Below are 72089 nucleotides of genomic sequence, written 5' to 3' on the forward strand. Positions count from 1 at the left end.
CTAACCGAGTGTGTATGATTGTCTGCTTGTAATGAAGTATGTGTGACTGTCTGCTGTTGACTGTGTGTGTGACTGTCTGCCTGTAACTGTGTGTGTGACTGTATGCCTGAAACTGTTCGTGATTGTGTGCCTGTAACTGTGTGTGACTGTCTGCCTTTAACTGTGTGTTTGGCTCTGTGACTGTCTGCCTGTTACTGAGCATGTGTGACTATCTGCCTGTAACTGTGTGTGTGTGACTGTCTGCCTGTAACTAAGCGTGTCTGACTGTCTGCTTGTAACTGTTTGTGTGACTGTCTGCCTGTGACTGTGTGTGTGACTGTATACATGCAACTTGGTGGAGGGGGGAGGGGAGATGCTGTAAAGACTTTTCGCACAGGACGCTTAATGGCCCAAGGCCAGCCCTGGCTCCCGTTAGCACATAATTGGGGCATGTCAAATACAGTCATGGGAAAAATAAAGTACATCCTCTTTGAATTCTATGGGTATATAAAACCATGGAATTCAAAAAAGGGTGTACTTTATTTTTTCCTCATGACTGTATGTGAATAATTTATAAACCAAACAGACTAATTCAGGAGCAACCCTAATTATTTTTAGTAGCCTCTGAAGTGATACTGTCATAGAGTTCTATGTAAAACAACCAAAGAAGGTTAGGGAACTTAGGAGCCATGGCTCCTTGGCTCCTGGGGTCTGTCAAGCTCTTAAATGGGTGCTGGAAACTTGTGGGATCTATAAAAAAGTCGTACAAAAAATTCACCTTAACATAATTCCCTATGCATATATAGACATTGTAACGGACCGTTTTGCTCAAAAGGGGATAAAACCCAGTTTAGGCGATAATCCCCTTTTCCAATACGAACAGCTTACACTCCTGGCAGTCGGCATACAGTCCCCTTTCCCCCCAAGAAAGAGACACACTCCAGCTTCAGGGTTAAACAGCAACTCCTTTACTCAGGGCTACCTGCCCAGTATTTATGCAGGTCTCCCACCTGGTGGACACTCCCCTAGGGGACCAAATGGAAGACTGTAACAAAGGACAGACATAAACCAATTACAGACACACAGCAGTAAACATTCCCACAATGCATCCTGGTTTCCTCCCTTCTGCCCTGGAGATAATTGTAGAGGTTATCCAATTATCTCCCAGGACAAAGACAAGACTCCATTACACATGTGGGGATCTAAATACAGTATTATGCTTTAAAATATATTAAGTCACTTTTATTCCACCCAACACAGACATGTTACATATCCCCAGATAGCTCAGGTCTGGGTGCACATTATTAGGTGAATGGCACCCAGACTACACAAATACAGTTTAATCGCCATGGAGCCAAAGTCTTTAATCACACAAATAGGCTCCATGGTATAGCTATCTGGGTTACTACAATTCCCATAGAAATACCGAATTCCAGTGTTCGGTTAACCTTGTACGATTAGGACCCAGGCGACAGACGGCTCAGCGGTGTTCGTGCAATTAAGTGTCCGTTTATAGTTCCATAGAATCCTCGCCGAACACCGCTGGTCTTTCGCACGATTAAAATGGCCGCTACCTCGTGGTCGGCAAACGAACAAAGGCCACCCAGCGTTCATCAATTAAGCTGCGGTTAACCGCAGCTTCTGGGCGGTTAATTGACGGCACACTCCATCTCCTAGGTGGTCCCTCATACGGTAGTTTGTTCGGTAGCTGGAATCTACCGAACACCCCGGCTGAAAGGCACGAATATGCCTTTCTGCAGGTAAAATAAAGCTTTTTAAAGTCTGGTCCATAGTCCAAAGGGAGCAGGCGAGCAACCAGGCTTCTCCAGCTCATAGTGGCGAGGTTGGTTTCGCCACAGACATACATCCCTTTCTGCAGTTACACAGAGACCTCCACTTCCTTTCCATATTCCCATAGAGCTCTAAATCTCTTTCCACAGACGTAGCATCGATAAAAATTAACAGACAGCATCAGTAAAAATAAAAGGGACTGTGCCCATACTGTGAATGAAGAAAATAAAACATTATTGAAAATAATCTATATACAATGCTAGCAGAAATGCCAGCAAATACATAAATTAGGAAAAATTGGTCTTTGGCGTCTCTTGTCTGGCTAACACAATGTATATATAGATATTTTTTTCTTGTCTACATGTAGAGTAAAACAAGAAACAATGTTTAGTGGATACAGTCCCTTTAAATAATGTTCAAACCAACAGTTATGGCTAATCCTGGCACTCCAGTTTCTGTGGAGTATAGACCCCATTATGCTCAGGCTTGCCAATCGTCATGTGAACCAAAGTCGACAGTAATTGCAGTGTCAAAGAAAGCCATTAGGGGTGCCACCTTTAAAAAATAAAATAAAAAAAATATATATATACCAAAGGTCAAGATCAGTCTGCAGAGGAAGAGTCAAAATCTGCTTATCAGTGCCATCGCTGTCCACAAACAGTTTGGTAGTGCCATCTTGGTCCTCAAACAGTGTATGAGTGCAATATTTTTACCCAAACCATGTTCCAGTACCGTCTTTGTCACAAAGCAACTTGCCAGTGCCAGGTTTGCCCCCAAACAGTTTATCAGTGCCATATTTACCCCAAAAAGGCTCCCCTGTGGCATTAGCTTCTTTGTTCCAGCCTTAAAATTAGCATGATAACAAGACAGAGCAAATTACAATATAAACAAAACCAACCACAACAGCATAACTGAAATGCATTTGTAAAAAATACAGAAAAAATATCAGACTTTAATACCTTATTTACATGTCATATCTATTATTTTGTGATCACATATTTGATATTTATATATTTTGTCTACAACTGTACAAACATAGACTAAATCAGGGCAATTTAAAAAAACAATAGCTGTTTCTTCTGAATGACACTGTTATTTGACTGTTGTGTTCAAGCCGTTAAATCTGCTTGTTGTTTGTCTTCTTCAAGTTGGGTAGTTCTTGGCCATGTGCAGTATGGAGAGTTGTACTAAACTGTGCCAATCTAATTGTCACATAACACAGTAGTTGAGCAATTCAGGAGGATTGAACTAGGGCACATTTTTCACCTACTTTATCTATAGACTGCAGACGAAGGCTTAGAACATCACTATCGTTGAAAAGTAACTCATATCAAGCCATAGGTGATGTTATAAACAGGATACAACATGTAAAAATAAAAACGTTTTCTCTGCTAACACTTTAAATATAATTTTGGATCTTTTTTTAATTTTTTTACAATCACAGTATAAGCAATAATAAGGTGGAAGAGTTACTTTAATAGACATACCCTTCCCATATGGCTGGCTAGGTATATAATGATAGTTTAAAATATACAGTATGCATAGATAATTTTATATATATGTAAAGCACATGTTTACTAGCATGCAACAAATGCCAGAGAAGTGTAGAGGGCAAATATTTTTCATGTAAAGTTGCATGTCTATAAGAGTGCACACACACACATTTATATATGTTCACATATACATACTACTAGCAGGTGGCAGAGCTCAGGATGTAAATCTTGCAGTCAGTCACCCACACATGCACCAACATGATAACATTGTAATGCACTATTTCACTTTTTTTTTCAGATTGTATTGAGCTCTTTCACAGCTCCCACGGCTGTGACTGACACAGCTTGCGTGACAAAAAATGGTTTAATTTTCAATGAGAAGTTAATTCATGCTCTGTAAACTGAACTGTAATCACATACAGGAGGCGCCTGCAGGGTCTAGAGGGCTATTAACTGAGCAGGAGATAAGAAATTCTAAATTAAACAGACTGTGAAATACAGGAACCTTAAATATATAGGTTACTTTTCAGGAAGTGTTTACCACCAGAGTCAAGAGATGAAGAAGGCCCTGTTCAACCGAGCTTACAATCTTCGAGTAAGAGATAAATAAACACAATAGAAATAACAGCATGTCAGAGGGTAGGACGGACTGGTGGATGAAAAGTATGTGTCGAAATAACCTGGTAAAAGTTGTGTGTGGAACACGCGAACCGTGGAAGAAGAGAGAGTGAGCTTGGATATGGACGCTAGGGAGACGAAGACAGCAATTGTAATGAGAGAATGCTCACCCAAAACGATAGTAAGCTTTAATAAAGAGGTGTGTTTTCAGTGACTTCTTAAGGTACTGGAGGCTAGGGGAGAGTCTGATGGCATGGTGTAGGGAATTTCAAAGAAATGGAACAGCCCTTGAATTATCTTGCAGCTGAAGAGTTAGCAACGCAGGAATGAGCAGGTGTCAGAAGAAGGTCGTTGGCAGAGCGAAGGCCATGAGAAAGGGTGTATTTATTGAGTAAAGAGGAAATGTACTGAAGAGTGGAGTCAGTGAGGGTGTTGTAGGTTAGCGGTTTCAATTGGATCACAGTGAAACGCTGAAGTTGTCGTGGTGCTTGGAGTAACCCTTTAAGAGAACAAAGCCAGGATTATAACGGACCAGAAAGTTTCTGGGGAACATGTTGAGTGGGCTTTAGGAGCACAACTCAAGGGTCAGGAAACACTCAGCAACAACTACTCATTCAACTGTAACAGCACATAAATAAAGCATCCAGTGGAATGCACATTTTTACGTCTTATAGTATGAGATGAACCATGGACGGCCATGCTGATCCCTATCTGCGGCAGGACTTCAACTATGATGCTCAGCCATACCTTCTGAGTATCAATGGAATAGGACTTCTGCTGTAACTGAGGTAGTAGACATGTACTGTGAGATAAGTGCAATTCAACTCCCATTACGGTCAGCCAGCACGCTGTCTCAGCCTCCTCATATTAAACTAATTTCTGCTCGTTTTAAAATCCTAAAAAAAAAAAGCCTGTCACTAATCCCTAATCCACTCTAGTTTTATGTTTTAATCATGATTCCTTATCTTTTTTTTCTTTCAACTAAATGTAAATCTCTGGTACTACCCCTCCTCCACCCCCTCCCCACTTCAACATGTCAGTTGTCTACGGAGCACCATTGCAGCAAGTACTCTGTTGCCATGACTGATTGCCATAGCAACAAGCATCACCTAATTCACTGCTGCACTGAAAGCTCTTGCTCACAAATGCTGTTCTGCTATCAGTTCGAAGCAGCCATTTCTGACACCAACGAGACAAAAGAAAAACAGAGACCAAGGTATCAGGTATAATGCATGCTGTTTGTTACTACAATAATGCTATTCACTTAAAAAGTTCCAATTAATACAATTATGCAATTATGGTATAATTATATATATATCTATATAAAAATGTGAGTGTGTACTGAACATTATATTGAGATATGATAGGTACAATGTTTAATTCCCTATAATATATGCAATACTTAATATTTAGAATGACTAAACATCAGCATAGAATGTTGTGTCTACAGCATGTTAAGAACATAGTGTTTCGAATCATTAAAATCCTCTGGTCTCCATGCATGACATGGTTTTGTTTCCTGCTGATACTGCGAATAGATCAGTAGACATTGCAGGATTCCTGCTGATTGCTGAAGATAGACGTTATTTGGTAGCTGTCCGAGATGATACTTCCCTCCTTTTCGAATGTGATGGAGGTCAGGGCTGATAATTGCTGAGAGGATTAATCTGAGAATTTCTGCAGGGACTGGCATTAAGCTGGGATTGTCACAGCTCTGACACTGCAGAAAGCCTTCTCGCTGCTTTGCTGCAGTGGGCACCATACCCATTAAAAGAGGGTATTAAATGTGGTGCGGCAGTGAAAGCAGTTAATTAAATAAAAATGAAGATGCGTTGAGACCGTGTCTGTTTTAAGACTGCAAGCTGGCTATCAAGTTGTCAGAGCTAAGCTCTAATTACTAGGTTTTAATTAGGAAAATTAGTTATTTTTATTGTATATATAATGTATAAATCAATCGAAACCAGCTATGCAAACAGTGAGCTCTGTGTATAAAATGTTTAGTCATTCTCTGACTATCACGCCACTTATTACTTCTATATATAAAATGATCTCTCCAGAATCTGCTCCCTACGCATGATAGGTGTAGTTTATGTATCACTTGTGTTTGGAGTTATAGCCATGACTTGGCACAGTGATTATTATTTCATGATCACTGCTCTTACTGCTCCCATCCCACCACCAGTGACACATATTTCTCTTCACCCACAAGGCCATTTGGAAAACGTTTGGTTCCATGTTATGTCACTACCTTGATCCTCTGTCGTGTTACAAAAAACCTTTAATGCACATTGCACATTCCTTGCGTTGGATTAGCCGAAATAGCTACAGGCCTCAGTATCTCCCTTAAATTATGTCCATTTAAGGGCCTTGCTAAGATGGATCAAACATCTATAGATCAAACATATATATATATATTTTTGGTCGTATTTATTTCAAAAGAGAAATCAGTTACACTATTTCAACTTTCTGCCCAGCTTAAAGTAAAGCAGTCCTGTTCTGATTTTTATTCTTTCAGTTTTCTAATTTAATAATTATATTTCCCTTTGCCTTAATTGTGTTGTTTTTATCTTTACTTCATTGTGCCGAATCTCTATATCTCGTTGCAGCCAATTAGTTCTACTCTGCCCATAAGGTCTGCTCTTTTTGAAATTTGATTGGCAGCTAAAACAGAGCCTTGCTTAAGATCCACCCATTGTCAAGCTTTGTCAACTTGACTGCTATGTATAAGGAAACAAGTCCCTACTTTTCCTTATGTTTTTTTTTGAGATCTCAGCAAAAATATAAAGATATTCAGACACATGGAACCATATAGAATCTTATTAGATAACGTTTATTTTTTGGGTGATAGAACGCCTTTATATGTTCTTAAAATAATTGTAAACCAAACAGGAACCTCTCACTCAATTCATGTCTTTATAATATTGCCATTATCAAGATTATATTTTTCTTATGATGAGGCTCACATATGCCGGAATATGTGAGATTAACTTTGTGCCTTTTCTTAAAATGACTTCTTAGTTACATAGTTACATAGTTAGATAGCTGAAAAGAGACTTGCGTCCATCAAGTTCAGCCTTCCTCACACCTGTTTTTTGCTGTTGATCCAAAAGGCAAAAAAAAAACAAAAAACAAAAAAAAAACCCAGTTTGAAGCACAATTTTGCAACAAGCTAGGACAAAAAATTCCTTCTTGACCTCAGAATGGCAGTCAGATTTATCCTTGAATCAAGCAGTTATTACCCTACATTGAAAGATTATATCCTTGAATATTCTGTCTTTGCAAGTATGCATCTAGTAACTGTTTGAACATCTGTATGGACTCTGATAAAACCACTTCTTCAGGCAGAGAATTCCACATCCTGATTGTTCTTACAGTAAAAAAACCTTTCCTTTGCCTTAGACGAAATTTTCTTTCTTCCAGTCTAAACGCATGGCCTCGTGTCCTATGTAAAGTCCGGTTTGTGAATAGATTTCCACACAATGGTTTGTATTGGCCCCGAATATATTTGTATAATGTTATCATATCCCCTCTCAGGCGACGTTTTTCTAAACTAAATAGGTTTAAATTTGTTAACCTTTCTTCATAGCTGATATGTTCCATTCCTTTTATTAATTTTGTAGCCCGCCTCTGCACTTTTTCTAGTGCCATGATATGCTTCTTTAGAACAGGTGACCAAAATTGCACAGCATATTCAATATGTGGTCTTACCAGTGATTTATAGAGAGGCAAAATGATATTCTCGTCCCGAGAATGAATGCCCTTTTTCATGCATGACAATACCTTACTGGCCTTGGCCACTGCTGATTGACATTGCACATTGTTGCATAGTTTGTTGTCTATAACAATTCCCAAGTCCTTTTCGTGTGTTGTTATCCCTAATTCACTTCCATTAAGGGTATACGTTGCTTGTGTATTCTTTACGCCGAAGTGCATAACTTTGCATTTTTCAACATTAAATTTCATCTGCCATTTGAGTGCCCAGTCCTCCAGTCTATCTAAATCCTTCTGCAGCAAAGTAATATCTTGCTCACATTGTATTATTTTACAAAGTTTTGTGTCATCTGCAAACACTGAAACATGACTTTCAATGCTGTCTTCAAGATCATTTATAAAAATGTTAAATAGAAGGGGTCCCAGAACAGACCCCTGAGGGACACCACTTGCCACCTCTGTCCAGCTTGAAAATTTACCATTAACGACAACTCTTTGTATTCTGTTTTTAAGCCAATGTTCTACCCAAGAACAAGCATTTTCATCGAGACCGATTTCCTTGAGTTTGAACACTAATCTTTTGTGTGGAACTGTATCAAATGCCTTGGCAAAATCCAAATAGATCACATCCACTGCAACACCCTGATCTATACTTCTACTTACTTCTTCATAGAACGCAATCAAGTTAGTTTGACATGACCTGTGCTTCATAAAACCGTGCTGATTTTTGCTGATAACCATATTCTTCTCAAGGAATTCTTGAATATTATCCCTTAATAACCTTTCAAATATTTTACCAGCCACAGAAGTTAAGCTCACAGGTCTATAATTTCCAGGCAAGGATTTTGAACCCTTTTTGAATATAGGAACCACATCTGCCTTCCTCCAATCCTCCGGAACACTTCCTGAAAGAAAAGAATCTTGAAAGATTAAAAACAGAGGTTCACTTATTTCTACACTTAGTTCCTTAAGTTAGGGTTAGTTCCTTAAGTTAGGGTTAGAAGTCACTTTTTACTATTGTCATATTGCGCAGATAATTGTTTCGCTATAGATGACACAAAGGAGCTCAATGAGATTTTGAAGGGGATTGTATTACCCTTTGAGCTAGAATAATGCTTCTCTTTAATTAGTCATCTGTGATGGTTTATTCATTAAACTGGGATTTGTGAAGACCTAACAAGGTTCCAAAAGAGCAAAATAGCTGTATCGTGATAACTGTTCCAAATCATTTATTATTCGCAACATTAATATTCATAAAATACCAACATGAAAGTATATATTGGTACTAATGTTTAGTTTCAATTTTTCTATTTTTTCTGCCTATCGTGAAAACTAAAGTTCATTTTTACGGATTTGATTTTTATTGAAGCACATCAAAAGCATTACTGAATTGCTATTCAGACTTACATTTCAAACTATTTTTCTATTCTGTTATATCTGTTGCACTTTGATTAATATTTTCCGTCTTCCGGGGATGTAATTATTTTGCATGAATAGGGAGCAGACAGTTTCTAAGCTGCTCGGATGTAGTTCATTTGGTTATTTGTTGATAGGAATATGTGGCCTGCAGTTTTAATACTATGATGTATACATTTAATCTGTAAACGCAGTAGGTTATGTCGGTAGATTATGGTTTTTAGATTTTTGTACTGTATTTTAAAATGAGCAAAATAAGCATTTTTGTTTTAACAAAGATACACATTTTAGAATTTTCCATATACATATATAATTTGGCAATAATAATTCTAATGGTGTACCAGCTGATCCTATAGTTGGTTGTTAAATGGGCTCTTGAATTATCAATTGACATTACTTCTGCAGGACTCCCTACAGTTCCTTTTTTGGCAGGACAGGAAATGGCTGGGTCTTGACCTGCTGTCCCGCCATCTGCAGACACCAGGGAACTGTTTTCAGGCAACAAAGTGCGAATGCATTATTAGATAAACCTGCACTGTGTGGCGGGCACTAGGACCATGCAGAAAGTGATTCAGCAGCATTCCATGCTTGGGGGTCATCAGAGACTGGTGATGTCCCCTCAGGCCCCGCTGAGCCAAAGGGATCTCCTGATATTTAAGTTTTTGTCTTTTATTTTAATTAAAAGACAAATTGTCCCTTGGTAAGTGGGGAACTGACCCGTTGGGTGCTCAAAGGGGCCCACTGTGCCATCCCATGCAGTCTCCCCTCTGTAATGACTCAGGCATGAACCTCCGTCTGGTGTGGACTATAAGTACCTGTGCTTTTATCCAAATTACCACCGGAACGCTCTTACACTCCTGAGAAGATGCAGACCTCAGGCTGCCAGCTACCTTTCTCTGGCTTTACTAAGTACACTACACCACCAGGGATCCAATTTTTTCCACTACCTTCAAGGTAACAACAGGGAGGTTAGAATTAATACAACAGGGAGGTTAGAATTAAACTACTGTTTTAAATACACAAACACAATGCAACCCCATATACACCTATACACACACTACAGCCCCCATAAACATAAACACACACTACATCTCCTAGTACATGTGTAATGCACCCCCTATACATATATACATTATATACATATATACATTATTTCTTTATTTTCAATGGGAGGGTGATGCTAGAAATTGCTGCTCCATGCAAAACACCGTTTTTGATTGGAGCAACCCCTTAAAATTAAAGCTGGCCTTGTTTGGGAACCCTGCAGGTGTAGAGTGATGACTCAGTGCTGGGCAGTGTGCTCATATCTGTGTGAGAGCCACACAAGCAAAGAGTAGAAGAGTAGAAGGAGTTTGAAGGGAGAGGTGGCAAATGCATCCTTGCCTGTGTAGCCAAAACTCCTTTCACTGGGAAGCTTTTAAGTCTTGGAGGACTAATGTTTATGGTAATAGAGAAGACAGTACAAGATTGAGTGTTCACATATTGTTGGCCTGTTGTTTAGCCTGAGAAAATTATATTTTGCACCACCGATGGGAGTGGATAAATTGTAGATGCTCTTCTCATTGTGGACCCATGCCCATAACACATGGAAAGGTAGTCCAGAAATTGATTTCCAAGAACACCTAAGGGCATGTAGTTCACAAACAATGGCTTATGGTGACATTACAGCTGTTTGTGGACTTCCAACCCTGCATCAACTGTATACGTTCTCCTGTCCTAGAATTTCAACACTCACTGTCCTTGTATAGCTACCCTCCTGCCACATAAATAGACTCAATTCTTTAAATGGAAGCTGAGATGGAACATTGCTTAATAAGAGTAATAAAAACATGTTAAAACCGGAATGGGCACATGACAGCCATAGCTGCCTTGCCGTCTACTGTTCTTGGGTGCATGGTTCCTTAGTGCCCCTTGATGTTGAGTAGCAGACAAACCTTTTATTTAATTACTGTTGCATATAGCTTCACTCTTGTATCGCATTGATTTTCATCCTAGATTTTGTATGTTAATTATATAATTGTATATTAAAAAGAAAATCTATAGGCAAGAACGGGGGGAAAAAACCCTACACAAATTAATATAAACAATATTAAAGATATTAATTATAATATCCACATGAATGAATTTTGAATCCTAGAACACCTTTCCGGTGTGCACTGTCTGTTAAAGTGCTAACAGTGCCTTTGTTTCTACATTTCAACATCCTTTCTGTTTCTACTCGACCTTTGCAATGCTCTTGACAATATCATCCTCAATCTTTCTCCTCACGGCTCATCAACTCGCCCATCTCTTTTGTCAGCTCCTCATCATCTCTGTACGCTGACAATCAATAAATGTACCTATGTGCATTTGGACTCGAGCCAGCACGCCTCTCGCTATGCTGCCAGAATACACTGTGAAAATGGTTGGCGTGCTTTCTCTGATTCTGTCTATATATACCTAACAGCATCAAACCAAAACAAGGCATTAAAATGCATCCAAGTAGAAGTACATAATACGTCTAATGTTTAATACCCTTACCACTTGACTGGCATCCTAATAACTAATTGTTTTATTTTATTTCGATCTTTGGGTATACAATAAAATGATAGTTTATTTAACAGTGAGCTTTCCTAATGATGCTACTTTAGCCTATATTGTTCTCTTCAGATGTCAAGTAAGAACTCAACGAAATGATTAAGTCCCTATGAGTATACGAGCCCAGTAGCTTCTCATTGGAACATGGAACGTCTAGTAGCCTTCCTTTTGACATTAACCCTTCACTCTCAGTTTGGTTTGATTTTGCACGACAGTGCAAGGCATAATGAATCTCATTGGAATAAATACTATTCACATTATTTCTGGTCAGCCTAGTCCCATGTTTATTAGAGAATGATTTTACATTATTATTATAAAGGAGTCAGCGATGTCCTATGACACCGATGCCCACTTTTAGCCAAGCAATTGTATTTACTATCTGTGGACATTATTAACTAATGTGATTGTGAGGGCGGGGCCGGACCGCCGAGCTGGACGGTCGCACTCGACACCAGCTCCTGCAAACTAGGCCCAGATTGGCACCAAACCTGCAATTTTGGGCCGAAAACCGTCCAGCACCGGTGGCCCTCAGCGGGCAGAGAGCCCTGGATCTAGGGAGAGGCCGGCCGAACGGGCTTCAGTCCCCAGGAGGAGGGTTCCTCATCGGCACCTCAAGGCCTACTCAGGCGGTGGGAGGGGTAGACGGCCACTGCCCCACTAACTGCCGATCAGCGCTCAGCCATGAGTCGGACCTGCTGGGAACTGGCCCCAAACCCCCCCCCTTGGACCGGGGGGGTGATCCCGGTCCGCACCCTCAGGACCCGAACACCTCGACGCACAGTAACTGGGCCGCAAAGACCCGCAACCCAAGCACTGCAATCAAAATGGCGGAGGCCATGTGCGATGGCACAAAGCCTGCATACACCATCGAACCCAAACAAGTTACTCACCTCCGCTGTGGCTGGAATCTAGGAGGCCTTCTTCCTCCTCTGGGCACAGTACAGGACGACGCACTGATCCACCGGCTGCCCGCAACCGCTACTACACAGCGGGGCCTGCCGACACGTGGTGAAGCAGCAGTCAAGCACTCACACAAATCCCTGCTGCCGAGAAGCGTATCACATGCTGCAAACACCCTGCAGAGTACCAGCCTAGTGAACAGCACCCAGCGATTGGAGGCAGACCGGGCACCCTGGTACGCCAAACCCGTGGCTGTCAGAGATCTACACACCACAGGCTCCGAACACACGTGGCACCTCCTGAGCAGGGACTTTCCTTCAGCAGAGGACTCTAAATTGCGAGCAGTACGCATTCACCCCCAAAAAGGCATCGGATGAATCACCTCAAGAAGGGGACTTAATGTTAGGCAAAGAACCCAATGTTCCCTACCAGATGAACTCCCACGACTGCATTTGCCTCCAGACTGGTCAGATACTGGCAGTACATTGGGATATTCTTGTACTCATCTGTTTCAACTATTATTTCTATCATAGTCTCTCTTTCCTTGTTTTAATTGTTATTAAGGGACTCATACCTGTGTAGTACGAATCGCCTGGGGGGGCCTCTCATAAGTCCGCACAGTCTCTACTTACAATTCAGTGCTAACATATGTATCACCCATAATCTAACTAAAGGTTAAAGCATGTCATAACTACCCTAGTTTACCTATCTTATAATAGAATGACATGCATTTACCAATCTTGTAATCGCATAGTCAGCCAGTATAGCCTGATTATTACAATCTGTTGTTTTATCGTTCTACTTAATATAACCAAAAAAAAAAAAAATGTGCATGTTTTCTCACTGCCTCACTGCTTACAAGCTATGTATTTTATCCCCTGTCACAAGCTGTTGGGGCGTGACAAGTCGCATGTAATTATCTGCACTTCAAAAATAAAGAACTAATGTGATTGTTAGATTCTGGTATCATTTGGGGAATCTACACTCTTAAATACTAACATAAGAATTACAAATACCCACAAAGTGTTATTTACCCTTGTACATTAATTTTCTATCTTGTTAAATGTACTACAAGATGCTTTTGAGATAATCTCCAGTTATACCATCAACCATCATTATTTCTGAAAATTAGAAATTAATCATTAATACAAAAACTGTCTCTTTGAATACAGGCAGTCTTGCGATGTTGTATTTTCCAGGGAATTATATCTGACCTTTTATTCTGCTGAGTTGCTTGTGACACCTTTTTAGTAGAATATTTAATAGAACATTTAATAGAACATCGCATCAGCCTAGGGCAGGGGTAGGCAACCTTCGGCATTCTAGATGTTGTGGACTACATCTCCCATAATGCTTTGAAACACATAATGGCAGATGTGGCAGATGTAGTCCACAACATCTGGAGTGCCGAAGGTTGCCTACCCCTGGCCTAGGGACATATTGTGTTTGAAGCTAAAAAAAAACTGCAAAGAAATCCACCCACTCTATTATTTAGTAAAATCTCCTTATCATTTTTTAGTGATTTTGTTTCTTAATCCCGCTGTTCATTATTTAATCCTCTTTAATATTTAATAATGCATGCTGCTCTCCAGTCGTCTATGCTAGAGTGTTTGGGCACTGTGACATGGACTGCAAAAGGAACATATGTTTATGTATATAAATGACCATTTTCCTCTATAATATTATACAACTCTTAGCTCTTCTGCAGCTGTAGGGTAGGGTGTCTGCTAGCTGAGAATTATCATACTCAACGGTTGTAATAAATCAGAACTACCAAAAATCCCATATTGGTGTAAGAGCGCCTTCACAGAGCTCATACATACGTAAGCCTTGGAGTCTGGCACAGCAATATTTTGTTGAACAGGTCAGTAATGCTGGTCCAATTGCAAGACAGGGAATTCAGACTCAATCGTGTGTGCTAAACGTCATGCTTTATTGATATTATTTTAACATAAAGAAAGTTCATATTGACACAGTGAGTAGAGGGGTCACAAAGGAACGAGGTGCTAACGCATTTCACAGCATTCAAGGCACTTCCTCAGAGACCTGCATTCTAGCCAGGCACAGCTTATATAAGTGAAGTAAATGTAACAAAATACAACCAAATTAATCCAAAAAAACATTGAGTACAGAGTATCAATCAATAACAGGCTGTCCTCTCCAAGCTAGATGAAATATGACATGCAAACTATCAACAAGGAAACCAAGCCAGTTAGAATGGAAAAGGTATAAAACTGTTACCTGAAGTCTGATACAATTTAAAGAGTGCAGTGTACTAAGAAATAAAGGGCAGAGATACCAAGCTGTTAAAAGGAATACTATGTAAAAATGTTGCTCAATGTCTAATTCAACGTGAAGCGTGGAAAGAGCAATCCAGGAAGATACTTAGGAAACAGAAAATAAAATAGAAGTATAGCACAATAAAAAGAAAGTATAAACTAATGCAAAAAAAATCTAATTATGGAATTCAAATCCCACTCTTAGTTTAGGCCTTGGGCTATTGCACAATTATTCCAATAGATTTTTCTGGACATTACCAGCCCTGATAGGGGTTATAGATCTCACAATACCCTAAAAGGAAAAATAGCTAATAGTTCCTCCAATACAGTGGTGCAAATGTTGAGCGACTGGAGATTTATCATTTATATTCTCCACGTCCAATATGTGCGCTCTAATTCATGCCTTCAATTCGCATTGGGTTTCTCCCACATTTTAAGAAAGTGATAAGGCTTAGGAATATTTAATGAGGTTGGTTAGGAATATAAGTTATTTTTGTTTTTTAATACTTTACCTACTGGAGCTCTGCATGTGGACTTAAATTTATTTGCAACTTTCTACAAGGTGCTTTACAAACATCTTTTTGTATAAAACAAAATAAAAGTCGCTGTCATGCCCCCAACAATGTGTGCCCATTCTATCTATACATTGTGATTGTGCTATATTTTACCTTGAATACATCATGTAACTTTGTGATATAAGGCGTTCTCAATGTATACGGGAGCCGTCATATTAAATACTGATTAAACCAGATTAGGAATCAATCTATAGCACTGACAGTTGGTGTCAGATTGCAAAAATGACACATAGCCATTTTATTTAAAGCGTTGTTCAAAACATAATAACCACTATAGCACGCTGTAGTGGTTATAAGTAATGCCAGGATTATCCAGGTCTTGTTCCCCGGTAATAGGACAAACTATTTAACAAGGTTTATAGTATTTGACTGTGTGGTTAATAAATCAACCCCAGTCTATAGGTGGAGCGCTCAAAAGTGAAATAACTCACCCCCCTCTTTTAGGCCGTGTAGATAACCTAGAGCAGGGGATGAGAAAGAATAATATCGTGTGATATGTTAAAATTAATGATAGAGTGGTAAAGAAAGATATGGATCCACTCACATGGTTCTGAGCCTTATCTGGATAGGCTCAGATCACTTTTGCAGGCGTGTTTGGGATAACACGAAACCTTACACTGGAGGAATGGTAACGCTGTTCCTTTAAGAGACAAAAAAAACAAAAATTTGGTGCAGCATGTAAAGATGTTGCAGTATAGGTGACAGGATACAGTGAACTGCTCACCTGATACAGAGCCTAAATTCTGGCTCTGAGTATATGGACGTATGTGTCTATGTGGGGACACAAAACCCTCTAGGTGGATGTAGGAATGGTACCGTTGTTCCTTTAAAAGACAAAAAAACACATTTGGTGCAGCATGTACAGATAATGCAGTGTAGGTGACAGGATACAGTGAACTGCTCACCTGATTCAGAGCCTGGACCCTGGCTCTGAGTATATAAGCATATGTGTCTATAAGGGGACACAAAACCCCGTGGGTGAATGGCTGGAGCACAAGTAGTTTCTTCACCAGGAGGAGGTTAGTAAAAAAGGTAATTTATTAAATAAAAAACTAGTATAAGTAAAATAGTAAAAAACAATGAATATACTAAGTCCTCAGTCCTGTGGGTTGTCCGATTTATTTAACAAGGTTTGCCCTCTTACCTGGGTTCCGGCCAGGCTCTGAGCCTGCTAACTTATCTGCTGATGCATTCTTCTGCAGAGCTTCAAAGCCAGACGTCGATCCAACCACCATTCATTGGCCACTGACCAATCTCAGCCACGAGGCAAAATAACTAAATTGCACAGAATTGACATTAGCCAGCCCATAACTCTTGTTCCGTGTTGGCTTATTTCTCCCCCAAGGTGAAGTTACACCTCTGGCAGTTAAAGAGTTAAACTCCATGTGTGCAGCGTTTCAAAGAGAAATGCTGCTTATACAGACTCCAGGCACCATTATTACTTCAATCACTGAAGTGGTCATAGTGCTTGGAGTAAGACTTTAAGTTCTCATGAGAGAAACATCATTTAAAGTGCAAAAAACGGTACTTACCAGATTTTCTTCCATTGACTGTTGGGGGATCAGGAATAATACTGTTCACATGCAGGTATGCCACAACAGATGAAAGATACCAATCTTTGCAATCTTTTCTTGAAGTGTCTAATTTTTCCCCCTATTAACATCACCAAAATGTTTGGCTTTGTGATGTCACTTATTCTGATTTGGAAAAATCGGATTCTTCTACATGATAACGTAGCAGATGTTATTGATCAGTGCACTATGCGTTACAGGCAAACCTAAATATCTTTGCAGTATTGCTCCTGCCTTGTGCAGTTTTTAAAAAATCGATGTGAAACTAACTTGTGCTGTCAGTCATTTTATTAAAATGATAGAAAATGTATATTTAGAGGTTGTTACCACTGCTCTAACCAGAAGAACCAGCGTCTAAACACAATAAAGTCCGCAGGATTCTTCCAGTACTCACCAAGGTAACTGCTGATGCAAGCATAAATGTTTGTGTGCAGTCATCTGTTGCAATAATATAATTAAAATATCTGTAAGGCAAGCGTATCAGCAGGTTTGACTAATTATGTTTATACTGAATGTAGGTCCATGCCCTAAATGAATAAAATGCCATTAATCCCCTAAAAACCAATGAAAGTCTCACCCACTAGAACAACCAGTTCTTTGAGGATCCTATTCCAAAATGGAAGGTCCCACTCAATTAATGACTGTAGGCCTGTATGGAGCATCGAAAGATAATCCAGGCTGGAATAAGATATTTATGGAGCAGAGAGTGATGATGGCAAAGGGTAACATTTGGTTCTAGAAAGGTTAATAAAATGATGTACTACCACTAAGTACAATATATTCCAGGTGAACAAAGAAAAGTGTCTTGTGTTAGATTTAATTATTTCTGAACGCTCACATAGCTAAAGCCCCCAGATTGTTTATTAGCAAGCCTCGAGATGAGGAGCATTTGGTGAATTTGCTAATTTCCAAGGTTATTTACTAAAAACAGACATTATCAGGGATTAACCAATTAAATTGACATTTTAGCTCAGCTTTGTTTCCAGCTGCTCAGCTATTTTGGAATAATCTTTGAAATTCTCCGTCAGTTTCCACCAATTCCCAGCTTAGTCATTCAAGGGGCCTACATTGACCCAAGATTCAGGATTGACTGCGTTCCCAGTAAATTCCCACCTTTTAAAATCTGTGAAGTACTACTGCATCTCTCATTAAATGGTATACATGAGAAAATGCCCTTCGTTGTATTATATGGAAAGCGTGGAGTGCTGTGCATTAGTTTGGACTATTTTTAGAGTATAATTGGAGACATCCTTACTGCAATATCAGTGGCAGCTATACCGAGCAATGAATCATTGGAATTTTACATTTCCTACACAAATCTCTAATTCATGGTCCTTTACGGAACATAAGCAAATGTGCACACAGGCTTTGCAAAGAGCATATTGTATTGTATATAGGGTGCAGTCCAACTATCTTCTGGAGTTCTCCCACTTGTCTGATCCTTTACTGGAGGGTGGGTTGAATTACTTGTGATGTGTAAAGAGTAGGAATGAGGCCCATACCTCCATTACAGCTGTACCAGAGCATAGAGAAGGCATAGAACCCCATATTTCCTCCCCCTCTATCACATACAGCACAGGACAATGACAGTGATGATGGAGTCAGTTGGCAAATGATAAAATATGGCTACAGCCAGGAGAGCTATAGTTAAGGGGGCATGGTGAAGAAAAACTGTTGATTAGATTGGAGGAAGAACATGGAATATGGAACAGGATATGCTTGGGGTAACTGAGGATGGAAAGTATGATTATCAGAAGATGACAGATAGAGCATCTGTTGAGAACTAGGGTTATAGATAGAAATGTAGATATGAGGACTGGTGAATTGATGCTGGTCTGGTAGAATATGAATTGTGGGATGGGACATTAAACAGTGGTCTGCCGGCAAAATGAGTGGCTTGAAATGAGGAGAGCTGTGATAGACAGAGCTGTAGATGAGATGAGGAGATGGAAAGCGTTGGAGTCTAGATGGGGTTGGTAGGAATTGAGTGTGTATGGTCTGGATATAATAGTGTAGGTGAAATTGGTGGCTTGAAAAATGGGAATTTAAGACAAGATCAGCTGTCCACCTCCACTCAAATACTGAATATCTGATATCTATGCAAAGGGCAACAGAGAACCCTGAACGTGCCTTTTATGATCTAGCATTAGAGTAAATAGATAGAAAGATAAAAAAGATTAGCCATGAGCTTACAATCTTAAAGAGAAAACCAATAATGTCCGACATGTTTGAGGAACATCACGGAAACATTTAGGAGGTAACTAGATATACTTTGGGGTAGTCTACAGTGGTCTGACTCTAATTGGAAGAGGTTTCATCTTACTTACTTGAGAGCCTCAAGGGAGATAATAATGTAAAAACATAAGTCATGACATTAAAAAGATAAAAAAAACTAAATTCATTTTTTTCTCGTTATGCATTATCTAGTTATTCTGGCATTGAATTTAGATACCAGGACATTGAATTAACTATTTAAACCTATTAAACTCAAAATATTAATAAATAAATATTTTAAATATGTTTTACAGATTTAAACAAAAGTTGCACTATAATGAACATTTTGTAAAAAAAAAAAATCATAAACATTCCTAATGGAAGCTAAAATAGTCCTGTAATTAATTAATTAATTAATTAATTGATTTCTAGATAAAAAATAGACATAAAAAGTAAGCATATTTTTTCCAATCACCTGCGGTGCTGTAACATTCCCTGATTTAATTGTATATTAATACATTTGCCCACCTGTTCTGCTTTAATTTAAATAAATTGTTGCATATTCGCTGAGACTCCTAATTAAATCACTTATTTTATGGGGTGGTTTTTTTTTCTTTTTTTCTTGTGACTTCTTAAAAGCCTGCTTTTCTTACTGTAACACTGGGATTATTGACTGCACTGTGCTCTATCTTGCTTTATCCATGAAACCATGAACTTGCTAATAGATTTATGCGCATCTCTCAGCACCAAATGGGTAATTACTGTGGCCACAGAAGTGAAAGATTTATCTTTGACTTGTTAATACAATTCACAAGGAATGCACTTTGTCAAAATTGGCATTTTATCTTTGCGGAGATAAGATGTTTCAATTTAAAGCCCTGTCATCTTACTCTTAATGTCTTTCAAAGTGATCTGCTTTATTCAGTAATGAAATAGGACTTGCCTTAAAGGGACACTACACACACCCTAAATGTGTAAAGAGTAAGTCCTCTTTTTTTTTTCATTTTTATGATTTTACAAAAATTGCAGTTGTCAACAGAAATTGGTACTTTTATAAATTAAAGGATCACTCCTCTCTGATTATAAATAAAACCTAAAATCACTATTTATTAGCTATACCCCCAACTAATACATGCATGCATTTTTACTGCATGTAGTCATTGGGGTTATATCTTAAAAAAAATAAAAAAAAAATAAAAAGCTTGACAAAGCTGCAGTTCTTCTGACTGCATCCTTAGCACACCCTCCCCTTCTTCTCCAGAAGAGACTTCAGTCTGTACCAGGGAAATGGCCAGCCACACGTTTCTCATTGTTGGGTGGAGGGCAGGAAGGATGCCAGAGGAGGAAGTTGCAGAGATTTTTTCAGTGAAGGACAGAGGATGGATTGCAAGAATGCAGGCGACGAGCAGTGGAATATCGTGGCAATATGGAGCTTGGCAAAGGAAAGTGGAGCTTGCCTCAAGCTTCACGCTTAGTCAAGGTTTGTCAAGAGTAAGGGAAAATACAAAAGACATAGTAGTCTGTAGTTTGCCCTGTGTATTTTACAAGAGGTAGATCAGAAAGGAAGAAAAGAAAGCTAGATTTGAAAAGAGGAGGAATCGGTTTAAGAAAGGTACGTTTGACTTGAGAGAGCCATTTCCTCCCCTCTATTCCCTGTATGCTTTCTCTATCCTGACGGCCAGGTTTGAGGCACCCCGTTTTAGGAAATATATATAAAGAGGTGGGTAATTCTACATTTAATTTTATTTTTAAAACCTCAGAAATACATATTAATTACATATAGGGACAAGTACACATAACATTAAAATGCTGGAAGTGACAGCTGTCCCTTTAATTTCTTGTGTTTAATCAATTTTCTTCATTTCTTTTTTTTCATCCCACAATGCGCTACATGTAGCTCAAGTGCTGGCTGATCTGATTATGATTGCAGCCATCAATCAAGTACCATAGCAGGAATCAGAGGTGTAACTAGAAACCACAGGGCCCCGGTGCGAAAAGTGCCCTGGAACCCCCCCATGCATCGCCCCCCTCCCACCCGATTTGTATAACACGGTCAGATACATACACAGACACACATGCTAATACACAGACACACAGAATGACACACATTCAGATACACAGAATGACACTTCTACAGATACAAACACTGACACACATGTGGATACACAGACACATTTACAGACAGACACGCATGGGGGCACAGATACACATATAGACATACAGACACATATGCAGAAAAACAGATACACATACAGACACACAGACACATACAGACAGATACACATATAGACATACAGACACATATGCAGAAAAACAGATACACATACAGACACACAGACACATACAGACAGATATACATATAGACGCGCATGCAGATATACAGACACACTCAATGACAAACATTCAGATACACACACAGACAAACAGATACCCATTCAGACACACAGATACACATACAGACACACAGATATACAGACACATACACGCAGACAGACATACACACATTGGGCTCCTGCAATGCGGCTCCCGCGGTCCCCAATGCAGCCCCGGAGTCGACAGGACGGCCAGGCCCCCTGGAGTGACGGGCCTGACTGCAGTAGTTCCACCAGTGGCAGGTGTAGTTAATTGCCAATCTGTTATCGCACCAGGAAAGTGAAACCCATGATTCGAAATAACCCCTACATGTTAGCATTAAGAGGAAAGAAAAACATGAGATTCTGCAAACTGACAGGAGCCCACACAGCACTAAACCAAACACTATCTTCCTTTCTTGTGTTTTCTTTGAAAGAAGTCTGATTCTATATTATACAGCAAAGCATTTGTATTCTGTGCAGTAAGCAGATCAGTGCTTCCTAGTACTGAGATAAAGGAGAATACACTGTAGAATTTGCTATGTGAATTCCATGACAAGCGTTTGCAGGTTTATACGCAATACATCTGAAGGATAATGCAGCTCTAACAATGTGTTTTGAAGACAACGAGTTTATCATCATCTCTCAAAAGAGGTGTTTGTACTACTAATGTCAGAAATGTAAAAAAAAAATCAGCTGTTTTAGTGGGAACTTAATTGGAAATTTTAGACCAAAACAACTTAATTGGAAATATCCCGCACTCGGCTGGATTTTCTGCTCCACTGTTTGAAAGTGTGCTAATCTTTTGTCGTTACTCTACAATAAACTGTTTAGTGACAAACACTCCAAATGTAGGATTCATTAGTTATTCACCAAAGCCATCCGAACTGGAAATAAATATCTGGGTTGGAAAATTGGACATTTCTTTCAGATTGGTTATTTTGGCATATATTTTTTCATATTTTTGAAATCCCATGAATTCCCCCAAACTAACTGTTTATTTAGTGAATAACCTTGAATGTGTGTAATAACGATATTGACAATTTTAAATCTTTCGCTCTTTGTATCTATTTACCCTTAATAGATCTTATAATTCTAAAGATTTGCACAGTTTTACCATCACCATGATGGTGAATTTTTACGCCAATCTTTCCAATAAAAACACGAACAAATTCTAATCTTTTTTAACTGGTTAATTCGCTTTTCTTTTTCCATCATTAGGTTTCGGTAAAGACAATAATTTATTGTTATCCATATTCTGGCATTTATTTGCACTAAAATACAATCTTATGCTATCACTCCACCTTGTGGGCCAGTGATTAATACAGTTGATTATCCACTAGAAAAGTGTAGTCTATATGTAGGGGATTTATAAAAAAATTAGAGAAATAGTGAGTGGGCAATTGGCCACCTGCTCCCCGGTTCCACCTTGACAAGAACAAGCTTTTATGCTCATCCAGTCTTTAGCTCAGCAGTGTGGAAAAAACAGAGCTCCCTATCAGATTCTACCATCTGCAAGGCTAAGCAAGGGCAAATCCATTACAATGAAAGACATCTGAATAAAAGGGGGAGCAGCAGCAATAGCAATTAAATAAAAATAAAAATGATCCCAAACACTGCTTTATTGGTGCAATACATTAGCTGCTAGTCTTTGTCTTGGGACTGCGGTGGTGGCTCATGGCTAAGGTGTTCAACTCTCAAAAGCGTTAACACTACTGTTGATGGTTAATTAAGGAACAGATCCCCTACTAAACCTCAATTCTGTCTTGGAATTAGTAAGTGATATTGTTGATGGTGAGTTTGTTTTCTTATTACATTAAATTAGGAATCTGAATGATTGACAACTGTGTAAACTAACACAACTTTATTCAGCAAAATGGATTGGTGCTTATTATATTACTTATATTACTGTAACATTATTCTGTTTGACTTTAAGAAACATTGCACAGCGCTCAAAGACTTGCAAAGCATACACTGGACTGCACATGCAGAAAAAATATCAAATAAAAAAAGGATTGTTTCCCCCCTAACAATTAAATGAAAAAAAAAAAGCACTAAATAAGTTGTCCTACATTGGTGTCAATATAGTAGCTTTGAATTAATATCAATTTTGGTCTCCCCATCTATTTTATATAGATGCTTAAAATTAATTATTGTCTAGATGTGGCTCTTCTGATGATGCACTTTACTCGAAGCCAGGGAACTCTTGATCTATAAATAGTATATGTATACAATGGACGGCAACTCTGTTAAATATGTTGTATGTTTGCTTTATATTTTTGCAATTACATAATAAAAAAAATATATATATAGATATAAAAAAACAAAAAACCTGTCAAAGTGTAAATCGTTCATTCCCATTTGGAGTTAAGTGACACTGACCCTTCATTAACCATAAACAACAGTGTCACACTAGAAAGAATGAAGTTATGAGGTTAATGAAGTTATCTCTAATATTCATAGTTTGTGTCATTATGGGAGTAGCTAGGAACTTCTTTTCTTTTTTAATAAATAACACACACCACAAAAAAAAGGTTTTTCTTTCTACAGTTAACAGAAAAACAACTTTTAATGTAAGTTGGTGTTACATGGCAGAGGCAAGGAGTGCAACACTGCACCAGACAAAGCCAACAGTGTCACACAGGTGTCTCACTAACTCTGTGATTGCCAATATGGGAGTTTCTGGGCAAGTGGAATAATTTTCTTATTTTGTTTCCACTTACAACACCCCCAGAAAAGGATTTTCTTTCTAGAAACGATTAACAATAAAGACAGCTTTTAGCAACTGTATATTGTTAACCTAGTCTCACACTAGGATCAATGAATTAATGTCAATCACCTATCTCCCACTGAAAGTTGTTTTAAGTGCCACTGACTGCTAGCTAGTTAGGTAGATCCAGCTGTACCTTAAAACTAGACTCACACTAGTATCAATTTAACAATGGAAATGTCATATTTCCCATTCAAAAGTTGTTAACATGCCACTACAAACAGTAGCTATACCGCTAGCTAGATACAGTATTACCTTAAACCTAATCTCACACTAGGATAAGTGACAAAGGCAATCTACTATCTCCCACTCAAAGCTGTTTCAAATGTCTTTTATTTACCACCTCTTGATTGGACAGGAGATTCAGCCCACACGACTGGGCAGATCTCTTGTACATCATGACAAACTAAGCTGCTTATTTGCCCCACACCAAAAAAACAATCCTCTTCTTAATCTCATCTCCCTTTTTTCCGGTGCCAGGAACAGCACTCCGAGTCAAAAATAAAAACGAGCATGTACGGGCTTGCGCTAGTCTGTTCCCCTGAGATTCAGGTGTGACACAGCTTGTAAATTGAAATTTCAGCCAATTATCCCTAGTTTGACCGCATTGCCGCTTGGCACAAAACAAAGCTCCAACTCTAATTATTATTAAAAGCTGCTTGGTTTCCCCGAAAAATATAAGTACAGTATGGTGCGAAATGAGAAAAAGCAAGTCAATCATGAGGGTACTAACCTTAAAGATTCTTAATCATAAGTTTAATATGCATAATTTCATCCCAATATTCTGTTTTTCCATCCCGTATAACTATACAATTATTGTTAGATTTTACATTCCCAGCTTTAATGACTTATGTTCGGTGTTGGACACCATAGCCCCGTCATAAGTATTATAGAAATTCGTCAGTTGGCACCATGAACCACCACTGCCAAACTGTTACCAACTTTATGAAATGAATTGTATATCAGTGAAAAGGATCATCAAATTGTTGTTGGGTAGAGTTCATGCTGGGGGCAAGCGCCCCCCACTTGTCAAATAACAAAGCCTATGGATATCAAAATTTGCTATATTTATTTATGTAAAATCCAAAATCACTTATTCCTATTTGTTTGAAATGCACAACTTTAATCAGAAATATCTGGCTTTACTTACAAGCATTTGATGCATTGTCTCTGTTTACCTGCATTTGTCTTAGGGACTTACTGTTTATTTCTTAGTATGGCCAATGACCTTTTAAACTAAAACGCTCAACCTTATTATAAAGGTCAGTAAGGGGTTCCATTATTATTGGTGTTTATAGCAAAGGGAACAGCTGTGCTGTACTCTGTATCTCCACTGTTTACAACATGAATCATTCTATTTTTTTTTTTATATATATATATTTTTTTCCAGGGCACTGAGACTATAGACACTGTGCCATGTCTTACAGAAGCACAACACGATGCATTTACTCCACTCTTCTATTGATGCTGACAATTGGACTACCATTTATGAAGCTGGTCCTTGCCGATGAGCCCTCTGGCACTACTATTCCTCCAGAAAGTACGTACATGGACATTTCATTGCAGCATGATAAATCACAGCATCACAGATAAGGCCAGGGAGAATGCCTACAGAGTGTGCTCTGTGTGTAGTGGCGTGTTTTGTGATAATGATCTTGTGTTATCATTACAGTATTATATGAACATCATTATCTCACTTACTTGAGGTTCCTGTATCGCTCTGCCTGGTTAAAACGTAAATTCATGTTATCTCTATAACAGAAACATTTTACAGTGTAAGTCACATTATCTACATATCAAAAACATAGTTCTTATTATCTATATAGCAAAAACATAGCACAGCATAATTCACACTATCTATAAAGGAACAATCTAATACAGCATTATTATATTATCTATATAGCAAGTAGCTGTTCCTTATCGTAGCACAATCATGGTATGTTGGGCTCTAGAGCAGTCTCTGAGACCATATACCAAGGTATATCTTCAAAATATATCTAATTTTCACTGAATTTACACATTGTTGACATGTATGAAATATGCTGTTTATTCATTGCATTTTAAAAAAAAATAAAAAATAAAAAATTAAACAACCATAAATTAAAAGAAAGTAGGAAAGTTGACATAGAAATTACTGTCTGAAATTTCTCGGTCTGTACCTAGGCATTCATATGAAGTCAGTGTCCGGCTCAGGTTGGGTTTCTGTGGGATGCTGTTCAGGAACTGTCGAATTTGTTCGTATTTCATCAAACAAATAATGTATTCTATACAGCCAGATTATCAAGTTCCCAACAGGAAATTTTAATACAATAAATGTATATATTTCATATTTTAAGCTTTAGCCTCCTTCCCCCTTCTGTGGCTAGCTATCCCCAAATGTCTAGCTACCTACTCTATAATATACCATGTTTCTACCCTCTCCCTCTATATGGTAGTACGTAAGTGTATGTTTTATAAGGTACATTGAATAAACATATTGTTTGTTGCCTAGGCCGACCATGTGTGGACTGTCATGCCTTTGAATTCATGCAGAGGGCGCTGCAAGACCTGAAAAAAACAGCATATAACTTAGACTCAAGGGTATGTATCATAGATAAAACTTTTTGTTTTGTTTTTTGTACACATGAGTGTCATTATTTGAAAACCTGCCATTTTCATTTCTTAAAGTAACACTCCAAGCACCATAACCACTACAGTGCGCAATATTGGTTATAGTGCCAGGAATACCCTGGCATTTCCAATGTAAGGGGTTTAGACTAGTTTGACTTCTTACCTGTGATCTTCTGGGGCTGCTCCCAACATCCACTACTTCCTACAGAGAGCCAGAAGATCTCTATATCTGAGCTAAGCCTAGCATTGCAGGGCCTAGCTCATTGTCTGAGGGTGATCAGCTCATATTCTAATATTTTGAGATGCATTTTTCTTCGGATATCCCTATTTATACATTACGTGTTTTTGCTTTTGCAACTACTGACTGACACTGTGCACTGCTGTGTAAATCCATCTCATTTATATCACTTGTATTTATAAGGAAACTGTACAGATGAATTTAGTGAGCAATCCATACATTGCATATTTCAGTTGCCAAGAACGTTCCCTAAAAATATAGTAACAACATTTTGTTAGTTTTTTAAATTATTTTAATTTTTTTTTTATTATTTTAGACGGAGACCCTTCTGCTGAAAGTGGAACGAAGGACACTGTGTGACTGCATTTCTGCCGAGGGTCTCAGCTGATGATAAGAGTACCAGGAAAAGGATGATCACACATCCCTTGCGCTGCTGGAGAGGATTGTCATGTGTTGCTTTACAACGTGTAGCAGGTCCCTCTGGCAGCATAAGGGGTTAAGCACCAACCATATAATGATTCCAGATTACACATGACAAACAGCATATCAACTCAACACCGAAATGTGCATGTGTGCAAGAAGGCATTGGGTGGAAGGGATTCTTTATTCCGAATACGATTTGTTTTTTTTGTTTTTTTTTAATTGTTTTCTTGATATTATATTAGACAGATTGCAATATAATTTGATTTTATAAAAAAAAAAATAATGATTCGCATTAGAGTGAAGTCAACTCTTTTTTGTGCACTTTAAAAGTAACAACGGACATAAAGCAACATGTACAGTATGTCTTTGGGTGGCACTGACTTGAATTGACATGAATTTAATTATTTTTTTGCAGCTATTGGAAAACTGGAGATTGTTACATTGTGTTGCAGCTAGTGTAACCTTTGCAGCTTGTAAATAACACTATGTACACATTTTTACGCCAGTTCACTTACATTAAAAGTACACAAAAGACTGTATGCTGTAAGAAAAAAACAAAAAGACAAAAAAAAAAAAAAATCTTTTTTTTTTTTTAAATATTGGCACAGTGCTGTTGAATTTGTAATTTTTATTGTAATGATTTAAAAGGGTTACTCCAGTCACCTTAACCATTTGTGCTTCCAGAAGTGGTTATGGTGGTAGGAATCTGTATGTGCAGATACAGAGCAGACAGCAGTTTTGTGCAGGGAGCTACTTGCACCCCTGGGACATGTGACTTAGGCAGCCTGGAACTCTGTCTGGTGCTGCCTAAAGTGAGATCTGTGCAAAAATGATGTCTGTCGTCAGCACGCACTGCATGCCGGTGACAGGCGGATTTAACTTCTACCATAGCAGCAGCGCTATGAACGTGCCTGCAAAAGGAAGCTTCAAAGTCCCCTTCACTCCCTCCTGCACCCCCTCATATCCCTCCCATCCCTCCCATCGCTCCCTGCCTCCTCCATTTAGAACTTTTGACATATATATATATATATATATATAAAGTCCTCTCTAGATCTCTACTTCTTATCTACCCAACTCAGTGCACATGCACTGGGAGCCAGGGAAAACAGTCCAATCAAATGCTTCTCATAGAGAAGCATCTGATTGGACATAAGATGACGTGGCACGATGTCATATGGGGCGAAGAACCGAGCAAGGAGGACCTTGCCTGGCATAGGATTAAAAATATATTTAAAGATTATGTAATAATTTTCTTTTACTTTAAATAGGGGGGCTAATTAATAGTGGCCAATAGGGTATAATAAAGCTATAAAAGGATTATGGAGAAAAGGGTTATAGTAACTCTTAAAGATTAGTATTATTTTCTAATTCCCTAAATCCTTTTCCAAATGTAACACCTATATGAGTTGGGGCAATGCATTGCTCTCCCATAAGCGATTCCAAGACGTTCATCCACAATTACAAGTTGGGCAGCATGCATTGATCCTGTGATTAGTTCCCCTGCCAACTCAAGGCAACAAAGAGCCAGCTCAGAATAATTAAAGGCATACTGTCATAATTGTTTTTATTATTATTCAAAATGAAATGCGTTACATGTATTATATCCTCTGTGTGTATTCTTTGTAATCCATGCACACAAGTAAATACCTCTGTACAGTGAGTATAAAACTTATTCTTATCACCATCTTTAAGTCCTCTTTGACTGGTAGCTTAGCTTGCCCGGACAAAAGTCTTGCAGGTATTCAAGAGCTAGGTTACATTGATGAATCATCACGCCAAGTACCAGGAATCTCAACAATGCACTCATGAATGGTTTGTGACCCTGAAATTTTAAGTTGGTTTAAGTGTAACTTCTGACCAAGAGAACGAAAGATTGCTGCCCCTATTATTATTATTATTATTTTATTATTTATATAGCGCCATCAAATTCCGTAGCGCTGTAAAATGGGAGAGCCAATGTAAGTTAGGGGATACATAGTAACGAGTTATTAACTGATGTATGTTCCTTGCAAAATAATACACAATGAAGCAATACAGGATATAATATTTTATTTTGCAGTAATAATAAAATTGATTACAGTTTCCTTTCAGCCTACACGAGGGAAACTTACCTCCCTCTTGGTGGAGCCAATTTATTGTAATCTGAGGCCTAAAATAATGTTGAGTGAGATTAAACTCAAGCAAAGCCAGGAAATGTTATGTTTGCAAAGTGGCTAGTGAATTCACCAAGAGCTTCTATTTGGACAATAGCCAAGTATACTTAAGAAATATTCCAATTTTATCCAATGCCACTCTAAATGGGGCTAAAATAAATCTTAACTTAAAAAGCATCTAGTGAATCACCTCCAAATTGTAAGTAAATTTCATATTGACTCCTAACAATTGGCTTAAAAAATTGATGCCAGGCAGGAGAAGGTGCATCATTTGTGTCATTAAAATGATATACATTTTCAACATATATTTTAAAATTGAATAGATGCTGCAATTGTTTTATGTTTTTTTTGACTAATGGGAATATGCAACAAATAAAAAAAATGTATGCGTTATTGAAAGATTGCTATTTGAAATATAAGTCTCTGTGCTGTGTGTTACTCACATCGCGACCCTAGAGATTGCTGAGAAATTCTATACCCACCCCCCAAAAAATATAGAATGACGGAACCCAGTTTCATTGGACAAAGGACAAATAGCATTTTAAAACCAGACAGTAGGCGTGACAGTATATTTCAAAATATATACTCAAATGCCTTTTTAAAAAGTATTTGTACCAAATCTGTGGAAATATTGGAGAAGCTAATTTCCAGATATTTGTATAATCTGTAAACTATATCTGCATGTTGTCTATAACATCAAGAAGAGTAAATAGAACATAGATCCCAACATCGGGAAGTTTGACATTGAGAGTGGTCTACCGGAGAGGAGGCATTGCCACCGATGCTCCTCTCATCACTGGAGATAATGGACAGGCACACCATGTAAAGAGGTGTGTCTGCCCACTGAAGGGGCCTGTCTGGCCATACTCCAACCGGCAGAACTTTGTCGAGAATGCAGCAGAAACACTCTCTGCAGGATCCTCTTGGCAGCCTTGTGCCAGGCTGCCCGAAGACAGTTCCCTGTGGTCCTTGGATGTGGGATACGAGGGAACAAAATGGAGACAGTGGAACTAGACCCAAAATTGGGAGTGTTGGAGGGCCTGCATGCAACATTGTTAAAGTGGAACTGTCCCTTCTAGAGATGCAACAGTTTCTTGTTCCTTTAATCAGTGAATGATATTGCAACATTTACTGACATGAATAAAGCAATGGAGTAGGGAAAACATGTACTTACTTCTGCTCCACTTCCACCTTCTATCTGAGGAAGTCTTTCCATGACGTCTCAGGTGTTCTCATGGGTCCTCAGACATCTTTAGAGAAATTCTGTAACGGCTGTACACGTACATACATACTAGGGGTATTGCACAGCAGAGGATGACTGATTTGTGTGGTTTTTTTCCAGTATGCCCAGAAATGCCTGTAAATTAAAATAACATTTAAAAAATAATTAATCTCAAAGGAATTTAAAAAATAAATAGCACAACCAGTAACCAACTTGGTGAGCTATTTAATTGTGCTAAAATTTCTGTAGTGACAATTCTAATTTAAAATCATAGGCAGTGTATATCGTTTTGAAAATGTCTAAAATTTCATTGTGACCCTGATTCTATAACCTTTTTCCAAGTCCTCACCATTTAGTTTTCTCCCCTCCAGATATTGTTAAAGCCTATAGATCAGCACTGCAAAGGAAGGGGCAGCATAAATTTGCACATTTAATACTTACATATAGAAACATAGAATGTGACGGCAGATAAGAACCATTCGCCCATCTAGTCTGCCCAATTTTCTAAATACTTTCATTAGTCCCTGGCCTTATCTTACAGTTAGGATAGCCTTGTGCCTATCCCACGCATGCTTAAACTCCCTCACGGTGTTAACCTCTACCACTTCAGCTGGACGGCTATTCCATGCATCCACTACTCTCTCCATTAAGTAATACTTCCTGATATTATTTTTAAACCTTTGCCCCTCTAATTTAAGACTATGTCCTCTTGTTGTGGTAGTTTTTCTTCTTTTAAATATAGTCTCCTCCTTTACTGTGTTGATTCCCTTTATGTATTTAAATGTTTCTATCATATCCCCCCTGTCTCGTCTTTCCTCCAAGCTATACATGTTAAAATCCTTTAACCTTTCCTGGTAAATTTTATCCTGCAATCCATGAACCCCTTGCTCACAGTGCCTAGAGAGATATCAGCTATGCCTCACTGATGAGGTCTTACAAGGCTGAAACGATCGTCTGGGGTTGCCATGTCTCTCGTGCAGAGAGAACTTGCTGGCATTTTGGGTCTGGACTCCCAGTATGGGTGGGACCAGTCTCATATGCTTCAGATATGTTCTCTCTGTAATGGCACAAGATGTGCTAAAACCAGCTTGAGTTCTGAGCGGGGACCCACCGAAGGACAGGCTATTTTAGTTGATGTCCGTTCTCAGAACACTTTTGCGACCTGTTTTTTGCTCTTCAATCCATGAACCAGCTTAGTAGCCCTTCTCTGAACTCTATCTAAAGTATCAATAACATTCTGGAGATACGGTCTCCAGCACTGCGTACAATACTCCACGTGAGACACAGCCTCAGCAGTGATGAAGGAACAATAGGAAATTATTTTTATTTTTTTAAGTATTTAAAATGAATCCAGTGCTAGGGATGGGAGGATTACATCTACCTGATTGGTAATTTCAGAGTTTTACTTTCCTGGTCTAATTGATCTAAGGGTAGGATGTACGTTTATCAAAAAATGCAAACTTCCCTTCAGGGTGCAATGAACTGTGCTCCAGACAATACATTAGGAGAATAACATGGATCATATAGAAGGTTCTAATTTCATAGGACTCTGTCATTTAAAAAACCTGTGGGATTAAGAGTCTCACACAAACTCTTTTTTATAGCCTATATTTGAATAAAGGATTTATTTCCCCTGTGGATGTTACTTTATAATGTAATCAAAATTCATTTGTCCGTATATTTCTATAGAATTGAATGAATTTATTATCATTATCGCCTGCCTCCGAACCATGATTTTTATTAATAAAATTTTATCGGGCAGAGGGAAACCATCCAAAGTTATTGAGGTCAATAGTGTATCGCTGAGCACATCTACACACAAAAAACAGCACACATGTTCCCATAGATCACTTACACTGCAGCTTCTGGGTAAGGAAAAAATGACTAAGGATCAATCTGGGCTGCCCATCTCTGGGGTCCATCACCCTTTCTATTAAATAAGAAATGCTCCATTCCCTATCATGACGTGCATAGTCGCCTCTGCCCCCAACACCAATCCCCATAAAAACAGTGACACCATATTTTTGGTTAAAAAAAATGAGCACAGCGTATTATCATACGTTTTAAAAACTAAAAAAATTAAGGTACTTGTCAACTCAATGCCAACTTTGACATGTAACTCCACCATTGTTGTGACTTTACAACCATCCTGCCTTAATACAATTAAAACCCTCCGACAATGACCCGATCTTACATAAACAATAAATCCCAACAACATAACACCATATAATTAACATTGAACACATAACCATTGCCACTAAGGGCATACATTATCACAGTTCCACGATTGTAGGGGTATACCGAGATACCTCTACACACCCAGGTTCTTCGCTACCAACGAGCCCGAACCTACCAAACTAGTCCAAAGGCCTACCTATTTTCTCTGAACTAATCATTTTACCCCATATCTATCCAACCTACCCCCCAACTTTTCTCACCATCCCCTGCCGCCGTGACCAAAACGGGAAATAAATAAAGGGAGGGAGGGAGGGACAAAAACAGGTAAGTGTAGACTAAAATAGCCCCTTTATATATAGCCTGTAAGCTCCACCCACAATGTTATTTTAAACCAATCCCACACACCAACGTCACTATATGCCTGTCTCCTTGCAATGTCAAGGCCCACTCACCTTAGCTACGCTGGTGCATGGGCTACAAGGTGCATACTGTTAAGGGGCATAACCTGTGTTACCCAGGCAGGGCCAGGTTTCGCATTACTCAAAGAATGCACCTGTCTACAGATTCACAACTCATGGGGGGGGGGGGTTAATACTCTGCCTGATAAAAAAAACCAAAAAAAAAAACATGGTGAGCTGCTTGGTGACAGGAAGAGAAGCAACTGGACTCTGCGAACACTGAATTCAGTCCGAGGAACCTGACATGTGCATGGCCCCGCCCCCTTACACACTCACGTACTCCTTAATTGCGGTTAACAGCCAGGGGTGGTGTTCTCAGTCAATGGGGGACCACACAAGTTCGGTTCGGTTCACGAACAGGGAGTACGGATCTGTTCGCAAGAACTTCATATGGGTTCAGGCAACCCCAGGGACTGATGCCAGGTCTGCTACAAAACCTCTATGTTATTGTGTCATACCCAACATATCTGCTATGCTGCACTTCCAGTCAAATGCAATAATTTTATGCATCTTACAGTGTACTTTGATGAACTTTTTTTTTCTCTTTCATGACGAAATATGTTCAATAAAGCTTTTGACACACAAAAATAAATAAATAAACATTTACCCGTTGATTTTTCCCACATTTTTGTTTTTTTAACCTGGAATTAAACCGAATTTTCTTGGGATTTCTATGATTTAAATTTTACCACTTAAGTTAACACAGAAGCTCAACTCACACAGATCCTGTGCTACATTATTAACTGTCCAATCAGTTTTTATTGTAAAAAGCAAGACTATCTTTATTGTGGGGCAAACAGGGCCCAGTTATTCCTGGGGGTCCAAAAGCAGCTGCGCTGTGGGCCCGCTGCCCTCAAATATTTCTTTTAGATGGCCCATGAACTCGCCAGTGCTGCACCAGGGCCTGCACACTAAAGGGGCCCACTGGGTGGCCCATGCACTTAGAGCCACCTAGTGGGCATGTGTCAGCAGGGGCCCGGCCTTGTCACTTCTTATCGTCAGCTGCAACTCCATCTTCTTGGCAGCATGGGAGGAAATGAAAGCCTGTCATTTCCTCCCATAGAGACTGGAACCGCTAGGGAGAGCGAAGCGGCAGGAAACAGAGGGGCTTGACCGGAAGTGCCAGTCCCAAATTCCCAAAAACCCCAGCCAGTACACGGAACCTCAGGGAAGCCACCCACCTGCAAAAGGTAGAAAACTGTAGGGTGACTTTAAAAATACTAAAGTTTGCATGTGTTTGTGTCAGTATGTCCATCTGCATATGTGTGTCAGTATGTCTGTCTGTGTGTATGTCAGTATGTCTGTGTGTGTGTCAATATATCTGCCAGTGTGTGAGTCTATGTGTCTGTCACAGTGTGTGTGTCAGTTTGTCTGTCAGTGTGTCTGTCCCAGTGTGTGTCAGTGTGTCTGTCAGTGTGTCTGTGTATGTGTGTCAGTATGTCTGCGTGTATCTCAGTATGTCTGTCACAGTGTGTGTGTGTGTCAGTATCTGTAAGTATGTTTGGATCAACAGCAAAAACACATGTGAGGAAGGCTGAACTTGATGGACGCAAGTCTCTTTTCAGCTATGTAACTATGTAACTATGTAACTATGTGTGTCAGTATATCTGGCACAGTGTGTGTCAGTATGTCTGTCACAGTGTCTCTGTGTGTGTGTCAGTATGCCTGTAAGTGTGTGTCTGTGTGTGTATCTGTATGTTGTTAGCATGTGTATCTGTGTATCAGTGTACAGCTCTGCAAAATTTGTTTGCGCTATATAAATAATAATATTAATAATAATAATAATATTATATATGTGTGTATCTTTGTATCTGTATGTAGTCAGTGTATGTACCTGTATATCTGTATGTAGCCAATGAGTGTATTTGTGTATCTGCATGTGTACCTGTATCAGTTTGTGTATCTGTGTGCCTGTATCTGCATGTGTGTCAGTGTGTGTTTATGTGTCTATATATCTGCATGTGTATCGGTGTGTATATCTTTGCATCTGTATGTGTTTCAGTGTGTATGTGTGTTTATATCTGTGTGTGTGTATGTATCACAGTGTGTGTGTGGCAGTGTATGTGTATATGTGCGTACATCTCTGGATTCAAACGCCAACGCAAATACACCCCTGAATTCAAACTTCAACACTACATACAAACACATTTACTGCATTGAAATTAGACATGTGCAATTCGTTTCGGTCCGAATGTGAATTCGGACGAATTTCGGGCAATTCGGACATTCGGATACTTCCGAATGTCCGAATAGCTGAATTGCCAAATTGCCGAAGTCCTGAAGTTCCGAAATTTCAGAATTTCCGAACTGTCAAAGTTCCAACGTGCCGAAGTTCCGAAGTGCCGAAGTTCCGAAGCTGCCAAAGTTCCGAAGTGTCAAAGTGCAGTGGAAGAATGAAAAATGCTACACTGTATACAAGTTTAAATAAAAAGTATACAAACATAGTCAGGATTTAGATGTAAGCATTTGCAACACTTACAACAATCAAGTAACACACAGTCATATAAAATGTAAGTTACTTAGCCTGTTAATGGAATGACAGGAATGAATAAGTAGATAACTCCCTAATTCCCACGGTATTAGGGTGCTATCTACTAAAAGTGTGAAAGACCTGAATTGGTCTTTCAGCCACATACCGCGAGTAGGGGCATGTCTATTAAACAGTGAGCAGCCTGTGGCTCACTGTTAAAAAAAAAAAAAAAAGTGTCCCCCTTCCCAAGCCCCCACCCATGCCGCGCGAGTGGGGACTTTTAAACTAAAGGGGGGACCTTTTGCCCCCCTGCCCCCACCCCTGAGCAGCGGGTGGGGGCCCTAAAGTAAAAAAAGGGGGTGGGACCCTGGCGGCGGGTGGGGGCCCTAAAGTAAAATAATAGGGGGGACATATTGTCCTCCCCCAGCCCCCATCCATGAGCGGTGGGTGGGGGCCCTAAATTAGAATAAGGGGGACCTAATGTCCTCCCCCTGGCCCCCACCCCTTAGTGGCGGGTGGGGGTCCTAAATAAAAATGTAACCCCCCAGGTGACTAGGGGTCCACAAACCCGTAGTCACCCGCCTCCCCCCAAACAATTAACCCCTACCTACCCCCCTCACCCTAAAAATAATGGGGGGGGGGACCATTAACTATGTACCTGTACAAAAACAAAACAAAAAAAATTACCATTTGATGTCTTCTTTTTTCTAAAATCTTATTTTTTCAGCCCCAAAAAAGGCCAAATAAAAATCCATAATGACTGACGCAATTAAAAAACAAAAAAACAAAACCTGAGCGCCCAAAAAAATAATCCATCTTCACCCATGGAGGGCTCCGCGCAGACTGAGCTCTGCAGGGTGGGGGAAGGCTTATAAAACCTTGCCCTGCCCTGCAATTAGGCTAAGAATACTCTGATTGGTTTGTTTAAGCCAATCAGAGTGCTCTTTGTCATTTTACACAGCGTGGGAAAGTTCTTTGGAATTTGATTTGGGGACCCCTAGTCACCTGGGGGGGTTAAATTTTTATTTAGGGCCCACACCCGCCGCTCAGGGGTGGGGGCCAGGGGGAGGACAATAGGTCCCCCCCTTATTGGTATTTAGGGCCCCCACCCACCGCTCAGGGGTGAGAGCCATGAGGAGGACATTAGGTCCCCCCCATTCTAATTTAGGGCCCCCACCCACTGCTCATGGGTGGGGGCAAGGGGGAAAGACATTATGTCCCCCCCTTATTGGTATTTAGGGCCCCCACCCGCCGCTCAGGGGTGGGGGCCAGGGGGAGGACAATAGGTCCCTCCCCCATTATTTTACTTTAGGGCCCCCACCCGCCGCTCGGGGGTGGGGGCTGGAGGGGAGGACTATAGGTCCCCCCCTTTTTACTTTAGGTCCCCCACCCGCCGCTTAGGGGTGGGGGCTGGGGGGGGGGCAATAGGTTCCCCCTTTAGTTTAAAAGCCCCCACTCGTGCGGCACGGGAGGGGGCTGCTCACTGTTTAATAGACATGCTTAATAGACATGCAATTTTTACTTAGTATTAGTACATTTGGATGAAAGACCAAGATTATCTACTAAGCGAGGGTCTGGAAGGACAGGGTCCAGGGGGGCCAAGCAAATGCTTGCCCATGGTCCAATCAATATTAAAGACAGCCCTGGTAAAAAGTGAGGCGTAGATAAAAGGATGGAGTTATGCTGCAGAAGATAGCAATTCATTTTTCATTTATTTTTGGTGTGAAATTAAATGGCTTTGGACTTGGAGAACAGCTGCAGCATTACTATGAGGCCAACACTTTTCAAACTCACTTAACTTGTGTTTTTGCCCAGAGTGTTCCTCTAATCTGGATAATCTAGAAAAACATTAATCTCAAGACATTTCACTGTTCTACAGTTCTAATTGTGTATCTATTGTAGATTCATTGAGTATGCAAACGCTGTGTATTGCGGATCCCGTCATGGTCAACGAGCTTGATAGGAATGGTTGTCTATAGCTCTTCCAGTTCATGGATACACTTTTTCTATTACTCAACATATTTGCAGGGAAAGAGCCATCCATCAATTTTCTCTCTCTCGCATCTCAAAACTGCAGAAAGAAAAGTCATGCTGCGATAAACAACAGCTGTGTTTACACGTCTGGGGCTTAATCTGTATAGTTTAATTGTATGGCTTAGTAACACAACAATAACTTGGATGAGGCACAGATTTTGTAAATACGAAACATAAATAATCATAAACAAGAAGCATAGAATGTTCATTTAGAATAATGAGTATCAGATCATCTAATCAATGTAAGCTGTAAAAAGCAGTGACAGTGAGATAGACTGTATACAGTCAGGTCCATAAATATTGGGACATCGACACAATTCTTTTTGGCTCTATACACCACCACAATGGATTTGAAATGAGACAAACAAGATGTGCTACTGGATGTAATTCCAGCCTAATCGCCAGGTATTGTTTAACCAAATGAGAGTCCATTCTCTTTTCCATAGGTTCTTTCAGGTATGCCATGCTGTCAATGGGAAGTATGGTGTTCTTTGCCAATCGAATCACATCAGCGCCAATTTTTGGAATGGTTTCCCAATGCTTTACAGAGACCTCTGATGCAAATGGGTACATTCTTTTCACTTTCGCTTGCAGAGCGAGTCTCTTTTCTGGTTTGGACCATTCAGAATGGATCAATTCTTTAATTGTAGAATGAAGCGGATAAGTAGATCTGGCAGATCTTAAATCTTCGAAGAAGACATCGGAAGCTGATGTTTCCTGGCTATTTTCTGGAATTTTTAAGGTGCTTCTAACCAAAGAAATTAGTTTATCAACCTTTCTGAAGTCTAGAGACTTGTTCGAGTATTCATAGTACTCCTCATCATCTGAATTCGGATCATTTAGCTCCAGGCTAGATCCAGAAGAGACAGAAGCTCCTCTATACCTTTTGGTTGCCCCTTTGGATGCTGATTGAAAGCCTTCAGAGATGGCATCAGATATCCATTTTTTAAATTCCGTTTGGGGTAAGCTTCTTTTAGTTTGTCTCTTATTCCATACATTGGAAGCACAGGTTCTTTCCCTCTGGGGTTTTTGAACAGCAGCCCATGCAGCGATTAGTTTTCTGTGTCCTGTTTCTTGGAGACGAATCCTGAGAGGTTCTAGGGCTGAAAAGACAAGGCCATATGTTAATACTTCCAGGCCGTCAATGCACTCTTTTTGCACCCCCATGAACTGGACTCACCTTTTTCTTCTAGATACACTTCAGTTAACTTAAGTTAAATTAAGTTACAAATTTAGAATACTTTCAAGGAAACATTTAATTAATTCTAAGAAAACCGTAGCAAATTTTGAAGCATAACTAAGCTTGGGTACGAATGCAGGAAGCATTCCATGGGGCGACAAAGAACCCTGCCCCCAAATGCCTAGGCAAATGCCTTGTTAACCTCCTTTTAAGGGGACCCAAAAACTGGCCGGCTGGCCACCTTTGGGCCCCCCTGGGGCAGGCGGGCAGTTTAGCTCCAGGTGGGCCGGGAGCCGGAATATGACGTCACCCCCAGCATCACTCTGATGTGTCTGAGGGAGCTGAGCAGGGAGATCACAGTTCCCTCCCTCACTGTCAGCTTAGCGTGGACGCCCGCCCACCTGCCTTCCTGCCCAGGACAGCCTGGTCAGCAGCCCCATTGGACCCCCGTTAAAAAATCCACCCAGCTCTCCCAAAAGTAGTAACAATAGTCTGTGAGTGTTGAGGGAAATGTGTGCCTGTCTGTCAGTGAATGTGTGTGTGTGTATGTCTGTGTCTGTCAATGTGTGTCTGTGAGGGAGCCTGTGTGAGGGATTGCGTGTGTCTGTCAGTGTGTGTCTGTAAGTGTGTGTGTGTGTCTGTGAGTGAGTGTGTGTGTATGTCTGTCAGTGTATGTCTGTGAGGAAGCCTGTGTGTCTGAGTGATTGTGTGTGTCTGAATACAAGATACACCTAGATAGAAAAAACAGAGAAAAAAACTCATAGGGAAACACCATATGACCATATGAACCATACACCCCTTGATGTTAGACAAAACAGATAACAGATTCAGCTCTTATTTTTACTGCCTGTTACTTCTGTGACCCCCACCTTTGGAAGGAGAGACGCGGAGTTTATGTTGATGGGCCTTTTTACTGCACACTGATTGTAAGTGTATCTCAATAAAGCGTGTTATCTTCATTTTAGCAGTGCTGTACTATGTCCTTTATATTTTTGCATGCATCCTTGGATATCCTAACCTGAAAGAGTATTAATCCCTGAAGACTTAAAGTGATTCTGATGGTCTTGAAAGATTCATGCAGTTTGTGAGTGCAATCTAACATCAAGGGATGTATTGTTATCATATGGTGTTTCCCTATGAGTTTTTTTCTCTGTTTTTTCTATCTAGGTGTATCTTGTATTCATATGTGTTTTTGAGGATTTAGAGGATTCTTTGTTACAACCTAAGAGTTGAAAGGGAAGTAATTACATTTTCTTATTTTTATTGCATTTTACTGTGCCTGGGTGGTCTATATCTACTTTTTGTATACATCGATTGTGTGTGTCTGTCAGTGTGTGTCTGTGAGTGTGTGTGTCTGTCAGTGAATTTGGGTATGTCAGTGAGTGTGTGTGTCTGTCGGTAAATGTGTGTCTGAGTGATTGTGTGTGTGTATGTCAGTGTGTGTCTGTGTGTATGTCTGTCAGTGTGTGGGTGTGTCTGTGAGTGTGTCTGTCAATTAATCTGGGTTTGTGTGTGTCTGTGTCATTGTGTGTGTATGTCAGTTAGTGTGCCTGTCTGTCAGTGAGTGTGTGTGTCTGTCAGTGAGTGTCTGTGAGAGAGTCAGTCATTGTGTGTGTGTGTGTCAGATTGTGTCAAATTAGTGAGTGTGTGTGTATGTCGGTGCAACTGAGAGTGTGTGTTAGTCTTTAACAGGAAGAGGTGTGGCCTTGACAGAAAAAGGTTGGGGCAAATTTAAATTAGGGGTGCCCGAGTTCCGTCATGCCTGGGGCAGCACAGATCCAAAATACACCACTGGCCATATAATGAAGCTTCCCAAAGAAATGAGGCTGAACTCCCTTGGGACACAGGGTAAAAACCCTCAGGTAAGCCAAATATATATATATGTAAAGGCGGTATAATTGGAACTGCTGCTAGGTGGGCTCTCTTTATTCTGGGCTACCCGTCTGTTGGTTTCGGCACATATGTATATACATATGTGCCAAAGCCAATGGACGGATAGGCCAGAATAAAGAAGGCCCATCTACCCAGAGGGGGTCTGATATAGGCTGCCACTCCAGGCATACCGCCTTTACATATGTATATATACACACACACATACATAATAAGTATATATGGAATAATGCATATGAGAGGAAGATTATATATATGTGTGTGTCAGTGTGTGTGTATAATATGTATAATATATGTCCCACATACTGGCGCACATTGCTCCCTGGCTGCCACTTTGGAGAGTGGGATGACATTGGGGTTGATGGGTGGGGGTGTGTGGGGAGAAATTGCTGTAGGGGTGTTAATGTGTGTGTGGAGGCTGTGTTTATGTTTCACCCTCCCATGCACACAGTTTTAAAACTCTATATCCCCCCTTACATTGCTCCTCATATCCACAGTTTTTGTCCACCCCCTACCATTTTTCATTATTATTATTATTTTATTATTTTATAATTTATATAGCGCCAATAAATTCCGTAGCGCTGTACAATGGGCGATCAGTAAACCTTTTCTCTGTCCTCACCATTTATTTTGCTCCTTGGACCCCCTCCCTCCCCTTGGCATCCACCATTCCAGCTGGCAAGAAAAGATTTCCCTGACTCCTGGCTGTGGCTTCACTTGCTGCTCGCTCCCCTCCGCCCCTGGTCTCTCCATGCCTCTGTTGGGGCTCACAGGCGGCCTCTGTACCCCCTGCCTCCCTGCAGCTCTTTCCATAGTAGATCATCACGCAACATCTCTAGTGGTTACATTTTATTTGAAATGTTAAAACTCACGTATACACAATTCTGGGGTATGGGTGCAATCCCTGGGAATCGTGTATACATGAGTCCCAGCATGATGGGGTTAAGTGATGGACTTTTTTATTTTTATTAATTTTATGCATTATCTCCATGGAGCTTAGCGAACAATGCCTAGTAAATGCCCCGTACTGATATATATTTTTTATTGTACTATCTATTCCTTGAATTACGAGATAATGGATATTTGGTGCAGTAAATCATCCCTCTTCCAGTCTTCAGGTCATGAAGTCACCTGTCTGATTGCGGCAGAAGATTTATCAGTCTGTAGTACATTCTCTTGAATACAATAAAGCACACTCAGTCTATTATCCTGCACTGCTGTCTATTTGTGAGTGTGCGAGTACTTTTTTAGAGATTCATTGAAAATTAGATGTAGTTCACATACTTAGTGTCTCCCAAACAGAATTTCCTTCCTAATTATATAATTTTTTCAATTGTCAATGTGATGAAGTTTCCATTACTTATGAATCCCCACGGACTATGAGTTATAAGTACTAATGAGGTTACACATAAAGAATAGATACAGAGACATATCCAAGAAAGTTCTCTAAGTACCAGAAGAATGAAGGCTGCCTATTCCTTAATTTTTCTTTTACTTACATATTGTCATACCTTGTCTCCCGCGCCGTCCCGGTCCCGCCGTCCGTCCTCTCCTGTCGGGCGGTGTGGATCGCTGGTGGACGTTGCGAGATCTGGGAGAGCGTCCAAGGACGTGCGCGCGCGCACATGGTAGCCGGCAGTTTTAATGATAGTAGCCTATTGCTACTATTTATATCCTCCCTCAATTCTGTCCCTGCCTATCAGTATTCACCTTGCCCTATATTAACCTCCTTCTGACATCACTTCCTTGCCCTGTCGTGATTTATTATAGCCCAAGAGTGCGTTCTGAGTAGTTGTCTTTTCTTTGGTTTCTGACTTCGGCTCATTATTCGGTTATTCTCATTTCTGGCTCCCTGACCTTGGCTCTGTCTATCCGCTTTCCCATATCTCTGTATTCCTGACCTTGGCGTGTTTGACTATTCTTATCTCTCGTTCCTACGTTAAGTCGGGCCACTTTAAGGTCCGGTAATACGTCTACCTGTGTTCGCCTTTATTGTTCTCTGGTTTGCGTGTTGGGGAGTATTAACCTTGACACATATAATGCCATTTGGGAGCAGTTTGAGGGAAGCTGTCACATAAGGCTTCAGATTGCTAGGATCAAATAATATTTGGGGTCTTATAGGAACACTATAGGCACGTAGGCCACTCCATCTCAATGAAGTAGTCTAAGTGCCAAGTTCCACCCATTTAAACCGTACATAGCTCCCTAAGCAGCTGCTTCTGTTAGCTCTCCTGGCAAAGCCAGTGCAGGGCCGATCATTCTCATCCAATGGGCTAAGCCCTGTACTGCCAAGCTTAGTTCAGACAGAGCTTCCAAACGGTTTGACTACTTACAATGGGTGGGTGGGTGGGTGGGTGAGTGTTGGGGGGTTGGCGCTTGAGCGCCCCTGTTACCATAACCCCTATAGCACTCTGTAGAGGTTATGTTACTTAGAGTGTTCCTTTAACAATAACTGGTTTTCTACTAAATCAAAGCAATTAGTTGAAAACACAAATCTTCTCTTGATATGTGTTTTTAATGATAAACAAGTACAGTTGGTTTTTTTCACACCGAATGTTCTAATCCTATTTATTTAATCTCAAAATATGTCCAAAAGGCATTTTTTTTAGCCATCCTATGGTTTTTACTTTAACAAGCATCAACGAGAAATGTTCATTCAAGCTGAAAGACATCACCCCTTTCAAATGAATTGTTAATGACTTCTCAGAAATTGATGCAATCAAGTCGTGCAAGGGCATTTTTATATCAACATTGCTGATCCGTAGAAAAAAAAATATAGAACTTGTTCTCAGCATTAGTATGTTATCTAGAGCGTAGAACAGTTCATGAATCAACTCAATCACTGTAGATGAGAAATAAAGTCGGACAGAATCTGCAGTTTATACTTTTCTAATAAATGATTTTAAAAGTGAATATTTTCAGTTACCGTGTTCAGGTTTTGCTCTTGTAAATTATCACGCTATAATTCATTGGTCTCAACTTTCTTTCAACTAGTTCCTTTTAGAACGGATTCTTCAAGAATAAACCAGGAGGCGCTAGAAACACATTCCTACAACCAACTTAGAACGGATTCTTGAAGAATCAACCAGGAGCCTCTAGAAACACATTCCTACAACCAACTTAGAACGGATTCTTCAAGCATCAACCAGGAGGCGCTAGAAACACATTCCTACAACCAACTTAGGACAGATTCTTCAAGGATCAACCAGGAGGCGCTAGAAACTCATTCCTACAACCAACTTAGAACGGATTCTTCAAGAATCAACCAGGAGCCGCAAGAAGCACATTCCTACAACCAACTTAGAACGGGTTCTTCAAGTATCAACCAGGAGCCGCAAGAAGCACATTCCTACAACCAACTTAGAACGGATTCTTCAAGTATCAACCAGGAGCCGCAAGAAACACATTCCTACAACCAACTTAGAATTGATTCTTCATGAATAAACCAGGAACCTCTAGAAACACATTCCTACAACCAACTAAACTCAGGTGTCATTAAGAACAAATTTTTAACCATCTAACACTGGTCTTCATGAGCATCTATCGTGATACTCCATTTTCTATAAAGTATCATTACATTCTGGAATTAAAATGGGACTAAGTAACTCTTGGAGCTGACAGAAGTACAAGAATCACATGTAAATAAATTTTGCTGATAGTAAAGTCTATATTTTCTTGAAACATGGTAACGATTGATATAGATGGAGTAGGTCAGCCACTATAACATTATCTGATGATAATTGTATTGGATCAACAATTTTCACATGTCAAACAACAGTTCATATAGAAATTAGGGAGGTTAGACGTTAGCTGGCTGAGAGCTGTGTTTGTTGTCGTTCAAAGCATTTGAAGCATTTTATGTATATTAGTGTTGTAGAGTACTACTACTTGCAGCGCAGGCTACTATTGAAGGATATATACGAAGCCCAACATGTGCTCACATAAAAGGGGTGCTCACTCAAAAATTATACGTCAATCTGACACAACATTTTGAATGGTTTCTCTAACCCTTATTTTACCTTAATTATTTATTTAATGTAGAATGCTCTGCGAAGCATTATTGGCTAGGTCCCCCCTTACAGATTTAAAAAAAAAAACTTAATAAATAAGCTTTAAACTTACCTGGAAAACAGTGTCAGGTGAAGCTCCCCTCGCTGCTGTCATCGCCCCATCTGTAGTCACTCTTTCCCTCTCCATTCGATTGGACTGTTCTCACTGGCTCAGAGAACATGCATGCGCTCTGGGCCAGGGAGGGGAGTGAGGGAGGTAGTTTTGTTTAATTATTTAAAAAAAAAAAAAAAAATGGCCTATTCACCAAAATGGAGGGAGGCAGAGGGAGCACAGGAGCAAGGGAGTGGACTTTGACTTCTCCTTAAATGGGAAGACGCTGACAACATTTGTCGTTAGCACACTGACTATAGATATAATTTTTGCACAGATTTAACATTTAACAGAGTTCTAAGCTGCCTAAGCCATGTCTGCTGGGGATGTCGCTAGCCTTTGGCATAACATTGCAAATATCTCTGTATGGGCAATGTGAAATATGGATTCCTAGCACCATGACCACTTCTAAAAACATACGTTTTAGTAGTGGTTGGAGTTAATGTAATAAGGAGAGAATGAAACTATGAGGGTTGCGTAAAAAAGTGTCATTTTTATGTTTTTTTCTTGCACCTTCTTATTGTTATTCCCTTGCATGTGCCAAAATATTCCTTATTCTGCCTTATATGTCATTTTATTTTTCCTGATTTCCAGTACATTTTTTCTGTTCTTTGGTTCGCAAATTTGTTGCTTCCAATGTATAAAAAAATAAATATAATAGAAAAACATTTTTTTTCCAACACCATCAAATTGGCAGTTTTTCTAAAACAGTTCTTTTTGTTTAAGGAGTAAAAAAAATCCTTAAAAATTATGAATGCGTCTTTTTTTCGTAGTGAATTTACTCATTTGTCTTATTTGGGCATGTAAACAATCGGGAGCCAAAAAAAAATAAACAAAATAACTTAAAGAGGAATAAAAATTTGAAAGATTATTTTGGAGCACTACAGAAAAGGTGCAAAAAAAATGTAGCAATGTATAAAACGTGGATTTATAATTCGAAAAGTTTGCACCGACAATATTTATACATAAACCAATGTTTACACAGTAGAAAATTGCTGCTTCCTCTTACTAGGATGTCAAGATTCTTATCTATCTAGGGGGAACAGTCCCTATTCTGCTCTGTGTCAGTGTGCATCAGGGATCATTAGGATAGGTGTCAATCCATATCTGCCAAGTGACCCTATGTAGGGGGAACAGTCCCTATTCTGCTCTGTGTCAATGTGTATCAGGGTCTCTGAGGACAGGTGTCAATCCATATCTGCCAAGTGACCCTATGTAGGGGGAACAGTCCCTATTCTGCTCTGTGTCAGTGTGTATCAGGGTCTCTGAGGACAGGTGTCAATCCATATCTGCCAAGTGACCCTATGTAGGGGGAACAGTCCCTATTCTGCTCTGTGTCAGTGTGTATCAGGGTCCCTGAGGACAGGTGTCAATCCATATCTGCCAAGTGACCCTATGTAGGGGGAACAGTCCCTATTCTGCTCTGTGTCAGTGTGTATCAGGATCTCTGAGGACAGGTGTCAATCCATATCTGCCAAGTGACCCTATGTAGGGGGAACAGTCCCTATTCTGCTCTGTGTCAGTGTGTATCAGGATCTCTGAGGACAGGTGTCAATCCATATCTGCCAAGTGACCCTATGTAGGGGGAACAGTCCCTATTCTGCTCTGTGTCAGTGTGTATCAGGGATCATTAGGATAGGTGTTAATCCATATCTGCCAAGTGACCCTATATAGGGGGAACAGTCCCTATTCTGCTCTGTGTCAGTGTGTATCAGGGTCTCTGAGGACAGGTGTCAATCCATATCTGCCAAGTGACCCTATGTAGGGGGAACAGTCCCTATTCTGCTCTGTGTCAGTGTGTATCAGGGTCCCTGAGGACAGGTGTCAATCCATATCTGCCAAGTGACCCTATGTAGGGGGAACAGTCCCTATTCTGCTCTGTGTCAGTGTGTATCAGGATCTCTGAGGACAGGTGTCAATCCATATCTGCCAAGTGACCCTATGTAGGGGGAACAGTCCTTATTCTGCTCTGTGTCAGTGTGTATCAGGGATCATTAGGATAGGTGTTAATCCATATCTGCCAAGTGACCCTATGTAGGAACAGTCCCTATTCTGCTCTGTGTCAGTGTGTATCAGGATCCATGAGGACAGGTGTCAATCCATATCTGCCAAGTGACCCTATGTAGGGGGAACAGTCCCTATTCTGCTCTGTGTCAGTGTGTATCAGGATCTCTGAGGACAGGTGTCAATCCATATCTGCCAAGTGACCCTATGTAGGGGGAACAGTCCCTATTCTGCTCTGTGTCAGTGTGTATCAGGGATCATTAGGATAGGTGTTAATCCATATCTGCCAAGTGACCCTATGTAGGAACAGTCCCTATTCTGCTCTGTGTCAGTGTGTATCAGGATCCATGAGGACAGGTGTCAATCCATATCTGCCAAGTGACCCTATGTAGGGGGAACAGTCCATATTCTGCTCTGTGTCAGTGTGTATTAGGGATCATTAGGATAGGTGTCAATCCATATCTGCCAAGTGACTCTATGTAGGGGGAACAGTCCCTATTCTGCTCTGTGTCAGTGTGTATCAGGGATCATTAGGATAGGTGTCAATCCATATCTGCCAAGTTACCCTATGTAGGGGGAACAGTCCCTATTCTGCTCTGTGTCAGTGTGTATCAGGTTCTCTGAGGACAAGTGTCAATCCATATGTCAAGGTGTCAATATGTCATATGTCAGGTGTCAATCCATATCCATTGCGCTTTAGGAATGTTAGGTGATTTATGCCCTTTATGGATTAAAACCAGACTCTGCATCAACTGTGTAATTTTCCATGGGAGTTTTGCCATGGATCCCCCTCCGGCATGCCACAGTCCAGGTGTTAGTCCTCTTGAAACAACATTTCCATCACTATTGTGGCCAGAAAGAGTCCCTGTGGGTTTTAAAATTCGCCTGCCCATTTAAGTCGATGGCGGTTCGCCCGGTTCGCCGATTCGCGAACGTTTGCGGAAGCGGGCGTCCGCCGTTCGCGAACCGAAAATTTTGTGTTTGCGACATCACTAGTCAAGAACAGGATCTGCAATGACCCTAGGAAATATCTTGAATACATGAAATTCACTTTTTTTTTCTACATCAAAAAAACATTTAAGTTATACCTGGAAATAAAAAAATCAAAATTTCAATCCAAAATAAAAAACAAAACAAACACAAACACAAGGCTATAATGTCTTATACAAACAAATCTAAAGATTGTTGCTTGTCAGAGATGGATGGTTTCCTCTGTATGTACTGACCCTTGCTGGCAAAAGACGTGGAATTCTGTTTAATAATATTGTTTAGACCAGCTGTGTTGTTGTGCTAAGCACTTCTCTATGTTGCTATGGGAATTCTCTATAGCAGTGACCCAATAGGCAAAGGAAACAGAACAAGACAAGCATTCTCTGCGTGTCACATCCGTTCAGCCATCCTGACTGTCTCTGCTACGCGGCAACTCTGTCTAAAGGTACGTATAATATTGCAGTTGGCAAGTGACACCATAGCCCTCTGACTGCCTGAGGGATGTTCTAGATTTTGAAACTGGGGACCATGCAGAGTTTAAAAAACTATAGGTAATGCTATAATACATCCAACAAAAGGAATTGCAGTTTTAAGAATATATTTATAGTTACATAGTAACATAGGCTGTAAAAAGACTCAAGTTCATTAAGTTCATTCTTTTACTCATCTGTATTACCGCTGTCGTTGATTCTAAAGAAAATTTTAAAAAAAGAGCCAATTTTAAGTGATTTCCTGTTTTGCCACAAATTCAGTAGTAAAACCCTTTTTTTAGATGAATATAGGGATACACAGAAACGGAATTACATCACCGCATAAACAAATAAAAAATTTTTTTGTTTCATAACATTTTTCGTTATACAAAAATTACAATGCATTTTTATACCGAGCCTGCATGGAGCAATTTCTTCAAAATATACTTTGGTTTTTAATAAAATAAACTCTTATTGCTATCGTTTTCAGCTGATATCTGTCTGATATTTGAAAAGAGAGGTAAGTACGTGTATGCAGCATTTGCAATATGAGCTAATGAGTTACATATCCATCACAGCGTAGTTCAAAATCTTGCTGAGTGGATTGAATTAGTGTTCAGGATTGAATTAGTGAATTCTGCTATTTGGCTATTCCCCAAATCTGCGTAATTTAGAGCTAATGCAAATCCATGGATTTTACATATATATGTAGAACAAATGATGGACAGTTCAGCCAGCAAACATGGTTGCTGCACAATACACGATATATTTACTAAGAAGAACGCAGAAGGTAAAATTCCAGAATTTTCCCCTTTGATAAACTGCATAAAATAATGTGGGGATCTGTTAAAGAACCAATAGAGGTGAGATGACATCTTACCATAACTTACATCACAAGAACTGGAGCTGGGAAAAGCCGACAAATGTGGATGCTGTAGTCAGCTGATCACAACTCACTATTAATAGTAGTAGATTTATCTTTCCAGATATTAAGCGATTTTCCGAAATCTATTCATATGCGTTGCGCTAGCTCACTTGAATTGGGAAGAAGAATGGAAAGCTTAAGGGGACACCTCAGGCCCCTAATCATTTCAACGTGCTGAAGTGCCTTATGTGTGAAGAGTGTGTTCTCGTTTTTTCATTTTACAAAGTGCAGATATCAATAGAAATTGGCATTTTTATAAATTAAAAACTGGTATAACGAAGTGTGATGGCACTTCTTATCACAAAGTAAAAGGTGTGTCCCCTTATACACCTGTAATGATAATGAGGCAAGAAAAGTGTACAATACACCCCCAGGTGGTCACATATATGTAAATATAAATACTTAGCACAATAAGATGAATACATGTGGAGTAGAACGATCTAAAAAACATAAACAGAAAAACACATAGTGCTCACTATACAATTAAAACATACATAGAATCAGGTAGAATAAAACTCACACACTAGAGCCATATCAGGCTCTATAGAGGAGGCTCCAAGGTGCCTATACAGGCTTCGAAGTAGGTGTATGAAGAGATCAGTTGACCAAAGGTTAGGTAAAAAACAAGTATTTATTAGAACATATAAGGGACAAAATCCAAAAAGAGAGCAGTGCCAGAATTTTGGAAAATACAAGGGAAGACCCCTGAGGGGATTGAAACTTATCTGCTGTTTGCTTTTTGGGACTTTTATATTTTATGTGTTTGTTTATCACTAGCTGTGCCATTCTTTACATTTTATTTGTTTGCTGGCACTGCTCACTTTTTTATTTTGTCCCTTATATGTTCCAATAAATACTTTTTTTTACTTATCTTTAGGACAACTGATCTCTTCATACACCTTCTTCGAAGCCTGTATAGGCACCTTGGAGCCTCCTCTATAGAGCCTGATACGGTTTTATTCTACCTGATTTTATGTATGTTTTAATTATATAGTGAGCACTATGTGTTTTTCTGTTTATGTTTTTAGATCGTTCTACTCCACTAGTACTGTATTCATCTTATTGTGCTAAGTAATTATATCTACATATATGTGACCACTTGGGGATGTATTGTACACTTTTTTACCTCATTTTTTTAAAAATAAATTAACCTTGTTACATCCCACTGGTTGTCAATCAGACAACATGTCGTCTTACTTCCTGGTTGTTTAGCTCAATAGCGCTGCATGTTTTCATTGGGGGATATATCTACTAAATAATGATTTTTACTTTTTTATAATTGGGCAGTGGCTTAAAAGTTGTCATACATCAACTGTGTGTGACATCAACAGAGCAAAAGAAAGGTGTTGTTATAAAGAGGCATCAGTGCGCAGAAATGTTCAATGACCATGCAGCTATGTAACGTACACAAAAATATAAAACATGTCGGGATGTTTAATACTCTCAGGTAAAGGCCAGCCTGGCTGTATGGAACTGATCCAGGGTTTTTTTCCTCGCAGGTACTGAACACTTTAAATTATGGCGTATCTTGGCAATATACTTTTTCTTTGCTGGATAATTGTAGGTACATCTGTGTTTGCGTCAATGACTGTGAAGAACGATGAATCCCGCCCAGGATCTGGGAGCGTTATTCCAGCTGAAAGTATGTGAGCTATCAATAATGGGAGTGAATAATATTGATTTGTTTTGACTTCTAGTGCAGCTCCTAAGTGCAGAGCCTGTGCATATTTTGAAATAAATAATCAATATAAACTAACAGATACAAGTGCAGATACATAAAGGAATGCTGTAGTGGTTATGGTACCACAAATGCCCTGGTGCCCCCAATTGCTATTAGTCAAATGCTTTGAGATTTTAGAACAGAAAGTTCCATTAGCCAATAAGCTAAGCCCTACACTCCACTGCCTAGCTCAGACAGAGAACTTCTGGCTGTCTGTTGTTAGTAGTGCAGGCAGGGAACAGCAACCGGCGGTTTCCAGGTATATAATCAAACCGTTGTAAAATGGTCTGGCTGCTGACAACGGTTGGGCAACAGGGCGCTCCTGACACCATAACCATTACAGTGAGGTGTAGTGGTTATAGTTATTGTAGTGCTTATTAGGTTACATTATGCCGTGCCAGAAATAAATCACTAGAGGGAGACGCCTAACAGAATATTATAGATCAGAAAAAATAGGCTGCTGCAAATCAGGGAAATATTTGGTTTTTATTTGTATCTCATTTACCAAATAACAGCGTTTTTCAGCCCTATAAGGCCTTAATCACGTTTAATGAACAAATGCACAGAGCTCTCTTAAATACACAATTCTATTAATGTTACATAACGGTGATGTCATCAATACTTAATTGATCCAGCACGGTTATATGACTCTTCAGTCTGGTCATGTGACTACATATTCCGAAATACAAAGAAAGGGAAGCATATTGATTAAGAGAAGGATAAATAAATAATAATAACAGTACTATATAAGGACTAATGTGTTACAAGAACCACAGTGTGTGTCCATATATTTCATCAAATTAATATATGCCTAATTATTATAGGTGCAATAACAATTTTTCAATTTCTGAATTAATAAGTTTAATTTACGTAACTAGTAACAAAAAAAAAAAAAGCACGTCCGCAGACACAGGAATTCCAAAAGTTTCCACTCTGTGCTTATAAACATAAAAAACATCAGGGACTTATTGGTAAAGACATATGTGGTTCCTGTTCATAGGGACACCTTAGAATGGATTTTACCATCCGTTTTTACATTTGTCAATGCATTAAAAAATATGCAAAAAAGTAATTGTCCAATGTGGGCTTTTGACAGTCTGTGATCCTCTTTCATTGCAGACACCTTAAACCAGGAAGTGATATCTTAGCCAATCCTTGGATTCTCTTTGAAAAACAAGAAATGTAATGTGTTATCAACATCGCTTTGCCATAGTAATCAATTAGAGGTGGAAATGAATTCTACATACTTGCTTACAGGCAAAGAAATGGACACATTCAAAGAGGGTCTACAATTTGCACTCTAGAAACTACAGCTCCCCCAAATTTGGCTATTTTCTGTAGAATGTCAAAATTGTATGAGAGAACCTAATACTATGTGGTTTTAACCATACATATGCCACTTTCCTTGCCAGATATATGACATAACAGTCAAATGCTAAAAGTACATTAATGACATAGGGTCCTTCGTTTCAAGAATACGTTCTTACAATGACATTTTATGTTCTTCACCTTCCGTTTTGCACTTTTTTTTAACCAAATGTCACTGTAAATGACAAGACGCATATAATGTGGGATGTGCTTGAATATTGTAGGAATTTTATGATGTAGACCCTTTTTAGAATGGATAAAGTAGATATGTTGGTCTCCTTTACCAATTACGCAAAGCCTCGTGCCAAATTACAGCGATAGAAATTTTGTATCACGATATATTGCTGGAAGGCTGGTCTCATTCATTTACAATCAATATTCCGAACCACTGCAAGTGCAAGGTTGATAAATATGCTGTAATGGGTCTATTCACTAGCTGTCAATGAGATTGCACCAGTTAGGTTAATTGACTATCAATCACCTAATTGAAATCATGGAATCATGCAGCCAATAATGAGAATATAATGAACGTGTAGATAGAAAATGGAGGTGGATCGCTGATTGTAATCTTGCAGTACAGATGGCCTCTTCCTTGCTGCCTGTCCCTGTCACAGTACTCCCCTGATGTAGTCTACTGATAAAATGTACGATTTGTAAATCAAGCAATATAAAGTGAAAAAAAAAAAAACTAATAAAAGAAATTGGTGTAAAATCAACTGGATGCTGTCTATCACATGGAATGACACAATGTTCCTCTATTAATATCGTTCTTTTATGCTGCACCCGTCACTTTTGGGGATCAGATCCCCAAACAGATCTAGTGTGGGTCTGTTGGCTGCAGGGGAACATAAGTTTTACTTATCTCAAGTTTTCCTCGCAGCCACTGGTATCTTTGTCCTGTAGGTCACTTTCCACTGGCAGTTCAGTTGCCAGGAGTCCCATTAGCCCTGTATTCCCGCGCATTTTGGTGGGCCTCCTCTTGAGTATATATGTAGCATGGGGCCTATATATATATATATAACGATAATCGCTATATACATGTGCATGTACGTGGCCTGGGCCCCCGCAGCTCTATTAGCTGTACCCCACTGATGGTGGTCTTGGCTGCTTCGACCAATGATGAAGCATTATCCTGAGGAACAATGGGTGACTGTGATTGGTTGAGAGTTTCAGCTACCTATCACAATTCTTTTGTTATGAATTGGTATGACTGTAAGGAAGTGTGTAATCACTGCCGTAGCATACCTCTAGTAATGGCGTGGCTGTAGGAGACAATGGACCCTCGTTCAGTGTTTCACTTCTTGAAAATGGCTTATCATTGAATGAAGAGACAGTGCCAGAGAACTACAGGCTTTAGTTATAATTCCCTAAACACCGAACTGCAGCGAAATTAAAAATGAATCCCAGAATTAATTAAAACGTAATTGCCACTCTTTTTACATCTCGATAATTTTGTTCTTCTTTTGGCAAATTCAGTTTTCAACTCGGCATCATTCACTATATCTAATCAAAAAATCTCAACGTTCCTCCCTATCGTTTATCCAGCTCGCCCGTGTGTTGACTGCCATGCATTTGAATTCATGCAAAGAGCGCTACAGGACCTAGAGAAAGCTGCTTACAGCCTGGACTCTCGGGTGAGCTTTTAGAGTTACCTTTGCCTTATACTCAGCTCAGATCAGTATGATACAGATTGATGCCATAGGAGATAATGATTGATCTAGCTAAACCAGGCTTCCCCAAACTCCGGCCCTCCAGATGTTCTGAACTACAACTCCCATGATTCTCAGCCTATCTATTTCATTCATAGAATCATGGGAGTTGTAGTTCAGCAACATCTGGAGGGCCGGAGTTTGGGGAAGACTGTGTTAAACTGTGTGAATCATTTTTTTCGTGACCCTTGTTGGTCAATAGGAAGGCAAACAAAGAGCACACTGAAGAGAACTTCCATCTATACCATTAAAATGCCACAGATTTCTCACCACGTTGTAGTTATAGTACTATACCATACTTTTGTTTTAGTTTAAATGGATCACAGACGCATTTTACATGTATTTAGATGCCAATATAGTGATAAACATTGTATCTTGTCTACATTGCAACAGCTCCATTGATTTACTGAAATAGAGATCTATTTTCTCTTAGCTCAAGGCTAGAAAGTGCTGTTATCCTTAAAGAGGTTTGCTTGACAAGAGAACAAGGTTTAGCGAGAAGGAAATTTAAGTTAAAGGGACACTATAGTCACCAGAACAACTACAGCTTATTGTATTTGTTCTGGTGAGTCTAGTCAGTCCCTGCAGGCTTTTTTTCTGGTGAGTCTAGTCAGTGAAAATGCAGTGTTTACGTTACAGCCTAAGGACACCTCCAGTGGCCACTCCTCAGATGTGCAGCACTGATGTTCAGCGTCTCCACGCTCTGTATGATTGCATGCATCTCTATGAGGAAATGCTGATTGGCCAAGGTGGCGTCTGGCTCTGCCTTCTTGGCTGAGATTATGGTAGGGTGTGGAACTGCACTCTGTCCCTTTAAGTAGTTTTCAGTACCAGACATAGGCGTGCAAAGCCTATTGCATTAGGGTGTGCACCCTAAAGCACAAGCACACGCCGTGTGTATATATATATATATATATATATATATATATATATATATATATATATACACTGCTGTGTGTGTATATATACAACATTTCTATATATACACTGCTGTGTGTGTGTGTGTGGTGTGAGGGTGCTGGTAGTGTGCTATGTGGGTGAGGGTGTTTGTGTGTGTGAGGGTGCTGTGTGTTTGTTAGGGTCCTGTTAGTCTGCTGTGTGAAGCTGCTGTGTGAGGGTGCTGTTTGTGTGCTGTGTGTTTGTGAGGGTACTGTTAATGTGCTGTGTGTGAGGGTGCTGTTTGTGTGTGCTGTGTGTTTGTGAGGATACTGCGTGTGTGTGGGTGGGTGCTGTATGTGTGAGGGTGCTGTATGTGTGAGGGTGCTGTATGTGTGAGGGTGCTGTATGTGTGAGGGTGCTGTATGTGTGAGGGTGCTGTATGTGTGAGGGTGCTGTATGTGTGGGTGGGTGCTGTATGTGTGGGTGGGTGCTGTGTGTGTGGGTGGGTGCTGTGTGTGTGGGTGGGTGCTGTGTGTGTGGGTGGGTGTGTGCGCTGTATGTGTGTGGGTGCTGTATGTTTGGGTGATTTGTGGGGGTGAAGGTGGGGCCAGATTAGTTAATAAATATCCCTCCCTTCTTACCTTATTTCGGGAGGGGGGCCATGCTGCTGCCTTCCCTGGTGGTCCAGTGGAGGTGGGGGCAGATTTCTTAATTCCCCCCCCCCTTCTTACCTTTTGTAGGGAGGGGGGATCCTTGTTGCTGCTGCCATCCCTGGTGGTCCAGTGGAGAGTGAACTCTAGCTTGCGGGGCTAGAGTTCACTCTCGTGAGATCTGAGCATTGCCGCGGCAACGCTCAGATCTCGCAAGAGGAACCCAGCTGAGCTGCTGGCTTTAGCTCTCCGGGTCCTCTCCTGCCTCCCTCCCTGCTGCTGTGGGCCAGTGAGGGAGACCTTTGATCTCCCCACTGGCCCATGGAGGCTTAGAGCAGAGCCGGCGATCGGATAGCGCCGGCTCTGCATGAGCCGACAGGGGAGATCCTGAGATCGTCAAAGACCGTGTAGGTCGAAACGTTGTTATGGAGTGGGTTCAATAAAATTGCCTGGTTTGTACCTTGTAGTGCCTGGATCTTTCTTCTATTTTGTTTCTTGGCTGAGATTGTCAAAATTGATTATCTCAATCAATCCAATTTTTTCTTATGGGAAAGTATTGTGATTGGCTGAGATCATCAATTATGATGATGTCAACTATAGGGGCGGAGTGTGTTGGCGTCAGCGCCAGTGGATAGTGAGTGATCACTATAATTAACGGTGCCAGGGAGGATATATAGTTAGTTTTACACTGCAAGGTAAGGAATACATGTTTGTGCTCCTGACCCTATAGTTTTCTTTTAATGCCAGAAAATATTTTTTTATTAAAAGAGAAGTGAATGAATAGAATGTATGGACCAATAATGTTGGCAGAGATTGGTACATGAAAGACTTATGATAAATACACTACTGTACTAAGGAAGAAACAATTACTATAAAAAGCCTGTGCTGTTAAACAAGAGATGGTCAGACATTTTTAAAAAGAAAGTCTGCAAGGACAGGGTCAGTGTACCTTAATCACCTTAGTCAGATTAAGTGGTTATGGTGGTTATGGTTATGGTGCATAGAATGGCCATTGAATAGAGACATCATTAAAAATAGCTTGTGGATCCAACCTGAATTAATAAGTTGGCATGCTGTTTGTTGTGACTTATTGTCGTCCTCAAAACCTCAGTGAATTGTGATTGTATTTAGGGTCAAATTACATAAATAACTTGCATCCTAGAAGACTCATTAAAGTGATTGCCACTCTTTTAAAGAATTTAAAATATGAGCTTTATAAAGTAGAACCCATTAAACTGGAGTTAAATCCATACACGTTATATATTTTTATATAGGGATATAGGTTCAAAAGACCCAGGTCCATGAAGTTGACATTTTCACACTTTTCTGTATTTATTGTTTATTCACACCAAACGCCTCAACTTGAAGTAGTTATAAAATGCAATGGGGGAAAAAAAGGCAAATCAGGTTTCTCCTTGGGCCAGTAACCTGTTATTACCATCTGTGTTAATAATATACCAATTAAAAGATGCATGATGGGTGATTAGTTCATGCTGTGGTGGTTATGGTTCCAGAAGTGCCCTGGCACCCCTATCCTGCAGTGTAAGTGTAAGCATTTTTGCCAGTTTTACTTTTTTACTCTGCGTCTGACGGGTACTTCTCTCTACCCCCATTGCCGGAGAGCCTGAAGCTAGTACAGGGACTAGCTCATTGATTGCGAGTGTCAGCTGTAGTGGTTATGGTGCCAGATGCCCCCTGGCATCAACCCCTTCCACAGTGTAAGGAGTCAAACTATTTTTGAACAGTTTGACTTTCTACCTGGGTCCTGCTAGGTGTTGTTTCCCTTCCTCCACTACTAATGCTGAAGGGGAGAGCCTGAAGTTTCTAAGCAGTGCAGGGATTAACTCATTGGCTGAGAGCACCAGCGCTAGGGGTTATAGTGCTTGGAGTGCTTCTATAAACTTTGCACAGGTTAGTTCCTTATTAATTAGGGAACCTGTCTCACTGTTCATTCTGCTTGTTTACAATTTTTTTAGTACCATTTACTATATGTCTTTTTTTTTTTCAGACAGAGACACTTCTCCTAGATACCGAAATGAGAGCTCTCTGTGACTGTCTCTCCCAAAGGCCATGACGATTAATGCTACGCTCTCTCTACTAGTTCAACCAAAATAGTCCCATGTATGGTTCAACAAAGCGCTTTCAAGTAAATGAGGCATCACGAGTCTGACATCAATGAGAAATCAGACATCTTTTTTTATAAGGATATACTTACTACATCATTGGAAACAAAAAAGGACTTGGAAAAAGTATTGCATTTTCCCCCATATTTCTTTGTTTTTGAAACAAACACCATAAAAGGCAATACAATTTAAAAAACATTTTTTATTTATTAATTACAGGGTGAATACGTTTTTTTTTTAATTTTTTAATTGTAACACAACACTATCAGAATGGCAAAAAATAACTTTAGTACTGAAATAGTCACATCATTCATTACGTTTTAGATTACATTAAAGGGTTAACAAAACATAAACAGAGTTATACATAGAACTGAATATTGTTAGGAATTGACAAAAGAATAAAAAAAAATAATTCGCCAAAATAGAAGTGTTGGAAAAATAGCCTGAAATTATATATATAGATAATATAGTCTTTATTTAGGTACAGGATCCACAAAATTTCTTCTGTAATATAAAAATATAGCATAGAGGCTAGGGCCTAGACAGTCGGCACACATCTATCTCTGTATCATTTATTAGTTTGTAGAGAGATCTCGATTTGCGTTTTCATTTTACGGTTAAGCTGAATAACTGCCACGTTCCGGCCATATAATTCAACAGTTTTTCAACATGTTGTACATTATTTGATCAATATTCAGCCTCATTACGAAACTGATATTTTGTTATTTAATTATTTGGCCTTGAATTTGAAATTCAACGATTAGTTTAGTGAATAATACTTCTAGTCATTACTCAATCAGTTATTGACTAAATGGTTCATTAACTAATTCACCCACAAATAATTTGTTGTGACAAGTGAGTTTTGCTAATTTTTTTTAGGAGAATGAAGCTACAGAGTTTGCTCCTACAAAAGTATTCAGTGGGTATGAAGCTGCTGAACTTGGCATAGCTTTGTGTGACTGTAGGGTGAGGAGCAAGTCTAAAAAAATTAATAATTCTCCAAATAGCAGAATCGTTATAGCTACAGCATCATGCCACCCAAAAACTCAGCATTATACACCTAAATACCAAGATGGAAGTATAAAGTTTAATATTCACATATCTAAACATGTACCTACAGAACAAATATTTTTAATTTAAAAAAAAATTATATATATATATATATACTTTTTGCATTTATGCTTTTTGATGTTTTGCATCTTTTTATATAAAAAAGCAACTCCTGTTTTACACTTGTGGGACATGTTCACTAGTTTGTCTATATCTGTGTAATATAATATATCTGCACAGTGTATAATATAATGGATAATAAATAAAAGCCACAGAGCCCCTTGCTTTATCATGCCCTAGTCCATGTTTCGTACTCACTTCATATTGCCTGACATAAGCCAATGTTGACAACTAAGGGGTAGGGAGTGGGGAATAGACCACTTAGGGACAGGGAGAGAAGGGGAGACCACTAAGGGTCAGGGAAAGGAAACCACTAAGGGGTGGGGGAGGAGAGAAGACTACTAAGGGACCGGAGCGGAGAGGAAACCACTAACGGACATAGAGGGGAGACCACTAAGGGATAAGGGCGGAGTGGAAGAGATCACAAAGAAATGGGGGAATGGGTGAAATAGGCACACAAAGGGGGTGTTAGGGGAGAAAGAGGCACACAGAGGGACATGAGGGGGGAGAAAGACACATAGATGGACTGGGGATGAAAGAGACACACAGAAGGGCCGGGGGTAGTGGGGGATACACACAAAGGAGCTTGGTGTGAAATAGACACACAGAGGGGCTGGAGAAGAGAAATAAGAGACACAGACGGGCTGGGGGGAAGGAGGTGGTAAACAGATTGGCCGGGGGTGAAAGAGACCTACACAAAGGAGCTGGGAAGAGCAAAAGACACAAAGGGTCTGGGAGACAAGTAAGACACAAAATGTGGGAGGATGTAAGAGTCATACAAAGAGGGGAGATAAGAGACACACAAGGGGGGTTGTAAAAGATACACAAGGGAGGTGTAAGACACACAATGGGGAAAAAAGGGAATAAGATACACTAAAAGGGTAAGACATTTAAAAGAGTGGATAAGAAACACAAAGGGGGGTTAAGAGGCACACAGGTGAAAACACTTTTTTATGGGGGTGGGGATGGCAAAATGCATCTTTGCCTGTGTACCCAAAAATCCTTGCACCAGCCCTGCCCATACTCCTCTTCTTGTGTACCAGAATTTAGATTTGTTTCTGCTACCCTAGCAAGTTCCCTCTATCTGTCACAAAGAGGAGGAAAGAGAGAGCTTTGTGCCACCAGATCACTTACCTCCTTCTTACACGATAGGCCTTTGGAGATCTGACCTTTTTCCTATTCATCCCAGCCTTTCGAAAGTATTTTACATTCATTTTAGCTGTATAATACTAACAGTTTACAGAGATTTAACTAATGTAGGATCGCTTGTCCTAAGAAAATAATAAAATAATAATCTACATCTGTCCATCACAGAGTACACAGGCCAGACATAACCTGTTTTATTATATAATGCCGGGGTGCTTTTATTTGTTATATCTGTACTTGGAATTAGCTGTGAGCCATATGAAGTCACTGGGTCATTTTCTAAGCATTGATTTCCCTTGAGATGCACTACAAACATCTTAAAAAAAGCATTGTATGTTTATTGCAGATGGGAGACTTATAACCAAGACTGATTATACTGACAGAAAGGATAAGAAAACTAAAACAGAAATGAAAATTTCACATTTTAGTAAATCATAAAAGGATTAGCCTATATAAACATTTGCATGCAAAAACAAACATACGCAGACATACACAAAAAAAAAACAAAAAAAACAAGTGGATACTCGCTTTTCTATTTATTAGTATTATTAATTAATTCTTCAGTAATCAATTAGAAAGATAATGAGTATATGATATTCCAGGTTTAGAGTTCTAAAGAAACTTGAAGATTTGTATCCCATCCACACCTCCGTCCATCAGGTCTAGAGCCCCCATGTGGTGTTATAACGTAGAGCTCTGCGTTATTGGATAACTAAGTTCACAATTCAATAAGTGGTAAATGCTGCCGATTGTAAAACTTAGTTCTTGAAATAAAGGAGATTTTCAAAGATTCCCAGAAGGTCCGGTGCATTGTTGGGCACTCAGAATAACAAGCTTTACTAGCTGTAATGTAGAACTCATGGGATGTTCTGCCAGGAGAATCATAAAAAGAAGTTAAAGGGGACTCCATTATTCGGGTACAGTGAAAAGACTTCTAGCCAGCATGTGTTAGATTGTATTTAGTTCTGCTTTGTGGATACATATTGTTCATTGTAGCCTCATATTCACTCTCGAGAAAGTACTAAATGTAGGAAACATGTAGAGGTGATGGTGTGTTGTATCCCCGTTTCTGGCTTTTCAGACATAAAGAGACAACAGACAGAGACAGACAGACAGAGACAGAGACAGACAGACAGAGACAGACACAGACAGACAGACAGACAGAATTTATATATCTATTATTTTTCTATCTATCGATATTTGTATACCCACTAATTACATTTTGGAATAATGACTATTATGTTTAAGGATTTGATTTTTAGACTTCCCTGTTAAGCTTACTTTTGTAGAATATGGTGATTATAACAAGCAGGAGGAATGAAGACCAAAATAAATATTCTGGGTATTTGAAACCAGAGTCAGTGAGAGGAAAGGTCAGAGGTGTCTGAAATGATAGATGTCAAAGCAGAACAGAAGCACATTGTACTTTGCATGAAAGGAAGCTACAATTCTGTAGAGATTTCAACTTCTATATGTGAGGTGTTTTTACATTGAAAATTGTAATAAATAATCATTGACATTAATTGGAAATGTTTTTCTATGCCATTTTGGGGGGCTAAGAGTTGAATTAGGGTATTCACTAAAGTGAGAATTCAAGGTGAATTGATAATAATTTTTCAAATTTAAAGCTAGAGTAGTCAAACTTAATAGATAGTTGACTTAAAGGAACACTACAGGGCCAGGAACACAAACATGTAATCCCTGCCTCCCCTCCCCTTGCCCCCCTAAACATAGTACAATCTCACTTGTATTCAAGTCTGCAGCTGCTGCCTTTGCCCCTGACCTGCCTGCTCATAGAGATTAATTGAATTAATGTATCTCTATGAGGAAAGTTCAATGTCTCCATTGAGTGAATGGCAGTCACACTGTGCAGCACTGTCCCAGGAAGCACCTCTCTAGTAGCCATCTGTGGAGTGTCCACTTGGAGTTATCACTAGACTGTAATGTAGACATTGCATTTATTCTGAAAAGACAGTGTTTGTTTACTGCAAAAAGCCTGAAGGGAATGATTATACTCACCAGAACAAATGCCATAAGCTGTAGTTGTTCTGGTGACTATAGTGTCCCTGTAAGAGAATTCATTCAGTTCAGCTATTTTGGCCTCAAATTTGAAACTGGCTTTGAATTCACTTTAAATTGTCATTTTAGTAAATAGCCCAGTGTGTTTTTTTCTGTTTATTTTCTCTCAGCAGTTAAAAGTTAAAAAGTATCATATTTTCCATCTTCTTTTGAGTAAATTATAAAATGTGTCTTAAAAATGACTCGCTTACGGGGGCGGAGCCTGCGGCTGAACGGGAGCGGACACAAGTCACACCAGCTCCGAGGTGAACCAGCGAAAAATCCCCCAAAAACACCCCAAATCACCCACACACGGGTGACCTACCTTTCAGCATTGGGATCCGGACACACCACATGCCGTTCTTCCACGCGGTCAAGACGCCAAGAAAAAAACAGAAAACCTACCCCACCACCCAAAACCTGGACCTGGCGGCTCTGTTTGGCGCCTTCACACTGCCGGGTAGGTCCGGAGAGCGTCCGGCACAGCGTCCGGCACAGCCACCGAGATGGGATGCAGGTCCCACAAATCACCGGCACACACACCTCAGAGGCGCAGAACATTGAAAATATGCTCCAAAGGCAGCCACTACCTAAAATGGCGCCGTTCGGGTATAGCAAGGCCGCGGAAACTCCAGAGAGCCCTTCACAGCCCGTCCAGCCTCACACTGGGCATACCACACAGGCTGTAGGAGATGGATCAGCCCCAGTCACTCAGCAGGACTTCCAAAACCTGGTGGGAGAAATCAAAAACTTGCTGGCAGCTAACGTGGCAGCTATAAAGGCAGATATACAGAAAGTTAATGATAGAGTGAGAACAGCAGAGGGGGGCATTGCTGACCTAAAACAAGGTATGAAAACCGTACAAGAAGCCACCCAACACCTAGAAACCATGCAACACTTACTCTCCATACACCTAGCCACAGTGGATGACAGATCAAGGAGAAACCATCTAAAGATAAGGGGCATACCGGACACGGTGACCCCAGAAGAACTCCCCCAGTATGTGAGACGCCTGGTGGCCACCATCCTGCCGGTTGCACAGGCCAAAAAAGTCACCCTGGATGGGACCTACCGTCTGCCTAAATCCAGCAGAGCCCCAGCGACGGCCGTACAGGACGCCATAGTGCGATGATCACACTCCCACGACAAAATCTCCATCTGGTCAGCGCTGCACGGCAAGACGCCGCTCATCTTTGAAGGAGCCAGCCTCACCTTCTATCAGGACCTCACGAGGTCCACCCTACAATGGCAGCGATCTCTACAGCATCTCACAAGCCAGATAAGATCAGCTGGCATCAAATACCGGTGGATGTCCCCAGGCTACTAGTGGTGAACCACAAAGGGACAATACATAAACTCTCATCGATGACAGAGGCCCCGACTCTCCTCACGGCGCTGGGCCTACCATCCCTCGAGAAGCATGATGACAGACGGGCGAACACCCAGAGCTGGAACCCCTCCCGAGTTGCCCCATTTGTTCCTGCCGCCAACCCGGCTACCCACCCGGGGACTTGAACCCCTGGGAGACTGTAGTCCAGGCCACTAACAGTTACACCAGAACTTGATATAAGCCATTCATAATTAGTTATCAATAGTATGCTAACGCACTACAAACACGACTACTACCTACGGAGAACCTACCACCCCTCAACTCACAACACCTGGGAACAGGGCGCCGCAGGGCAGGTGTATGGCTCCACACCGGCCAGCTCTCCCCCCCCCCCCCTGCCCCCACGGTAAGGGGTACCACCTATGGCGGGCTAGTTCACCCTCCTACATACAACAATAGGACAGCACCACACTAAACAGCCTGACCTGACATATCCCTAATATCAATCTAGATTAAAGACCAAGCAATCTCAAACTACACGCACACAATCACTTCTACAACCCATCCCTGAGACACTTACTCTTACACGCTCAAACAATTAAAAAGTGCAAGACAATCATTGCTATGTATGTTTTAACCATGCAAATGTTTTATGTTGTTCAAACTACGCTGCAGCTGTTGGGGCGCAGCAGAGTATTATGCTGGATGTTACCTATAATATGCACAACAAAAAGAATTATATAAAAAAAAATGTCTCGCTTACATTTTATTTTTCCGGTTATTAATATAGTCAGGGAGCAGCACAGCAGACACTTAAAAAGATATAAATTAAACTCAGAACACTGACTTACACATTAAACACTGACTTAATTCAGAAGTCAGAATTAAAATAAAAAATTTCATTGAAAGAAAAAAAAACCAAAGAAAACAGATAAAACAGGAGAAAGAGAAGAAGATGGGGTATGCTGTGCGTCATGAATAAGAAGGAACAAACCAAATAGATCAGAATATTCAGTGGCCACATAATATAACCATAAAAGTGGTGGTATTTTGAAGAAGGGAACACTATAGCCTGCATGCCATTAACCCCTTAAGTACCAAACTTCTGGAATAAAAGGGAATCATGTCATGTGTCCTTAAGGGGTTAAAGGGACTCTCCAGTGCCAGGAACACAAATCCTGCAGTGCCCCCTCCCTCCTACCCCACATCCCAAGTTGCTGAAGAGGTTAAAACATTGGCACTGGGTCAGGCTCCGCCCACGCTTCTCTCTCCCACCCGACGTTAGCTGGCGGGGAGCCATAATGCGCATGCGCGCACATTAGACCTTCCCAGAGGATTATTCAATGCTTTCCTATGGGGATACCGGCGACGCTGGAGGTCCTCATGCATAGCGTGAGGACGTCCAGCGTCGTTTAAAACACTTTTCGTGTTTTAAGAACTCGGAAGTCCCTCTAGTGGCTGCCTGATAGAAAGCCACTAGAGGAACTCTTAACCCTGTAAGGTAATTATTGCAGTTTATAAAAACTGCAATATTTACACATGCAGGGTTAAGGGTGATGGGAGTTGGCAGAAGTGGTCTGGGTGCCTGGAGTTTGCCTTTAATGTTGTGTTCACTATAACATTTCTAGTAGGCTTTAAAGTAGAAAAAAGTATATTTTCATTATAAAAGTAACTGAGGCCCAAGAAGTTCTCTCTCAGTAATATTACATAAATGCCCAATTTGCCGTGTAATTGACGCTTGCCTCAAATTGCAAAAGAATTCTTCCAATTAAAGTAATTGTCTGCCACTAAGCTGTTCTGCATCTATACTGCTTTGATGCCGCAGTCCGCTGTGATGAGGCAGCTTAGCCAGCAGAAAACATGATATGGCACAAGGTGACAGTGACAATAATTTACCAACACAACGCTAATCAACATCAGTACATTACAGCTGAATCAGCGTGATTCCCATCTCGTACAGGAAACAAAACGAAAAAATAAATGATTTTGTGTTAAATTGACTTTAAGAACCATCTACATGCTAAAATGACATACAATGATGATTAGAATGATTAGAAATGCATAGAAAACCATACTACTACCGTAATTGAGAAAAAAGGCAGCAACACATTTTATGTAAAAATCTTTTTTCTTCATATAGAACTCAGAGTGCTATTTATTTAGATACAATTTTAGATAGGGGAATCTACGTTAAATTTCATCTGCCACAACATATTGATGCTGTGAATTTTATTGTCAGACCTACTGGATATCTGTAACGCATGTTGAAAAATCCAATACAAATGTGACACAACGAAAAAAAAATATTATTATTATTATATACACAGGTGAAATATCACAGTAAGTAGTTGACAGACAAAATTAAGTTATTATGATTATTATTATTTATATAGCACCAATGTATTCCAAATTGCTTTATAATTATAAAATGGGAATATTTGACTAGACAAGAAAATTAAGAAGTCCTGCTCAAATTAGCTTATAGTCTATGGGAAAGTGGGAAAGACACACAATAAGCTCACAGTAAGTGAGAGACCTGATGTAAATCAAGTGAGCTTAGGTTTCTGAACGCCTGGGATAAGCTAGGGTTTATATGTTGAGTAAGTGGCATATTGACAGTGCAGTTTACAGGATGGTGGTCAGATAGAGGGAAAGGTGTGTTAGAGAAATCAGAGACAGAGCAAAGATCAGAGGTATTTCCAGCTATGTCTGTATGGGAGTTGGTTCACTGAGTAAGGCCAAGGGAGAAGGTAATAGATGTTGCTGAGTTTTTACGTAGGTTAATAGGAATGTTGAAACAAGTCACCAAGGATGAGGGAAGGTGTGTCAGAGGAGAGAGAGTAAGGAAGCCAAGCAGAAGATTGGTAAAGTAGACAGAGCATACTGATCAAATGGGCTTACAATCTAAAATGTCTCTCTACTGCTAATGTAAAGAAAGATATGTTAAATATAATGTACATGTAAAATACTGTTGTGAGATACCGGTACTTATGCAGGATGGTCACCAATAATAATGGCAATTTTAAATAATTCCATTGACATCTTTTTGACAACTTGTGAGTCAATGTATCTAGCGATCATTTTGATAACACATTTGTCAAATCTTTTCTAGCTAATTTTGATATAATGATATGCACCGACAATCGATTATTACTTGTGGCATATTAGTAATCGACAACCGGTTAGTGAAATTGGAATTTGTATTTTTTTTGAAGGTGTTATGTTTACTACAGTCAGAAGATGGCAGCATAGTTCGTAATCAGGATAAGATGTATATAAGGTTTGATACACTATAAACCAGTGTCTGACCTTAAAATTAAACTGGGAGCTAAGTAAGGATAATGAAAAAGCCGCACAATGTAAATAAGTACGAAAAGTTAATAGCACCACTAATAAAATTAGAAATGTCCACAAAATATCTATAAAGCAGTCCTTGAATCCAACAGATATATCTAATTAGTTGAACGACCCATAGAGTTAGCTGTAAAAATAATGGCTTATCGATTCGAGTTTAAAAGCACTTACAGTGGTCCACGGTAACGTATGTCCATCAGGACACAGTCCTTATTTAACTCTCGGTTATCCTTCAATTATTTCAGTGTGATGTAATCAGAGCGATGTAATATGTATTCAGGATAAAATGTCATGTAATGAGACGTATGCAGAGCTGAAAGTGTTCTTAAACGCATCAAAAAACAGTCATTTATTCCTGCCGTCGTTTTCTAACGTTAGGACTGTTATGTTACATTTCTGAACCAGAAGGTGCTGTTACTCAGAAATTCAATAGAAATTCAATAAATGCAGACATTAATAATTAATAATCATTAGTAATATCATATTAGTTAATGACAGAGATCAACATTATTGTTAGTTATTAGTATTCAATAATGTACTTGTATAAAAGTGTATGAGGGCTAGCCCCTCAGAAAAGCTATGCAATTCTCCCAAGTGCTCACTGGCATTCTGTGCCGTAAATAAACCATTTTCGGAGCCATACGGAATGGTGTTTGACTCTGTCACTTATACAGAGGTTCCTTTTAACAACTGTAAAACCAGAAACAGATTTAATTTAAGTAATGCAATGTCACATAGAACACTATCATTTTTATCAATAATAGAAATGGTAGATAAAAAAAAAAATATATAAATTATCTCTATTCAACCAGAAAGAGAGAGCTGGTAGTTTTCCAAGTGTTGGGTGCCATGACAGTCCTGCAGAGTTTGGGGGAAGAGGGGTTTGTTAAGTCCTAACGCTAAGGGGATATTCTGTCCCCAGACACAAAGTATGACTCCCTCACTTCCCAATAGTGACAAAGAACTCTCAACACCTTCTGTTCCTGTACGTCCAACTTGCAACTATTTGTTTGTTAGTCCATCCATTTGTATCATTTTTAATAGGTGGAGTAACAGCTTCTTGATCCAAGGAGAGATCTGACTGCTATTCTGGGATCAAGAAGGATTTTTACTCAAGTTGTTGCAAAATTGGGAAGTGCTTCAAACTTTTTTTTTTTAAAACAGCAAAAACAGATGTGAGAAAGGCTGAACTTGTTGGACGCATGTCTCTTTTCAACCTATGCAACTATGTCAGAATCTTAGTAAAGAAAAGATCGTAATAACAATTATAATTTTGGTCCGAACAAGGTATTTCTCATAACAATTGCCACAAGACAAAAAGAGCAACGAAAGCTTTTCATTAGCAAAACATTTTGCACACTGAACCAAGAGAACTTTTATTGCTGATATATTTCTGTCTGTGCCCCCCTAGTGTTTGCCTATGTTATGGTAAATGATGCTGGAAAAACGAATAAACGTTTTGGAGGAAAATTGACAGTTATCCTTTATGGATCCCTGTTTGCCTGATAATGAAAAGGATTCTTTATTGTTTGACAGAAATTCAGCAAATATAAAGGAATGCACTCGGCTAGAAAGTGAAATATAGTTTAGAAAGTATTTTTAATGAATGCATGATGGAATTTATTGAAATGTGCTATTCTATACAGGAAAAAACACAACCTTCAACACTGTTTTGTTTCAACAAATAACTTAATTGATGGTGTACCGGCATCGAACATGGTGTACATCTGACTAAACCCAACAGGTTGGGACAGGTACATTCTAGCACTCCAGCAGATGGAAAATCAGACTCTATTGATACTACATGACTTTCTTCCAGGCTGCATAACATTCAGGTACTCATTTTTGTTTTTCTTAACTTCATGGATGTAAGTGTTACCTTTGGAGGAAGCTATAATTTGAGTTTAGTGAAATCTAAAAGAATGCTCTACACCCCTAGAGCGCTTCAGCTTGCAAAGACTTCTCATTGAGCTGCATTGAGAAGTCTGTGATTGGACAGCCACAGAAAGTCTCGGTGGTGTTAGAAGGGGAGGGCTTGTAAAGGCTGTGGACAAGAGATTTGCAACTTTTGCAAGCTGTGTTTAGATTTACTCCCAATGAAAAAAATGCATTATTATTATTGTTATTTATAAAGCGCGAACATATTCCACAGCGCTGTACCATGTGTGGACTAACAGATAAGTATTTTCAACAAGACGAGTTGCAGGCACAGGAATGTTAAGGCCCCTGCCCAAGCAAGCTTACATTTTGGAGTGGGGTAAGGTGACCCAAGAGGTAAGGGAAAGATGTACTTCATGTATGGGTACTGTTGCTTGCTAGAATAGTTTACAATAATGGCTAAGTTTTTTCATTTTTTATTTAAATGACACAGTTGCAGGAGAGGAAGCAGGGTAGGTTACCAAGGTGCAGGGAGTTAAATCTATTACCAACTATAACCTACTACGTTTCTAGCAACCTATTTCAATACCTCTACTTACCTTTTGTGTCACTTTACCCACTCCCTCTAGCATGTAAGCTCACTGAGCAGGGCCCTCAACCCCTCTGTTCCTGTGTGTCCAACTTGTCTGGTTACAACTACATGTCTGTTCATCCACCCACTGTAAAGCGCTGCGGAATTTGATGCCGCTCTATAAATATCATCATAATAATAATAATAATAATTAGAAGTCCAATTGATATGCTCTCCTAAAGAAGTACGTTTTTAATGATCTTTTAAAGGAACAGATGATTAAGTGCCTGCATGATTTAATTGGGATATATCTACTAAAGAGTGTTTTTTTACATTTTTATTCAGGGAGTGAAGCATTCTTTTTAACGATATCAATTGATTTAGGTGATGTAGAAACTGAAAATAAAAAAACGGTTTGGAATGTATACTTCTGAACACATATCCTGGTTCTATCCTCAGAGTTCCATCAATTCATGTTAGTGGTTTTACTCATTAATTATTGTGTATCTAAAGTAATTTTCTTTTGTTTGAGTTGGAGTACTCAGACATGTTTTTTTTAAAACAACAACTTAGTTTATGGTTTTTATGATTATGCATTGCTTTTAGTTTTATAGTTAAATAAGTTTCAAGTTAAAAACCATGCCTTAAGACAGAAAATAATCTGATAAGGAGACGTTTAATGTATGGCAAGTTTGAGGTTTTTCTTTGACCTTGAGTTAAACCAACCATCTAAATATTAAATCAAGTTAATAAGTTAATGTATACAACTGTAAATCTCTGAATAAACTTTGTACATATACTATTTAACAAAAATAACTGTACAAGATGAAGATAAAGAAAAGAATAAAGCTATTCACAAAAACACGAAAAGAACTGCATTGGTTAGATATATGCATTGGCAAGATAGTACTCAATTAGAGATGTCCCGAATAGTTCGCTGGCGAATAGTTCCTGGCGAACATAGCTTGTTCGCGTTCGCCACGGATGGTGAACATATGCGATGTTCGGTCCGCCCCCTATTCGTCATCATTGAGTAAACTTTGACCCTGTACCTCACAGTCAGCAGACACATTCCAGCCAATCAGCAGCAGACCCTCCCTCCCAGACCCTCCCACCTCCTGGACAGCATCCATTTTAGATTCATTTGGAAGCTGCATTCTTTTTTTTTTTTTTTTTTAGACAGAAGTGTGTTATATTTGAGCATGCTAGGATGAACGTGCATATATCATGGCTAGTTGCACTGAGGGTATGAGTATATAGCAATACATTGTTGTGAAAGATGGCTGTCATGTTTAGGGTGTAGCTTGCACGTTATCAACTGTGTATTTATATCAGCAGCTCCACCACTTGTTATAAATCAGGTGTGAGTCGCCCCATGAGATGAGACTAGTGAATAACATAATACATGAACGGTTAAGGTAAAGACATGTAAGGAACTACGACAATAAACTCTTTAGGAGGTGAAATAATGACATGTTTAAACGCTTGCTACTTTACGATTAGTTAATGTGCAGAGAGCAGTTCATGTGATCAAAGGCATGGTGTGGAGGATCGGCTATAGTGGCACATGCTTGGCAGGCTGCTGTTTACTGCTTGTGCTCATCCGATCCCTTCTGGGCGTCAGGTGCAGACCCTGGGAGTCCCTGATACCTGGAACAACAAAGGCAAGTCTCTGGCTGAGTGCCGGGTTCGCGGCTTGATGTGGTGGAAGCTTGTTTTGTCTGTGGTCGGATCTGTCCCGGTGGTGCTTCACGTCCGGTGCGGGATTGTGGTGGCTTAAGGTGGAGGCGAGTGCTTGACGTGGGGCAGGCTCTGCATTTCTGTTTGTGCCTGCGGTCCCATCTTCGACGCCTTTTGCGTTGGTGGATTTTAATGGGGACTGCTTCGCTTAGCTGTGGTGGAGCTTGTTGGGGCTGTGGTGGAGCTTGTTGGGGCTTCCTGCTTGTTATTTGCTTCCAAAATTGATTAAAGAGTCTGTCCAGCTTAGACTCAATATCCTGCCATGCTTTGCTGGTACCAGGAGGACACGCGGTTGCCGCCATATTGGGAGAGTCGCAGATGAGTATGTCAGCCTGGGCGGCTGTGCTCTGTGCGTCCATTAGCTCCAGACAGCCTCTCAGGGGTGGACCGGGATAACCCCCACCAGTCCGAGGGGGGGGGGTAACGGATCTCCTGCCGGGAAGTAGCTGCTCCTGGGCATCCCAGTATTGGGAGATCGGCCGCCTCTCCCGCCCGGTTAGCACCAGGTCACACTTGCCACGCGGAGGTAAGTAAGACTCTGTTGAGTTGCTGACCACTATTAAGCATGTCGGGTCGGTCAGGTAGGAGCAACATTGCTGGGTCATCCCCTTCTGGGGTGAAATTCGCTTGTTGATAGCTGCTTAAAGTGATGACAAAGAGCACTCTGATTGGTGGGCTTGGAATCTAACCAATCAGAGTGCTCTGTGTCATTTTACAGAGCGTGGGAAAGTTCTTTGGAATT

The 72089-nt window shown here is 39.9% G+C and overlaps 2 protein-coding genes across 3 annotated transcripts; both read left to right on the top strand.

Moving 5' to 3' along the window:
• Positions 1 to 4968: 4968 nt before the first annotated feature.
• On the top strand, positions 4969 to 30062 carry NICOL1 (NELL2 interacting cell ontogeny regulator 1). Of its 2 annotated transcripts, none has more exons than XM_063457678.1 (4): positions 4969 to 5104; positions 25636 to 25785; positions 26737 to 26825; positions 27410 to 30062. In XM_063457678.1, exons 2-4 carry the CDS (start codon positions 25662 to 25664, stop codon positions 27479 to 27481), a joined length of 285 nt encoding a protein of 94 aa, XP_063313748.1. In that variant the 5' UTR covers positions 4969 to 5104; positions 25636 to 25661; the 3' UTR covers positions 27482 to 30062. The 2 variants fall into 2 exon arrangements, with proteins under 2 accessions (XP_063313748.1, XP_063313749.1); XM_063457679.1 differs by having other exon boundaries at positions 4969 to 5097.
• An 18557-nt stretch (positions 30063 to 48619) lies between these two features.
• LOC134615341 (NELL2-interacting cell ontogeny regulator 1-like) lies at positions 48620 to 58274 on the top strand. Its single transcript, XM_063459846.1, has 4 exons — positions 48620 to 48701; positions 51151 to 51293; positions 54285 to 54373; positions 57986 to 58274. Exons 2-4 carry the CDS (start codon positions 51170 to 51172, stop codon positions 58049 to 58051), a joined length of 279 nt encoding a protein of 92 aa, XP_063315916.1. The 5' UTR covers positions 48620 to 48701; positions 51151 to 51169; the 3' UTR covers positions 58052 to 58274.
• Positions 58275 to 72089: the final 13815 nt, after the last annotated feature.

The sequence above is a fragment of the Pelobates fuscus genome, chromosome 6 (assembly GCF_036172605.1).
Source record: "Pelobates fuscus isolate aPelFus1 chromosome 6, aPelFus1.pri, whole genome shotgun sequence".
NCBI lineage: Eukaryota > Metazoa > Chordata > Amphibia > Anura > Pelobatidae > Pelobates > Pelobates fuscus.

Excerpts from the sequence above, each read along its gene's own strand:
- NICOL1 (XM_063457678.1), top strand. The coding sequence starts at position 25,662 with ATGTCTTACAGAAGCACAACACGATGCATTTACTCCACTCTTCTATTG. Across the intron at positions 25,786-26,736 it reads CACTACTATTCCTCCAGAAA|GCCGACCATGTGTGGACTGT; the intron begins GTACGTACATGG and ends TTTGTTGCCTAG. Across the intron at positions 26,826-27,409 it reads CATATAACTTAGACTCAAGG|ACGGAGACCCTTCTGCTGAA; the intron begins GTATGTATCATA and ends TTATTATTTTAG.
- LOC134615341 (XM_063459846.1), top strand. The coding sequence starts at position 51,170 with ATGGCGTATCTTGGCAATATACTTTTTCTTTGCTGGATAATTGTAGGT. Across the intron at positions 51,294-54,284 it reads GAGCGTTATTCCAGCTGAAA|CTCGCCCGTGTGTTGACTGC; the intron begins GTATGTGAGCTA and ends TCGTTTATCCAG. Across the intron at positions 54,374-57,985 it reads CTTACAGCCTGGACTCTCGG|ACAGAGACACTTCTCCTAGA; the intron begins GTGAGCTTTTAG and ends TTTTTTTTTCAG.